The sequence below is a fragment of the Prosopis cineraria genome, unplaced genomic scaffold (assembly GCF_029017545.1).
Source record: "Prosopis cineraria cultivar Desert tree isolate PC_DT_omini unplaced genomic scaffold, ASM2901754v1 PC13, whole genome shotgun sequence".
Classification (NCBI taxonomy): domain Eukaryota; kingdom Viridiplantae; phylum Streptophyta; class Magnoliopsida; order Fabales; family Fabaceae; genus Prosopis; species Prosopis cineraria.
The window spans coordinates 36,294,687-36,366,451 of NW_026555344.1; the positions used below are offsets into that span (position 1 = coordinate 36,294,687).

The window sequence follows — 71,765 nt, forward strand, 5'->3', positions numbered from 1 at the left end:
CAAAATGACAATTATTTTTTTTTTTTGCCCTAGCCATCTGTCTTTTTTCTTTTGAAACTTTGCCCGTCACTCATTTAATAATTTTGATTTATTATCTTGCTTCTTTTTCTTTTCTTTTGCCTTCTATTTATTTTTATATAACTTATTGTAATTTTAATAAATTCGTATGAAAAATAATGAGTTTTATATACTGATAGTCCTATTTAACAATATAAAAACTAATATTGCAAACAAATGTTAACGAACTATGACTAATAAAAAATAAAAGCACATAGGAACTCATGAAAACAAATTAAAAAGCATAGCAGTGAGACAATCGTAAATTTTTAAAATTTTAATACTATTTTTATAAAGTTTGGGTAAAGAAATCATTATCAATGTTAATCTACCAAGTGTCAACATGTGGGCCATTCCAATTCTGATTTTTATTTTATTTTTCCACCACGACAATGCCCAAAACAACAACTAGGGTGACTTAAATGACATTCTGACAATAACATCGGAAGCAACGAGAGACGACTTAATCTGTCGACCTCAAGGACATGTTTGGTACGTAAAAGACTAAAATGAAGAGATAAGATGTGGGAGTTATCAGTTGATCTCTTAATTCGAAGAAGAAATTTTGTGAAGAGGATCGGAAATCTACAAATCTCCAAGTCCACCCAGGTTCATCCCATCCATCACTTCTCTTTTTCTCTTCCACTAGCTTCATCCCATTCATCGATCTTCTGGTTTCCCAAGCATTTTCCCAGAAAATTTCAGGTTTTGTTTTCAGCACTGAAAGAATTATGCAAATTTTTTTGCTAATTTCTTCTTTTTCTTCTAGTGTTGAGTCTCAATCGTCTCTAGCTATCTTACTGGCGTAGATCTAATAGAAATTTGAGATTTTTAATACTTTAACTTCTGATAAACAAAATCATCACAAAGCCTTTAGGTTGTATTTGGATTAAGAGTATTATAATTTCAAATATTCACTTTAACTATGTAGGTATAACAAAATCCATGTAAATCCATCTACCCCAAAGGCATTCTTAAAGATTTCCAGTGCTTGATTAAATGAATATTAACATTTTTTTGGGAGTGTAGAGAAGGAAAAGAAAACATGGAATAATTCATTTTTTATGTACTTTATATACACATAGAATATACATATATTATTTATTCATCTAGAAAGAGTGTATCTATAACACCTAGATGAATATGTGTGTGTCTATAATATAACATTAAGAACTAGAGGAAAAAAGATGATAAAAAAATGGAGAATTGCAGTCAATCCTCTTTCAAGAGAATTAATCACAGATAAAGATTAATACAAAATAGATTGCTATTAATTAAAATGCAGAACATGATTTATTTTTTTTGAATGGGACATATTGTTGGTCTTTATCTGTGATTAATTTCCTTAAGAGGGGGTTGATTGTAATTCTCTCATAAAAAAATGAGGGGATTCCTCTCCCCCTAAATACAGAGGCTTTTGAAGCGCTCTAATAATTAAAAAAAAAGTGCTGATATCTTATAGAGCTTAAGAAAACAATTTCATGCATATTATTTTGCTATGTACTATTCTTAACAAATTGAAGCATGCATCTCTAAGGCATCCTTTGGGTTTGTTTTTTTTTTTTTTTTAGTTTCACCTTTAAGGGATAAATCAATTTTAATTTTTACATATCCTGAAACATCAATTTTTGTTTGCTCTTTCTATATATCGTATTAGTTTCAGGTTATGAAGGTTGAAGCTGTAAATTGCAACCACATGGATGGAACCATTGCTTTAATGCTCACAGAGGCTTTCTTAATCATATTGGCTTTATTAATTTCCAAAGCTACCAGATTCATCTCTCCTTTGCTTTATCGTAACCAACCTGTTGCTGTTGATGACGGTAGGTACGTAGTGTGCTTTTTCTAAAATACACCTCCCATTCTTATATATAAAGTATTTTTTAAAAATTTATTTTATTTTTAATATTTTTAAATAATTAAATAATTTTTTTATTTTTAAAAAAAGAAGAGATATTAATTGTTTACTTCACCTGCCACTATAATATTAGTTATAACATTTATGGGGAGTAAAACTGAAAAATTGTCATAATTCTATGAGTTTTCAACCAAATAACAAATTTTTATTGAAATGTAAAATTTAATTATAAACACCCTATATATAAGAATAAAGAGAGTATAACATCATTCTTTATTTCCTAGTCATATTTATAAGACATGTCATTAAATTTATATTACAAATTTTTTTCTTGTCACCATGTTAAATATTAGTGGGAGAAAGTATATTATTAAAATATATATATTTAAGTGTTAAAATTTATTTTTACCCCTGAACTATATCTTAGGAGCACATAATGTCCAATACTTTGCTTTGATTCAATCCACCCCTTAAACTTTTAAAATTAGATACTCCAATTTTAAAAGTTTAAGGATTTGATTGGACTAAAATAGAATATAAGACATTAGGTGCTTTTAAGGGTATAGTTCAAGAGAAAAAATAGACTTCAAACCTACAATTAACAAGTGTAAAGTTGAAAACTTATTAAATTTTTAGAGAAAATTAATAAGTTTTAAAATTTTTCTTACTTTCAATTAAACAAGTTAGAAGCGATATAAATTAGAGTTGGTAATTCAAATGGGGCGAGCTAACTCACGATGGGCCTATTTGGATTGAGCTTAACATACCTGAACATATAACCAAGTCCTGCCTTAGCATTTCATGCTTTCACGGGTTGGCCAAATACTTAAATTATTAAATATGATTTTATTTTTTTTAGTTAGTTTCAATTTTTATCTTAAAAAATAATATTTTTCAAATTTTATCTATTTTAATTTTATTATTAATAAAAAAGAATTTGAGTAATTAGATTAAGCCCATTCAGGTTCGAGCTTGGCTTAGATTTCTTTGGATTTATTTGGGCAAGTTTTCTGAATTTGCAAGCTTGTCCATAATATTTTTTAGGCTTATTTGGACTAGCTTATCAAGTTTAACTTAAATTATTGACTTTAATATAAATAGGATTGGAGGGAGTATTTTCTTGTTTGGCTTGCTACTATAACCTAGCATTTGTTGATTCACTTACTTTCTATCTGCAGTTCTAAAGATGTTGTCATTTCCACTCCAACAATTTCTTCTCCTTTTGCTCATATTATTGTTCCTACTCCATCTACCAAGTATGATGTGTTCCTTAGCTTCAGAGGGGAAGACTCTCGCCATAATTTTGCAAGTTATCTTTACATAGAACTTAGAAATGCAGGCATTCACACTTTTATGGATCATAAACTTGGCAAAGGAGGACAAATTTCATCAATTCTTTTGAGAACAATTGAGGAATAAAAAATATCTATCATTATCTTCTCAGAGGATTATGGTTCTTCAACATGGTGTATGGATGAACTTGTTCACATACTAGAATGCAAGAAGAAATTTGGAAGGGTTGTGACACCTATTTTTTATAACGTAGATCCATTAAATATACAAAAGACAACCAAAAAAAATTACAAAAGTGGAGAAATGCTTTGATCGAATCTACAAGTCTCTCTGGATGGGATTCCAACAGTATCAGGTAGCTTCATAAATATTCTCTTTAATATGTTGTTGGTTTTGGTTATTTATTTAATTAATCTCTAGGATATTTCTATCAAATTATATTGTACTCCCTTTGGTTCTTAATAAAATGAAAACTCTGAAAACTTTTTTTAATTCCTAATGTAACACAAAATTAGAGTAATTATTTTTTTTCAATTTTATCTCTTGTTTATTTAGCATGGTTTGAATTCCTAGACAATAATTTATTATAGTTATTAATTATAAAAAAGATAAAATTAGAAGTTATGTATTTTTTTAACAATTTTAAGGATATAATTATCATTTCTTAATAAGTGTAGAGTTAATTAAATTTGCATTAGATTAAGGATTGGAGGGAGTAGTTTTTCCCCTACCTATATTTGATATGGCTTTTCTTTTAACTGACACACATTTTTGTTATAGACCTGAATTCAAACTTGTTGAAGAGATTGTGAAAGACATTTTGAGCAAGTTGAACTATAAGTCATCATCATCTCATCTTGAAGGACTTGTTGGCATTGCTCATCAAATTGAAAATGTTGAAAAACTTTTAAAAGAGGCTCGCATTGTAGGAATATGGGGCATGGGTAGTGCAGGTAAAACCACACTTGCCAAAGCTATATTTCGAGAGTTGAAAGCTCAATTTGATGCTTTCTCCTTTATTGAAAATGTCAAAGAGCAATTAGAAAGAATAAGTTTGGATGAGTTACAGAAAAATTGCCTCAAAGAATTATTAAAAGATGATGACATTAACATCAACGACATAAAATCCATTTTTGTGAAAACTAGGCTTCAACGCAAAAAGATTCTTCTTATACTTGATGATGTGGAGAATTCAATAATAGCTGACGATTTAAACAAAGTATGTGATTGGTTTAGAGAAGGAAGTAGAATTATCATCACATCAAGAGACAAGCAAGTTCTTAAGAATGCTTCTGCTTTTTCAAGATATCATGTTCCGAGATTGGATTTTCATGATGCCCTTTTTCTCTTTAGTTTGAAAGCATTTAAGCAAAATGAGCCATGTAAAGGCTATATAGAGCTATCAAAATCAGTAGTGCGTTATTGTGAAGAAAATCCATTGGCCTTGGTTGTGTTGGGTTGTTTTCTATATGGTAGAGAAAAGAAAGAGTGGGAAAGTGCATTGGAAAAACTAAATCAAGCCCCTCCAAAGGACATTGTTGATGTTTTGAAATTCAATTTTGATGGACTTGATGACATACAACATAATGTGTTTCTTGACTTGGTATTTTTTATCATGGAAGGAGGTGAGTTTTTGAACCTCATTATAAGACAATTATATGGCTCTTCTATACATGTTGAGATAAGTGTTCTTACTGAAAGATCCCTCATTTCATTCAATGATAATGGCTGCATTGGGATGCACCATCTTGTATGGCAAATGGGCCTTCAAATTGCCAGACAACAGTCATTCTCTATTCCTAGAGCCTCTGTTAGACTCTGGAGGCACGAAGACATTTATGATTTTTTCATTCGTGAAAAGGTAAATGATTTAATCTAATTATTAAGTATTGTTTCGTCTTTTTTGATCTTTATCATCTTAATTATCATATTCCTGGAATCCTAGTGATATTTGTTTGTCTACATGTTTTTATGTTCATCTTGGAGTTCTTCTGTTTTATTTGCATGTTTTGATAATTATGTTTATTCCTTAAAATAATATATATATATATATATATTTAATTGTTCTGTAGTATTTTTGTCATTTTTAGGTAATGGTACTTATGTTTATCCCTTGATTTGCTACTAATTACTAGGGGATTGAGGACATTCGATGCATGTTATTAGATGCGAGCAAGATAAAAAGAATCACATTGAGGGCCGGTGATTTTGGAAAGATGCATAATTTAATATTCCTTAAAGTTTACAAATCTAATCGGAGAAAGCCTTTGAAGTTGAACATTTGTGGAGATCTAAATTATCTTTCGGAAGAACTAAGGTTTCTAAAATGGGAAGAATACCCACTGCCATATGTGCCATTAAATTTTTGTGCGGAGAATCTTGTTCAACTTTCAATGCCTAATAGTAATATCCAAAAACTCTTGAGTGGAGATCAGGTATGCATCAATTTTTTTAAAACATTTGAATTCAATTTAGTGAGTTGCCTAAATATGCTCACTTAATGAATATCCTAATTACAACTATTAGATTTCATCTAACACTTAAAAATTATTAAGATATGTTTTCCACCAAAAATGCAAAACAACCTGTATGATTAGAACACCTTTTTTTGCCCAAAAAAATAAGAACAACTTTTTCTTTAAATGCAAGGTTACAGTAAAACTGTGTAGAAGAACTAAGATCCATTTATGTCTAAAACTAAGATGTTTCTGCAATCGGGAGATAGGTTTTCAAAAATCATAATGTTAAAATTATCACATGATATCCAATAAGCAAAAAGATTGGTGCCCATATCAGAACACCTTTTATGCATGTTGTTCCTCCAAAATTTGAAATTTGATACTTTAACTTTTGAATGTCATATATGATAAAATCTCTAATAGTGGTTCAATTAAACCAATGGTGTTACCATGCCAAGTCAGATTGGATTTGTACCATTTACTTGATCCAAATTCTTTTTCATATGCCTAAACATGATTTTTTTTTTTATGGGGGTGATTCTAAGCACCCTTTGAACTTTAACTTATTTAGATATCTCACATTTTTAGTTGACATGAGAGAGATTCATGATTAAACAATACGTGTAGTTATCGAATTTGGTCCCTAAATTTTATTTTCATCAATTTGGTTCTTTATGTTTATTTCAAAGGGAAATGACAATAAAATCTCTTTAAAATATACAAATGATAATTTGATCTCTTCAAAATATTATAATTTCTCTGAAGTCCTAGAGACTTTTCTATCATAAATAAATTTATATAAATTAATAAATTATCCTTGTTGAAAATAAATAATTGACAAGTTTTGTTTAAATATTCACAAGTTTTTTTCTCATATTCATAATAATGCAACAATAAATCACAACTTTGCATATTAAATTCTTTATTTATTATTGCATTGTTACGAATATAAAAAAAATCGTAAATATTTAAACAAAACTTGTCAATTATTTATTTTTCAACAAAGATAATTTGATAATTTATTTAAATTCATTAATGATAAAAAAGTTTGTAAGAACTTTAAGAAATTATGACATTTTGAGAGACCAAATTATTATTTATATATTTTGAAGGAATTTTATTATCATTTTCCCTTATTTCAATCATTAATTTCATTTTTATTGTTTGAAGAAATTGACATTGTTAAAATTTGTCGATATAGATAAAAGAATATTGAGTTGGCAACCATATACATTATTAAAAAAGTTTAATTATTTAGGCATGAAAAAAATAGGTTCAAAAATTTTAAAAAACACAACAAACTATACTAATAAAACTTAAACTAATTTGAGGATTAATTTATTCTCATTTAATCACATATACTTATCATCAATATGCTTTACACATTAAGATAATTTGAGGGGGACTAAAGTTATAATTTAATAAAATATATGGAACTAAATTGTTAAAAATTGAAGGGAGAATTTCATTTAAGTTTTACTCAATATAATTAATTACTTTTAGATCCATTGACAATTGATGTTCAGCTATCAATGGACTTGTGAGTAGTTAATTGTGTTGAGTGAAATTTTATAGTAATTCTCCCAAAATTAAATTTGAAGAAAAGTTCACAACTAAAACAAATTTGAGAGACTCAAAATTTATTTATCAATTTTTCTTTTATATTTACCACAGCTTTTTTTTTTTCAGCATTTTCCAAATTTAAGGGAAATCATTCTAGCAGGCTCAAAACCTCACTGCATTCCCAGATCTGCGTCACGCCCCAAAGATTGAATTCATGAGTCTTGGTGGTTGTGTGAACTTGGGTCAAATTCATTCTTCAACTGTCCCAGGCAAGCTTGGCCATTTATGCATAGAACAAAATGGGCCAATGCACATAAAAGTTGGAGGCACTGGTAAAGGTACAAGTTCAGGACTAGTGACTGCGCACAATTATTTGGATCTCCACAAGTTATGATTCAGCAAAGTCACAATCAAGCTCTTCATTTCCGACAAGATCATATCCGGTGTTCGATTCAAACACATGGTAATGCCATTCCCAGAGATTCAAAGCTTAGCTTCTTTTCTTCCATTTGCTAAGACATTTCACTGGTTAGAGAGTCCAATTGAGTTTGAGGACGATTTCAAGCAGCGTTACACATACGATCCTTTTTATGCTTACTATTATCCTTGGGGCCCGGTTTTTCAATTTGATTTGAATGTCATGACAAGACATGACGATGTAGCAGAAAAAAGTGTGGTGTTTGCTGTCCTCTCTGTTGCCCCTGTAATACCCAAAATCTCAGCTCCAGATCCGTTAAGTATAATGAAGAGGTGACAACATTGGACGTCAACCAAGTGGAACAACGTTATTGTTGCTGTTGTGATGGTTCTACATTCACGAGAGTTCCAAGCATGATGACTCGCTGGTCATTGTTGACGCAAGTAATATTACACAAGAGTGATATTGTTGGAAAAGCAAGTTGCAGCAGTGTTATTCATGAAGTTTCAATACTAAAGTCACTTGCAGTCAGTGATTATTACAAAAGGATTCAACCTCACTTGGATGTAACACTCTGTTTCTTGGCCATTCCAGAATCTGCTTTACGTGATTTGTCTTTCTGGGTCCGTTATTCCTTGGACTACAAGTCTGACCCTGGCTCTCACTGGTTTGGTTGTCATGGTAGTGGTACTAAGACTTATTCTAATGCTGAGTTTGTCGTTGAGTATGCAGAGTGGTAGCGATTTTATTGTTTAAATTAGGAACTCATTTAAGTATTTGACTCTAGAAATGGTACTATCTTTCTATGTGCTCATTCACACTCTAGCTTTGTATGGCCTTACTTGGTATTTTCCTATAGTCTTTTTTGACGTCTGTTGGCTGTCATTCCATCGCCTAGATTCGATTCTGTACTATTGGGAACAGGGTGTGAACTTGGTAACATTTTACATATTTTTGGGGTTTTATTGTGACTGTTGTTGATCCTTTAACTTGATATTTTATTTGGATCATAGTGGTCTCTTTTATCCAAGATTTGTAAGAAGGTTGTTCTGATTGTTGCTGGGGATAGATAAGAGATGGGTTCCAGCAAGAGATTGACTTACTGGTTCAGAAGCAATGATGAATTCTAGATATTTCTGGCTTCTATCACTACAAAAGTTTGATATGATATTTGGTCTAATGTTGACTCCTTCCCGTTGGTTTAGGTACTCTCAAATGTGAAGTTCCCCACCCTAGCTGGGATTGTTCAATCATTATGGATTTTATCTTTACTATTGGTCAACCACTAAGCAGTACTCCCTCCGGCCTATTTTATGGGACGCATTTTAAAAGTTAAATTTGGTCTTATTGATTGATGTTTACTCTGCACTTTAAAACAAAATTCTCAAAATACTCTTTTTTTTTTTTCACTTCTGTAACTTTCTTTTTTGGTTCATTTTGGCTTCTCTTCCAAAAATTGATCCTTATTCATTATCAACTTTTTGTCTTTTTTCACTGTACAGTTCCCATCTCTGTAAGCAGGAGAGAAAAATACTGAAAAATAACATTATAATAATTAATTATACTTGTTATATTAGTATGAAAAGATTAATAAAAGTAATTTATAAATAAAATTAGAGAGTGTAGTTGCTTTCAATGGATATCTAAAACTTTTTATTATGTGGTAGCTTGAGTTGCTTAAGCTTCGTTTACAGGGATGTGCTTCTCAAATTGGGTTTCAAGGCCTCCATTCCCTGTAGCTATGCTGGAATTGTTTCCTACATTTTTTCTGTTTTGATTTGCTTGCTTTGACATATACTTAAATGGTTGATGTTTCTGTAATCAATTTTATTTCCTTCGGAAAAAAATAGGACCTCATTTATTTTTACTGCGCATTAACATTATGTTAAATCAAATATTAATTATTTTAAGAGAAAATGACAATAAAATTTTTTAAAATTATATAAATAATAATTTAATCTCTCAAGATGCCATAATTTCAATAAAGTCCCTAAGAACCTCTATATCATTAAATTTTAAAAAAAAATTATTTTATTATTATTGAAAATAATAAACCCTAATCAAAATTTTTATCTAAAGAATCACAATTTTTTTTTTGTTAATTACAAGAGTTAAACAAAAAATCATAACTTGTCAACTATAATTTTTATTAGTAAAAAACAAGCCCTAACAACAATTTTTGTTCCGTGAATTACAAACATTCAACAAGAAATCACAATTTATTAAGTGTAATTTTTATTATTAAAAAATATGTTCTCAAAATAACAAACTGCAGTCACAACTTTTGTTTAAATAATCATAACTTTTATTCAAAGAATCGTAAGAATTGAAAAAAAAATCACAACTTGTTAATAAAGATAAAATGATTATTTTAATTTAAAATTTATTAATAAAAAAGTCCTTAAAAACTTTAGTAAAATTATGGTATTTTAATGAGCTAGATTGTCATTAATATAATTCAAGAGAATTTTATTATCATTTTTTTAATTTTAATATTATGTTGGAGGTAATGAAAATTTAGATTTGGACTAAGGTTAAATCTCCCATTTGGATACATGAAGATACAAACTCAAATAACCAGGAGCAACATACCCCCTACTCTGTCCCAAACCTGCATACCACTGCTAAGATTAAAGCATCCACACAACTATTCCCCTTCTTAAGTGAATGAGTAACCCAGACTTGTCAGTCTACATCACACCATTGCCAAATTTTCTGTAGTGAACGGCTTTATATAATATTATTAAGATTAATCAATTTTTTTTTCGAAAGTATCTGAATCGGTAAAATTTGCTTATACTTAATAATGGCAGGAGTACATATATGTTCTCTCTCTCCTCGTGTGGCATATGGGTCACATTGAGTTGAGTTTTTCCTAATTTCAGCCATGTTACACGACGTTTGAATAATTAAATAGTAATTAAATAAGGATAATTAAATTTTCTAGTATCCTGAAATGTAAGTAATATAATTCAGGGAAATCTAAAAAATAATTGTAATTTGAAACAAATTTAAGAAGTTAAGTCATTTTTAACAAATTATCTTACCAATATTTACATGATAGTTATTCCATCCCTTAAAAATTATAAGGTATATTTAACTAACTTTTATCCCAAAAAAACAATTAACACCATACAAAGTTACCAATTTTGTTCATATCCATCCTTATTTATTGAGGTAACTTAATCATAAATAAATATGAAAATATCACTTGTTTCAAAATGTGTTATATTTTCAAACATATGACAAAAGAATTACCAAAATTCAAAAGGATAAAAGAGCAAATTAGCCCTTAAACTATAATGAGAAAATATCAATTAAGGATCGTTAAAGAAAATTTATATTAGTTAAGAATTACTTATTATTAAAATTTGAATGAATACTTGTCAATTCGAATTAATTTTTTATCAATAAATGTCCATTTAATTTTTAACAACAACTAGTCATTGATTAAAATAAATTTTTTCCAATGGTCCTTCATTAGTATTTTCCCAACTATAATTTTACAAGCCCTAAATTCATGTTTGGTGTAATGTTTTTTTTGACTTTTGAAAATAGTATAATTTTATTATTATCATTGATAAAACTTAATTTTAACTATTAATTAATTAAAAATGACAAAAAAACCTTAAAAATTACAACAAAATGACCACAAAATTACAGTAAAAAATTCAAAAAAATATAAAAAAAGATCAAGAAAATTTTATGAGTCCATTGTTTTAAAATTTCTGAAATTATTTTTTAATCAATTAAGGTTAAAATTGATTTTTGTTATCGATGAAGTTAATTACCCTATTTTTTAAAGTTAAAGAGACATTGCATAGAATCTCATGTGCTCCTAACCTATCCTAAACTATAATTTAGACTTTTACTGTTTTAGGCACTTCAAAGCCTGGATCTCTCTCGTTTAGAAGGGTCAGATTTATATGAACAGTACCATACAGTTGCTTCTATAGTTCAATGCATCAACATTTAGTAGGGGAGGCGTCTACAACAAATTCAACCCTTAAAATAACTCACAGAAACCCAAAGGAAAGGAAAAAAGGGTTAAGTAACTGTTGAGACACGGAGCGGCATTAATGGGAGGACCCTCACCTTCCAACTACCAACCATCTTAATCCTCTCAACTTCATTATTGTGGCCAGTGCCTTGTTATAACTTGTAAGCTCTGGTTTTTGATTCTCAGCTTCCCAATAATCTCTCTCTCAATCAATCAGACACCATGAAAGAGTCAACAACCACACAGAACCACCAAGACCAGTTCATGGTCTCTAGAATCAAGAGAAGACGACGATGTCGTCTCCTTCTAGGTTTACTCACGCTGTTTCTGATACTGGTCTTTATTGTGGCTCTGGTTCTGGCCTTGACTGTGTTCAAGCCCAAGAACCCAACAGTCCAACTTGTGTCAGCTTCTCTGGACGGTGTATCACCAAGCGTCTCTTTCCCTGCAATTCAGGTCCATCTCAATCTCACTCTTGATATCAATCTTCTGGTTCATAATCCAAACCATGCCAGTTTCAAGCATGAACTGGGCAAGAGCCTACTGTTTTACAAGGGTCATCAGATCGGAGAGACTAACATCTACCCCGGCAAGCTTCCGGCGAAGGGGTCCGCCGTGCTTTCTAGCCGGCTGACACTGCAGGTGGACAGGCTTGCATCGGAAGTCACCAGTTTGATCGGAGAATTAATGAGTGGGGAACTATCTATGGAAGCATCTACACGGATTCCAGGCAGAGTCACCGTCCTTGGATTCATTAAAAGACATGGTGTTGCGTTGTCGGAATGTCAGTTCACTATTGACATGTCCAACAGGAAGATTAAATCCCAATCTTGCAAAAATAAGAATAAGTTTTGAATGAAACACAGAGAATTTTTTGGATCTGTCATATACTAGTTGATTCTCTGTGAAGGTTGGGTGTAGTTGTAATTTTTTTTTTTTTTTTGGGACGTGAGATATGGTTGTGATTTGAGCCTTGTGTGCCGTTGTTGTAAGTAAAAAGTTAGCCATATGTAGGATTATGACGATATGTGCTGTTGTGGAGTTCTATACATATAATGATAAACACATACAGACTTTACTGACCGTATCTGTAATTTCTATTCATCGATTATCCATCCATTTGGCCGCTTCATTCAATCATTTTCTAGGTAAACAATCGATATACGCCAACGTACTAAAATGGGACTGTTCCATCAGCAAGTTAAAGCAAAGTTTAAGAGCCAGCACTAAAGTACTAAAAATTGAATTGTTTACTGAACTGACTAAGGCATTGGGTTAAAGGTTAGGAATTTAATTCAGGTCGAATTAAAGATCAAATCAATTATAATAAAATAATATAATTGATAATAAATAATAATGATAAGTTATTTTACTCATTATTACTATTAATTTATTTTTATTTTTTATTTTTTCTCTCATTTTTTCCACTCATGTTTGTCGTTTCCAAGTTTGCAATTAATCATCCACCAATCCCAATTATAGGCTTGGTGGATAATGAGGGATTAACCCTTCAAATGAGCTATGACATTATGTAGCTTTACTTTCAGTATAATTCAAAAAAAAAAAAAGTTTGCAATCACAATTTCTTATATTTTACACCACATCTCTTGAGAAGCAACCACTCTGTCTCCCCTTCTTTTTCTTTTTCTTTGGCGTTCACTCTTCCCTCATTCTTCTTTTTCTATCTTATTTATTTTCACTACCTTGATAAGCCATCTCTTAAAAAGTCACCATCACCCCTTACTCTTTCTTTTATCTTTTTTATCTTTCTTTGTTGCTCTTTGTCTCTTCCCTCCCTTGCTCTTCTTCCTTCATCTCATTCTCTCTTTCTTAGTTTCTTCAAATGCCATTTCATTTCCCTTCTTCCTTCAAACGCTGAGAAGAGAAGATAACCAAATAGCTGAGTTGCAGATGAGAACGCCAAGAAAACCAAATAGCATAGTCACATATGAGAACACCAAAGGTTGATGAAAGATGAAGATGAGAATGCCGCATAGAAAGATGAAGGTTGAAGGAAGGAAAGAACACCAAGAACGAGAGGGGAAGATGTGAAGTTTCAATAAGATCGACACATGATGTCTAATTATTTTTGTATTTTTTTTCTTTTTGAGTAACCTGCTCAACCCGCTAAACTTGTGGGGTTGAGCGGGTTAGTTAGGGTTTTTCCTAAGTCACCTGAATTAACTTCAGGTTGATTGTCCTTTAAAAAAATCACCAAATCAGATTAAATATATGATTAGTTTGTCAGTTTGACAAGTAAATCTAGTTTGAGTTTGCAAACCATGGTTAGTACTTAGTAGCTAAAATTTTCATCAAAATGAGACCAAATTAATTATGAACAAAACTTTTCATTAAATTAGGCAAATTATTGGCTCAACAGTTTAACATTTTAACCAGAAAAGTTGACCTGGTTTTTAACAGTGTGATTATATGCCCATTGAAAATCTTCCTCAAAAAAAGATTGTGTCCGATATTTTTACAGTGTGTGCGTGTGTAACCAATTAATTATGAGTATCGCCTAGTCTGACATAAGCCGCAAGGATGGCAAACTACTCACAACCAAATCGGAAATAGAACCTTACATGAACCGTTGGCGCACGGAGTTTTTCTTCCAGTGCGCTTTTTTTTAGTTTCAAAATATGGAGAAATGAGTGGCTCAACTCGTAGAATATAATTATTTGCTCGTTCTCTAATTCTCTAAATAGGTTTCAAACAAGACAAGACAACGCTCCTCATGAGGGCAATTAAGAAGAAAGGCCAATAGCCAAGACTACACAAAAATGAAATTCTGTCGTCCGAAAAATTCTTCACTGGATCACAACAAATAGGCACATCTCGACTTAGAAATTCTGATAAACTACATGTATATGGAAAATGGACAAACAGGAGGGAAAATACAACCCTTGAAAAGTACCAATCAACATAAATAACATGGGTAACCTGGTTAAAGAGTTTATGCAAAAGAAAAGCAAAGGGAAAAACATATTAGATAGCTCAACAACTCATCTACTAAGAGAAATGTCAGGGAAAAATTTCAATGTTAAAATACTAACGTTGAGGATTAACTATACAACGTTACCGCTACAACTACACTATCACCTTGGTCAGTTTCAGTTTTTCCATGTAAAAATACAATGTCGAATCATAACTCAGATACACGTAACATCAGCTATTTCAAAATCTGCCTGCCGCTCAAAATTTAATCACCACAGTTTGAGCTGCCATTTTCTTTGTTTATATAAATCAATCAGACTCCCTTGAATCAAAATTCAAGCTTCCTGCGTAGCCCAACGGGAATGATCCTCTGTTTATTCCCTGGTTTCACAGGTGCACCAGGGCAAGTATCAGCAATTCCATTGAGCCTGATTGCTGAAGGAGGTGTTTTACAATCTTCTGGATCATATGCTACATCAGGTATTTCAGCAAGAATTGACTCAGCCTGCGTTGATAAAATAGCTTCCAAGAGATTCTCATACACTGATTCAAACATCTCTTGATCTGAAAGAGATTCTTCATCATAGCCAAAACTCTTGTGCTGAACAGCATCAGCAGATGGGTTAAAGTTGAGTCGTCGAGCTACGCAGCTCCTTAAATCGTTAGCATACTTTTTGCACAGCGGTGCACGTGCCATGATTTCAGGCCCAGGAGCAAAGGGATCGAAAACACCATCCTCAGGGGTTTTAGGGCTACCATTATCAACAAGAGTAACCTTACAGCCATTTTCTTTGCAGTTAGAATCAATATCAGATAATTTAAATGGTTTCTTGATCACCGTGAGAGGGGATTGAAGATCAATGCGAAAATCCCCATTTTCTCTGTCTACATCAGGAGTTATAGGCACTAGAGAACCGTTGCAATCAGCAGCCTCTGGCAGCTCAGGAACATCCTTGTTGATTCCCATTACAATAATGTTCTCGTTCAGTTTCTGCGAAGATCTAAGACACGAGTCCTTGGCTTTGTCGCACAGTTTATTGCAACCTCCAGAATCCATGAGCGCGAAAGAAGCGACAGCAAATGCAGTTCCGTCAAGTGTCTTAAAAAAAAAAAACGGCTCAGCTAAATTAGCTCTCCATACGCTTCTCAAAGAAAGTCGAAAGCACAAGGAAAAAAAAAAGGGCACGAAATTGCAACAGAAATGAAAATAGAAAACCGTTCAACAGGGGAAGAATAAATGTAAAAGCCTAAAGAGGGGAAAACAAAACCCTAATTTACCGCCTAAAAAATTCCACACTTCAAAGAACACTGTTTCGAAAGCATCAAAATATTTGAAAAGAAGAATAGAGATCTGAGATATAAATGAAGAAAATTCCCGAAGAAAACCCCTCACGAAGCCTACAATCTACAACATCGAGTATTTATTATATGTTCAAGAAAATGAAGGAATAATTGCAGCATAAAGTAGCGAGTATTTCAGATTTGACTATCAGAACAACGATAAAAAGGGAGAAGAATGAAAAAGAGAGAACCTGAGAAAGAGTCTGCCGCAATGGAGGCGTCGGCGTCGGCGTCGGCGGCGCGATGCGGTAGATCAGAGGAAGGAGGAGGGAAGGGGATGCGTATCGAGTCGATTCGGGAGAGTACCACTGAGCGCCAAACTAGCATAAACACTATATATAGTCCTTAAAATGTTAAAAAAGGTAATCTCCACGTGTCATCACATTACTGCCTCTCATTTTCACTCCTTTCGCAGTTTTCCGTTTTCACTTTTTTTTTTACCGAGTAAAGTTTCCTGAGTGTTTTCTCTTTCCTTCTTTCTTTTGGTAAAATTCTTTGTTCACACTTTTACTTGATAAGTTTTTCCTTGGTTTATTACATGTATTTAATATTTTTTAAATTTAAATTTAGATTGAATCTTTGTCGATTTTTACTTCACAAGTTCACCGTAGAAAATAGTGCTTCTTCCTAAAATCCAGCATAGATCTTTTGGAGTAAGGGCTTAAGCTCAAACTTTTAAAAAGTTTAAATTTTCATTTCCTTCCTTCGTCTCAAATTATAAAATATTTTTAAAAAAATTTTTTCAATTCAAAATATAATATATTTTAAATAAATTAATATTTTATTAAATATATTAATTTTAATATTATCCTTTTTTATAATTAATTTTTATCACTCCTCTTTTCAATATATTAAATAATGAGTATTTTAAAAAATTTATATTTTTATTTTTAAAAAATAAAATTGTTAAATGTATTTATAAAATTTATTGATATGTAAAATTTTATTTAAAATTATTTTATAATTTGAGATAGAAAGAGTAATTTGCTATCAAAGGTTTGCTTATTTCCGCAAAACAAAAGCTAAGAAAAAAAAAAAGCTGTTGTTTTTTTAAACCAGGTTATCAAAGCCTTTACAATTAGTGTCTGGTCCAAAAAAAAAGTTTTCACACTTTTTTTTTATTAAAAAAAGTTTAACAAATAAGTGTATAGCAAAAGCACAGTGAGATATGAGATTGGATAGATTTTGAGATAGTTTAGGTTTTACTTGTCTTCCAAGGCTTGTTGCATTTTTTATTGGAAAAGCAAAAGCAGAGGATTGATTTTTTTTTTTTTAACAACTGGTTTAATAATAATAATAATATCTTATATATATACACACACATGTTGATGACTTGGTTGATAGAAGAGGGAGCATCCTAATCGTATCAAATAGAGTGCCAACGAGTGACATAAAAATATTAACAAAGTACTCTGATGTAGTTGTTGGCTTCTTTGCTGTGACTTTTTCTTGTTTCTCCGTGTACAGTTTCGAAACTTTCGTTTCCTTGAGTTAATGATATTCATATTTTACTGTAAAAAAAAATATTAACAAAGTACAACTGCATTAAATATTTAGTGTAAGAGTTATATTGTCTCTTATGATTCTATCTGACTCAATCCATAGAGTAGAGTAAGCCTAAAATACCACATAATCTAATTCAAAAAAAAAAATACTAGCAGAAGTTTAACCTAAAAAATACTAATGATTAAAAAACTAGATCGAATCAGATGATCGAATTGGTCAAACCATTGACTTGTCTAGATTTTAGCTGCTCAACATGAAAAAACTGTATGAAAAGTTGAGCCGGGTTAAGTTACTATGGACCAGCGATCGGATTAAGAACCAATATCAAGTTGTGAATTTGATTCAATTTTTAAAAATCGGACTGTTAAAAAAAACCCACTCTTCTTCTTTTTTTATCAATTTTTTTTAAAATAACTAATTTTTTAATCATTTGATGTTGTTTTACATTATGTGATTTATTAAGTCATGATAAATTTAAAATATTTAATTTTATTTTTAAGTTAAGTGATAATTTCATATTTATTTCTTATTTTTATATTATTGTGTAGATATGTAATTTTTTGATTTAATTATTATATAAGCAGTTTGACCATTGGTCCAACCAGTTAGATTATAAGAATCGTGAACCACTAACCTTTTTGATTTAATATCCGGTTCGGTTATAAAAACATTGAAAAATACTAAGAATAAATTAATAAACAAACAAAGATAGATTATTTATTACTTTTTGTATGGTTTATTTTCTCAAGATATTTTTAATTTCCTTGTAATTTTTAAATTAATATACAAATTTGTTTGTTATAAAAATGAATTATTTTAAATGAAAAATTATTTTTAAAATTCATGTACTATGAATTACCATTGTTATTAAGCATTAATTGACAAAAAATCATTTGATTCGTGTCCAACTGTGTCATTATATTCTCTCTACCAGTTTCAAGATACAATACTCAAGATCCCACCATGTGATCAACGGAAAAATATCCTCTCCTCAACACTTCTTCTTCAAGCCGATCCAAACCCCTCCACCCCCACCATGTTCATGACCAATTAAAGTGGGTTTTTAATTTCACCAAAAACAAAAACATTTTTATATTTGTAGCAAAATTGAATTTTTTTTAAAAAAAATGACATATCATTCTAAATCTGTAAATAGTGCAATCTTCTATATTCTCGATATTTTATATTGATTTGTCACCCATCTACAAATTACATAAATATTTTGTTTCGCTTGTGTCATTCTATTTCTCTCCAACCTCTGTTCATATCTCCTTCTTTTCCTTTTGGTCTTGTTTGATTAGTATTGCCCCGTCCCAATTAATAATGTATTTCTTTTAGTAAAATTATACATATTAATAAAATTCATTAACTACATTTGATAATATTATTTTTTTATAAATTTTTTAAAATATTCCTCATTGTTAAGGGAGAGGGAAATAAATTTATTTATGAATGAATGAAATAATGTTAGATAATTATTTTATCATCAGTAATTTTTTTTTCAAAACATCTTATATTTTAGAATATCAAATCACTTCAAAAAAATATTAGAGTACACACACTAATAGCTGAAACCAAAAAAACACTACAAAAAACCTACAAATAAAACCTATCACACAAAAAAAAAAAACTCACCAAAAAACCAAACACAATAACCAATTCAAACAAAAAAATAAAAAGGCAAAGAAACAAAGCAATTAACCAATTCCCATTCTAAACAAACCAGCATTATTATTATTAACAAAAAAAATTAAAGTTGCAACTTTATTAAGATTCAACACCTGAGCTAAGATAGATGGAGGTGATAACACCATACCCCATCTTCCTTTGAGCATCACTTGAAAGAAAGCTCACAACTTTATTGTAATCTCTATTAACTAGAGAGAAAAATCAAGTCTTTACAAAAATATATGTTTGAAAATGGAATGGGATGCAGGGAGTAATAAAAAAAGTTAAGGTAATATTTTACCATCACACAACAATCAATAAATGTAATAGGTACATGTATTGTGTCAGGTTAATTGTTATTTAATAATAATAATTTTTTATTATGAGTTTTTTCCACAATGGATGCATACGAGTTTCCACATTTAATTATTCACTTTCTTCATTATATTCTCCTTTTCATTTTTATTCCCACAGACCAAAGAGTCCAAATTCTCCCTTCTGTCCCCTCCTCTATTATTTATTTCCTCTCCTTTAATTTTCAGTAATTTTTACTTTCAGTGATATTCTCATGTTGTTACATTTCGAAGATTCATTCCATCGTTTTGTTCTTGGTACAAAGATTCGTTCTATCATTTTAATATACAAAAGAAAAACTTTCAATGATTAATTCCTTTTCCTTTCCGCATTCCAATTCCCTAAAAAATCTTTCCAATACATCAAAATGAATGGGCCTTGCGTTTAGCCATCCCCTGACTTTTAGAAATTAAAACTTATTGGGCCGCGCTTAACTGTAATATTAGGCCCAGGTCCAAAGCCATGGGCCTAGCCCGTAATTGCATTAATAAATATTATTTAAACTTAAATTACAAATAATACCCCAAAGCTGGGACAAGATTGTCTCTAACAATATAACACTTTTGAAAAATACAAAAATTACAAACAATAAAGAATAAAAAATCATTTTCAAGTCCGGCACAAGAAATATAACTATAAAAAGTCTCTTGAAATCACAAACTTATTCTAGAGTCCCATGTTTTTTTTTTATTGAAATTGTCAATTGTTGTTGGATATAGTTATTAATTAGTGCTAATTAGTTATCAATTGAACAACTCCATTTACAAATGCTCTTCAATTCAATATTATAAGAATTTTTTTCAAAGTATTATGTTGAAAAATATTAGACATCTTTTGTCTTTGAAAATACAATTAATAATTTATTTTCTAAAAAAATCTTTAATTGGGATGTAATTAATCAAATTTTCTAATTAAGACAACCTAACCTGATAAATATATGAAAAGTGTGCAATTCTAAAAACTATTAATTAACTTAGTCTAAGTGAAATTAAATTAAAAATGTTTTAAAATACTGAGCACTTGAATAATTAATGAGATTTTAAAATAATTTTATAATTTTATGAGACTTTTTTTTTTCGTAATCAATTTTTTTGAGTGGGATCTGAGTTATTTTCCTAATCAACAATAACTGATCAAGAGTAAAACAAACAAGCAGACGGACGAAGAAATCCGGGGAATACAGACCAATGATGAATGTGGTGAGTTGCATCAATTAAGCAGTAGGAGACACGTCGCAATTCCACAAGTATCAATCAAATCATCACCAAACAATTATATATAATATTTAAAAATTTAAAACAATCCTTATGATCATAAAAATAAATTATGCGACTGTTCAGTTTGTATCAATCCCAATTAATCTAATATCATTTCAATTATATCATGATGAATCTTGTTCTGTCTCAAAAATAATCGGGATGAAACTTTATGAGACGTGACAGAAAAGGGACTCAGGAAAGGACGAGACGGGACACGAGATTACTATCAGGACGTCTCATCCTATCCTGTCCCGAATATTATATATATTATTTTTTATTTTAAAAATATACATTAAATATATTAATTATATTAATATAATTTATACTTATATTAATTATATTAATTATAATTTTAATACTTGCAATTCTCATATAAAACTAAAATTTTTTGTATCGATAATTTTAATGATATATAGTAAATAGGGCGATATCTTTTTTTATAATATATTAATATAATTTATTTTTATATCTATTTATTTAATAACTTTTATTTATATCTATTTTTTGTTTTATTATTGGAACAGTAATTAGCTTAGCACATCTCAACTAAAGTAAAAAAAATAATAATTTAATGTTGTATTTGAATTGTTTATTATTGTTACTCTTACAATCTAGAGATCACTTGTAATTGATATTATAATGTGTAGTTGTGATTATTATAATTCAATAATTAATTTTAAATTGTTGTAATTTATGTACCTGTATTGTTTTGATTATAAACTTAATAAATTATATAATTTAAAATTTTAATAAATGTTATTATTCAAATTTTTTTCTAATATTGTCCGATTTATCAAGATGGTAGGGCGTTTTAATCCCATCCCGATTCTTAACAAGACGAGACGGGATGGGACAAGGGTGTCCAGATTCAATTTTATTCCATAAACACTCCTACTTTGTACGATAAAATTTAAAATTTATTTATAACATCCTCTTTGAAAATTTTATAAAACTGAAATGTTTGACAGTGATTCAATTGAAACAAACCATTTTCATTATAGTCCATGAGATATTCATTAAGTTAGTATATTTAAACTAGTCATTGAATCTAAATCTTTTAATGTAATCTCCTTTGCATTATTAGATTGGATCCTAATTAGTTCCATTGCAGCTTTCCTGGAAAATTAAGCCATATCTTTTTCTTGTCCCTATATATAATTATTCTCCTATTTACTTCAAAACAAAACCATCACACCTGATTTCAGGGAAACGCATCCATCAGCATCCAATTTAATAGAACATAAAATCATATTCAAATCAACCCCAAAAACACTCATCCAAAATTCTGCAGATCATCACATCCCGTGGCTCAACAGTACGAATATATGCTCACAACTGATCACAACCGTGAGTGCCTGTGTCTGTGTGTCTGTGTCTGTGTGTGAGAGAGAGTTTACATATATATATATATATATATATATAGCAAATTAGCAATTAAGCAAGCTAGGAAGGTATCATGGAGGATGGCAGAGAAGAGGACGTGCGTGACAGTTTGACAGAGAATGATGATTCGTACATCGAAATAGAGCTGGATTCTTGTGCAGTGGTGGTGCCGACATCAACATGTGGGAGTTCCGAGGAAGAAGACGACAAGATCATGAAGGAGTACGATGAACTGCGCATTTCTATTTCTTCCTCGATTCCGCTCCCCTATGTTCATCAGTGTGTTGTCGACGTTGATTCCTCTGAGGAACATGGTGAGACCAGGGTTGATCCATCAGCTTCAGCTTCAGCTTCAGGTCCACCTTCTCTTACTGCTTCTGCAGATTCAGTTACTCAAAGTGATGATGATGATCATCATCATCAACGCAGAGTCAAATTCGGAGTAGCATTTGATCGGCGATCTAATTTCAAGGTTGATTTCTGGGAAAAGCGTTCATCAGACCATGCAAGCATAACTCTACAAACAAGTGCAACCATGCCTTTTGACTCCTCGAATAACATCGACCAGCGCTCCGCCCATACAAGGTAGCTAGTACATAGTTTTCTCCGTTGCTATTTTCAGTTACCGAGTTACATATGCTCCTCTCCTGCTTTCTATTTAGTTTTCTGATTTTATTTATCGATGTTAACATGTTTTATCAAAATAAAAAAAATTACAATTTATTAATTTAATCTAAAATTTAATAATTTTTTAACTTTATTCCTATTAAATAATCATACTCTAATAATATATTTTTTCTTTTCAGCACTCACTAGAGGACAAATGAAAAAATTTATGATGAAAATTTAATAAAATAGATTATAAATAAAATTAAAAAAATTATCTCTATGCTATATAAATAGAATGAGAGGGAGTATAAAATATAAGACATGAAGTATCTATTTTGATCTTATTTATAAAATATTTTTATGATTTTGTGGTTATTTTTATCTTTTAATTTATTGCCATTAAATGATAAGTATTTATTAACTACTAGAGTATTTTTATGCTTAGAGAGTATGCATATTTAAGAGAGGAATAAATGTGAAAACTTATTAAATTTTTAAATAAAATTAATAAAGGTTATAATTTTTTTTAATTTCAAAGAGTTAACTTATAAATCAGATTAGAGGGAGTATATAAATTATTTCAAACCACCGAAATTTGGAGAAATAATTAAATTATTATTATTTTTAAAAAATTCTCAATTCATCTTTATTAAATGCATCATCTTTAAAATATTTTTATCTCAAATGTAAAATTTTACTTTGCTAATAAAAATTATGAAAAGTAATTAATAATAATTTTTTTAAGCAAGTTAACTTGTACAAATTACTCTTATATATCTGTTGTCTATAAGATGACCTGCGTATAAAAAGGAGCAGTAGTAAACTAGCCTCATGTGAGTCTGACGCTGACCGATAATCATAGGGAGAATTTAAATGAAAGACCATTTACCAAATTTATTTATATTTGAAGTCCCTAAATTTTTAAATTTTACTATAATTTAAGGTATTGATTTGATATTAAAATTTTAAGACAAATGATAATATTGCCCCTCCTTTAAATTAATATTAGAACTTTCCTATTTTACTTGTTAATTGCTATACTTAACTTGTTTTTATTTTAGATATTTAAATCATTGGAAGATAACTTGTTGATTCATATACTATATATTGTTCATTTACTTGATTTCATTCTAGAAAAATAAACAAATGAAGTAGGATAATTAACAATATTCAGTAAGCAAAAAAACAAGTGAAGTAGAAAAATTCTTATATTAATTTAAAAAAAGGTAATTTTTTCATTTTTTTCATAAATTTAATATTAAATTAGTACTCCTAGACAACTGTGAAATTTTAAAAATTTAGGTGCTTTGAATATAATTAAGTATAGTCAAGGAATCTTTATAGAAATGCTCCCATAATTATTTTCCAAACTAACCCATGACCTTTTAGGTTTTTTTCCTTGTTAGATAAAAGTGCATTTTTGTCTTAAAAGTATTTTTTGAGAATTACCTAATATCTTAAACTATTGGTTGAAATAAGTTTTTCTTTAAAGTAATTAAAATAGAACATTGTTATCCTTACCATCAAATTTCCAATGTTTATTGTTAGAAAATGCTATTTGGGGATTCCAATGTTAACTGTTAATGGGCAAGGACAATTGTTTTAAGAGCAAAATTACTCTGGCCAATTGTTTTGGATGTTAGGTGTTTCTTAAAAAAATCCTTCAAAAGCCAATAAACATTTACCCTTTGTATTTTTAATCATACAAGTATTTTCTATTTTCCCAATCTTTTTTGTGCCATTCTGGTAAGGATATGATGACGTCTAAAAGAAACTGTCTTGGTGTTCATGTAGAAGCAAGCTCTTGTATTCTTTTCTTGCCATTACCATGGTTTAAAAATATGCATGTAAATGTTTCATGCCATTTTTAAGGTTGTATACTTTTATTGCATATTTAAAAAAAATATATCGAAAACATTATTATAGAACCTAAATTTTATGAAAAGTGTTTAATACATAGAAAAAGATATTTTGATGAAAGGATTAGTCATAAAATCACACATTCAAGAGATTATTTTTATATTAAATATTTCTTACACATATTATATCAATATATTCTTATATAACAAAGTTTTAGGGATGAGAGTAAATTGGACATAAACTGTATTAATCTTGAAAATTTTTTTAATTCTAAAACAAAAAAAAAAAACACTACCTAATTTATTTGTGTTAGGTCAGATTTGTTTTTTTTTTTTAGAAGAAAAGTGGTAATGGCTTCAATATAAGCTCCATGACTTAGCCCTAATTTCCCCTTATATAATTATATAGAGCTTCAAGTTGGTTTTTTGAGCGAGAGAAGAGAAGAAAGGGGGGGGGGGGGAAGTTGAGATGTAGGTTATGGGAAGAGCATGAGTTTAAAGGAAAAGTTCATTTGAAAAAAATCCCTTGAATTTATAAACTCACTTTTCTTAAGAGGCTTCTCCATGTGAGATTCATGAATCATAACAATGATCTTATATTTAAAGATTGAATGAGAAATTAAGAGTATAGTCCTATTGAATTTGCATGTCACCGTACCAGGAAAGAAGGAAGCATGACAAGACGAAGAAACTGTGGGATTATAATGAAGATTCTGATAAAGTTTCGAGGCATAAGACTGCCAACACTGATATCATCCCTTGTGAAGCCACCAAGACCACCATGCCAAGACACCATCATCAGTAAAGGAAACAGCAGAAAATATTACAGAAACAATATTCTACCGTGCTATCATCATCACCATCATCATCAGAAGAAGAGCAAGAACATGGTGATTAATAATAATCCCTCATCATCACAAGAAGAAGAAGCCACAGGGAGGAATGCGGGATCTTTCAGAAGCAATACCAGCAGAAGATCATCATGGAATAGGTCAGTGGTGGAGATTGATTTGAGTGCACTTAAAGGCATGTTCAGTTCTATTGGTACCAATAAGAGGAAAAGTTGCTCCACTGTGTCTTCTTGTCACAATTCACCAATTCATGAAGGCTTTTCTTTCACTTGTAGTAGCTCTGATAATTCCATTCAGGCTGCTATTGCTTACTGTAAAACTTCATTTGGACAAACTTCTGATTTTTCCTTCTGAGAATTTCATTTCATTTCCCTCCTTCATTACTGCTATGTCTGATATATATTGGGTGTTAAATATATCTTAATCGCATACAAACAAGTGTGTGGTTTTTGGTTCTATTCATTGTGTCATATAAATTACATTAGTTTACCATTTTTTTCAGTAGATATAATCAAAGGATCACTTTGGAGCATCAATAGCAAAAAATGGAACATTTCGACAATCAACAAAGGGCCGCACCAAACTTGAATGACTGGTTTAGCTGCAAACAGGACCTTAAAGTGAAAACTTCAAGCATCCTAAACTGGAGTTTTCTATAGTGAAAACTTTAGAGAACTATTACTTTATTTTCAGCTTTATATATATATATATATAAAATTAGTTAGTGAGCCCAACATAGACATGAAGAGCCATTCCACACAACCTACGTGGAAATATGATCTAAGAGGCTTTGCAAATTTTGAGCCACCAGCTTAAGGATACGTCAAGAACTTTTTCGTGAGACGGGTTTGATATTCTAAACTTTTTTTGAAAGTAATGTCGCTCTGAAACTTTAATAGAGGGTACAATATCACCCACAGTTAAATTTAGAAAACATTGACCGCTAAAAATAAAATTTGACGAACTGAGAGGACAGGTGTCAAGTGGGTAGGAGGGCCATGGCTGTTGCGACTGAGACACAGATCACAGCAGACATGGAATATGCAGGGGGAGGGGGATTGACTGTTTCGAGCAATCTGAGGATATTGCAGAGGCAAGCATGCAGGAGGAAGAAGAAGCTTGATTCTAATTCCATCGAGGGATTCCAGTTGGGTCTCCCTGTGAATCAATTCCTCTCCATCAGGTAGGCGCCCTTCTCACTTGTTATAAATATGGTTTTCTTTTCTTTGGCCTGAATAATAAATGTGGTTAAAACTGAGTATTATAAACCGGAAAGAACAGCCAATCCTTGTCTATCGCCTCCACCTCCCTCGAAAATAAAAGACAGACTAAGAAAAGAAGGAAGACCAGAAGCGAGGCAGTAAATTACTAAATGGTGAAGGAATCAAATTCAAATCTGCTTCAGGAACTGTTGGAGGATATACTCTCAAGGCTTCCTAAAACAAATCATTGTCGCGATAAGTGAATCCACAAGTTCTGGTACGCTGTCTTCACCGACCCCATTTTCCAAGCTCTTCTTCATCTGTCTTAATTGAACCATACCCACTTGACACCTTTCCTTCAGTTGATTAAATTCTATCTTTAACAATATTTTTTCAATTTAATGTGAAATTGCACCACGACATTGTTTCAAAAAAAAAAAAAAAGATACCAGTCACTACTTTAAAAAAAAAATTAGGACATTTTTACCCTTTTAACTCATAAATGCTTCATAGTAAAAGAAAGATTATAAATCTCAAACAATGTATTTGCTTCAAAAAAAGAAAAATCTCAAACAATGTCAAGGGAAAACACTCACCTTTATTCAATTCAAATTTCTAAAACCGAGGTCTATTACAATGATAGTTGGATGGCGTAAATCAACTTTAACATTTTTCAACCATTTTTCCTCACTTGTATTTGAATCTTACTCTATGGTTGCCGCTGCCCCCGTCAGATACAATTTTCTTTTATCACCTCCCATAGCCCCACGAGATCGTTATCATGCAAACGGAAAGAAACAAGTGAACATTTTATTTTCCAAAGTCATTCTCAGTTATTATATAATAAACCAAGTCAAGACGTTATTGCATCAAACAAACATATCCATTCGTCGTGAATTTTTAACTGTATAATCACGTGGCTAAAGAGTTATTCTAATTTTTTTTAATATTTTAAATGAAGAGGATACAACAACCACGCGCGCGCGCGCACAAATGGGTATGGACCTTCATGCATGAAATGAAAGTGCCGGCAATTGCCCTCACTGTATAAGAAAAAAAAAAAATTATGCCCGGAAAAAAGTCAATTAAACTCCCTAGCTAAAAATTTCCAACTGCCCCCATCCTAAAAAAAATCATTTGGCCTCTTAAAATTTTCACTCTTCCCCCTAAAAATTATTTGATATAGAAATTTATCTTCATATAATAACTTTAAATAAAGATAGTTTTAGAATGGAGGCAACAATAATTTTAAAAAATAACTTTCTCTAATTGTTCAAATAAAAAATTTTATCACAAAGAATTTCTATACTATACAAAGGAAAGTAGATAAATTTTATTTAATAAATAAAAAATTTGAAGAAAGTATTATTTTCTAATATTATAAAAATTTTGATTGTATGAAAACAATATTATTTTTATATTATTATAATTGTATATTTATGACGTTAATAAATTCTATCTATAGTCTAATTTAATAAATATTAATATTTATTTTAAGTGCAATTCATTGATTAAATTTTTCTGAATCCGTCACTATATTTATATAAGGTCAGCCCTATTTTCTTCTTCTTTTTTTCATTTTTAAAATTCAGAAAAGGTTACAAAACTCAGTTTTAACTTTTATCTACCCGCAAAGCATATTCCTTACACAACCAGCCAAGAACCCGAGTACTGACAGCCAGGACGAGTGACAATTTTTATCTTATAACGTGGGTCTCTTGTTATATATAATATAAATAACAATATTATAATATATAATCACAATCATAACGTACAGCCACCACCTATTGAAATAAAAAAATTACATAATCTTTTTTAAATAATTGTCAAACAATCTATTATATAAGAGGCCAAACAAAATATACGCAGTTGATTCAAGTAATCTATAAAAAAATTTCAATCTAGGCCCGTTGACCATACATAATGAAAAAGAAAGTCCCTTGAAATATGAAGTTTTACTATAAATCAAGAGTAGTTAAATAAAATTAAAATGCAAATTAAAATTATCTCATTGTCCTTAGTGGCTTAACCCAGATAAGAGACACTTGCAAATTTTTTACATTGAAGTTGTTTATTTTTCATACTAAATAGTTAATTTTTGTATCAAAATTGTCTGTGTGCATAATTTCACTTAATTTTATTCTTAATGCTATTATCATGATAAAAAAAGTAACAAATTTTTCATATGTAATTGTTCATTGCCCACACGAAAGTAGCTATTTTTTTTAGAAGTTGTTTGTATGTATAACTTCACTTATTTTTATTCTTAATGCTATTATCATGATAAAAATAGTTACAAATTTCTTATATTGAAATTGTTCATTTCCTATATTGAAATGGTTAATTTTTTTACAGGAGTTGCTGGTAACATAGCATTATTTGTTTTTATTCAAACTATTGTTATCATTGTAAATAAAGTTGTAAATGTCTCATATTAAATCTTTTCATTTTCCATTGTCAAGTGGTCAACTTTTCTACTAAAATTGTTTATACGCACAGCTAATTTTCCACTAGGGATAAGAAGATAATTTTAATTTGCATTTTAATTTTGTTTCCCTATTCTTGGTCTGTAACGAAATTTCTGATTTTAAAGGAATATCTTTTTTATTATGTTTGGTCAAGGAGTAAATTTCCCAATAATCGAAGTCGCCTGAAAGAAAATAACCTAAATCAAATATTAACACTTTCTGCTCATTGTTATAACGAGTTTGAAATTTTGGTCAACGGATGAAATCAAATGCGAATTTTCTCAGCTCATGCAAACGACTCTGAAACTCTTTACCCAGAAAAAGACACTGAACCATGAGTTGTCCTTCCAGCATACAAGGTAGCCAATAACTAAAAGCGAGGTGTTACTAAACTGAGCTGTTAGATGAGAGGGGCAGAGAGAGAGATGGAAGGCGGTGAAGAGGCATGGCAATGGCAGATGAAGGAGATGGTTTGGTCGGTGGCAGCCATAGCGATAAGTTGCACAGTTCTGATAATATGGCAGAAGCTGTGGTTGAAGCCCCAAAGGATACGATCAGTTCTTCATAAGCAAGGCATAACAGGGCCAACAGGGTCCTTCCTTTTGGGTAATCTCTCTGAGATTCAAAAAATCCAATCACAGATCTCCAATCTCTCCTCTTCCTCAATTCCAGACCAATGGGTTCACTCTCTCTTCCCTTTTCTGCATCAATGGAGGAAACAATATGGTATGTGTCTCGCTATCTTAATCTCAATATGTATATGTATGAGGTATATGAATATGAAGATGGTGATCAGGTCCAATATTCCTGTATTCTACTGGAAATAAGCAGCATCTGTATGTGGGAGATCCAGGATTGCTCAAAGAGTTGAATCTGACAAGAAGCTTGGATCTTGGTAGGCCTTCCTATTTGTCCAAGGCTTTGAAACCTATGCTGGGATATGGCATCATCAGAGCTAATGGGCACAACTGGTCTTTCCAAAGAAACCTTATTGCTCCTCAATTTTTCATCTCCAAGATTCAGGTCAATTTCTAGTTTCAATTTCACTCTATTTTTACTATTCTCAAATTTGGCAAAAATTTGACAAACTTTTTGTGTGCAGTAGTGGACTGAATAGTGAATACTGAATAGTTGCTGTGGAATTTACAGAACATGGTGGGTTTTATGCAAGAATCTACGAAGGAAATCATGAGGAAATGGGAGAGGTGTATAACAGAAAGTGGAGGGAAAGCTGCTGAGATTGTGATTGATGATGATTTGAAGGCTCTTACAGCTGATGTCATTTGCAAAGCTTGTTTCGGAAGCTCTTATGCGCAGGGCAATCAAATTTTTGCTAAGCTCGCTGCCTTGCAAGCCGCTCTTGCAAAACCAAACCTACTGTTTGGATTTGCAAACCTCAGGTTTCACTTCTAGCTTCCTTACTATTTAGTTATAATCTAGTGTAATCCACAAATCCTCTATCAAAACTGCAAAATCAAGAGACCTATAAGCAAAAAAAGAGTAACAGAGCGCACACACAGTGACACAGGATTTTCATCAAACAGGTTATAGTTGCAAGTGGATGGCTGAAAAGTTATTCACCCTTTATCCATTTAGAACCATGATTTAAATTCGTATCAGATTCATCAACACAATATAATTAATGAGTACATCTGTGTGTGTGTGTGTTTAGATTTCTTCCGACCCAGGAAAACAGAGAGATACGGAGGTTAGAGAAAGAGTTCGAGAAGCTAATACTGAACGTGATTGAAGATCGTAAGCTGGAAAACCAAAGGCTTGTAAATGAGAATCGAAAGGACCTCTTACAGTTAATGATTGACAGTGCTGTTGACGCCGATCTCAGTGGATGGGGAATCCTAAAGAAGCTGAGACGCAAACGCAAAACCACAAAACTGATTGTGGATATGTGCTCCAACATCTACTTTGCAGGATCAGAGACCACTGCTCTCTCGGTTACATGGACGTTGATTCTTCTAGCCATGCATCCTCACTGGCAAGAACGTCTTCGATCGGAGATTCTTGATACCTTCTCGAACATGTCGCCTCATAGCTTCCAAGACACCGAAAAATTTCGAAACCTGAAACAAGTTAGTACCCTTCTCCTAAATGGAATAATCAATTTCCAGCTGATTCATGAATAAATGTATAAATTCAAGCATTTCTGATAGTGGTGAACAAATAATGTTGTGGTAGTTAACAATGGTGATTCAAGAGAGCCTGCGCCTGTACTCACCGGGAATAATAACATCGAGAGAAGCATTGGAAGACATAAAGATAGGTGAAGTGGTGGTCCCAAAAGGAACAAACATATGGATCTTCATGCTTGCACTGCACAGAGATGCAGAGATCTGGGGAGAAGATGCTGACGAGTTCAGGCCAGAGAGATTCGAAGGAGGGGTTGCAGAAGCTTGCAAGTACCCACAAGCATACTTACCATTTGGATTTGGAAGTCGGATCTGTGTAGGCCAGAATTTTGCTTTGATAGAGGTCAAGATAATGCTGTCGCTGCTTCTGTCTAACTTCTCCTTCTCCATTAGCCCTAATTATCGCCATTGTCCCTGCTTCAAAATGCTCTTGATGCCCAAATATGGTGCACCCCTCATAGTTACCAAGCTCTAGTTTATATTGTGGATCAACTGTATAATAAATAATCGCGCGCGCTCTCTCTCTGTTGTGCGCGCGCGCAAGCTTTGTAACCCTACGAAACTCGATAGAAATTAGGGAAATTACGATTCTGCTCAAGTAATTTGAAGTTTTAAACACAATAAGGTGTTATATTTCACATGTTTTTTTATGGGAAATTAATAATAAAAATTTTTCTCAAATATATAATTAATAATTTAATCTTTTAAAATGTCATAATTTTTTTAAAATTTTTAAAATTTTTTTATTATTAATAAATTTATGTAAATTATTAAATTACTCTTATTGAAAATAAATGATTCACAAATTTTGTTTAAATATTCACAACTTTTTTTTATATTCACAACAATGCAACAGTAAATAAGAAATTAATATATGAAATTGAGATTTGTTATTACATGATTATAAATATTTAAACAAAGCTTATAAATTATTTATTTTTAATAAGGATAATTTAATAATTTATATAAATTCATTAATGAAAGACAAGTCCTTAAAAACTTCAAAGAAATTATTGCATTTAAAAGGACCAAATTATTATTTATACATTTCAGGGAGATTTTATTCTCATTTTTCCTTTTTTTTTATAGGGTTAATGACAGAAAATCTATTTAAATTATATCAATGATAGATTGGTTCCACAAAATATAATAATTCCTCTAGAGTCTTAAGGGATATTTTTGTCGTTAGGGAGTTATAGGAAATGACACTTTTGCCTTTTATTCAAATTAAAAAAATTCATAACTTTTCATTCACAATTTTTGTTTATATATTAACAACTTTTGTTTTTAAATTTACAACAATTTAATAGTTATTCATAAGTTTTGATCTGCAGGTCTTGATATGTATCGGATGTTGAAAATTCACAACTTTTATTCATGTAATAATAACTTTTGTTTCTAAATTCGTAACAATTTAATAGTTATTTACAAGTCCTAATCTATAAGTCCTAATGTGCATCAAGTGTTGAAAATTCGCAATTTTTCATCACAATTTTTATTCTTATATTAACAATTTTTATTTCTAAATTTATAGTAATTCAATAGTCATTCACAACTCCTCATTTGCAGGTCTTAATATGCATCGAGTGTTAAAAATTCACAACTTTTTTCCTATATTAACAATTTTTATTTTTAAATTCACAACAATTCTATAGTTATTCTTAACTCTACATATATAAGTCTTAATATACATCAGGTGTTAAAAATTTATAACTTTTTATTCATAATTTTTATTTTTATATTAACAACTTTTGTCCCTAAATTCGCAACAATACAATGATAAATTATAATTTATCAATACCATCTATAAATTCACTAAATTAGCAAGAATAAATTACCAATCTATTTCAAGAAATAACAACTTTTTTATTTTAAATAATATAAAAACCTTAAAAAGTGACAACTATTTAAGATTTTGTTGTCAATTGCATGATTTACAACTTACATCAAAATATCCAACAATCCTTTTGACAAAAATATATGAAAGGTTGAATCAATAGCCATTCATCAACATGTCTATTTTTCAAATATCATAATCACATATTTATTATATTTTCTATAATAACAACTTTTTTTTATATTCACAATTTTATATTGGCCATTCACAACTTTGATTTATGCATTTACAACACAACTAAAAGTGATATATCATTTATCATTTATCTATGAATAAGCATTCACACCCACATACAATAGAGAAAATAAAGACCTCAATCATGAAGAGAAAATGAAGACATCAATTATTTACACACATTGACCTACATCAATTTTAACTATCACACATGAAAAGAGAAATTTTCAAGGAGGAGAGAAAATTTACCCACATACAGCACAACTAACAGAGGAAGAATAATTGCTTACATATATCAATATGCAGCAGCTCAATAAAATAAATCACCCTTGTATAAAAACTCAAAAAGAAATAAGACAAATGAGAAGGAGAAAGAGAAGACAAAGATAAACCAGAAGAACGGCACGAGGAAGAGAAGAAAATGAAAACAAAAGGATGAAGCAGAGTCAAGAATGAGCGAAAATGACTCTGCATTGAAACTTTGAATTTTTATTTTTTTTGATAGCAATTTGGTCATTTCTTTAAATTTCCTAATGATAGAAACATCCTATGGAACTTCAAAAGAATTATGCCATTTCGTGGGACCAATCTATCATTTACATATTTAAATGAAATTTTTTGTTATTTTTTTCTTTTTTATATGAGTGTATGATTATTGCATCAAATTCAAACATCGCTAGACCTCATTGGGAGTAGCTCTTTCAAAAACATTTTTTATATTTAGATATAGTCAAATATGATATTTTATACTTAAATAGTCATAGCCCATTTCACTAAGACCAACTTTAATTGGTTATATTTATATTTTACATATTCTTAATTGAAATTGTTAATTATTACTAGATAATTGTTAGTTATTATTATGTCAACTAAATAATTTTGTGATATTATTATCTTGTGGAACTTAAGAATAATTAGTCCCATACTATTACTAAGTACATGGTGATCATTTATCCTTATGACTCGAGAAAGATTCAAGAGAAGCGTGTTGCACTTATACGCAACAACAATGGCAAACCTCTTATTTTATTAAATGAGTTCGATAACTTGAATTACATTACATATATACAATATATATATATATATATATATACTTCTTTCGATCCTATTTTATAAGTCATATTTACCAACCTCACCAATATCAATGCAACAACAGTGTAAAAAATAATTATAAATGAAATTCCAAAACTAACCTTCAAATAAAAAATCAAAAAGTAATCCAAACAATATAATATTATTTTTTAAATAATTCTTTTTCATAATACTGTACAGAAAAAGTGGATGGTAAGAGAAAAAGCTGAAGACAGAGTGAGAGAGAGAGCATACCAGCTGAATGAAGATAGAGTAAAGTGAATGGACATTTTTAGAATTTCATTTTGAAATGGAAAGTCCTCAACTGTCAGTCACTTATAATATGAATCAAGTATATCTTCTAAAAACGGTCTTATAATGTGGACTGGATGGAGTATATGACATCTTTTAATATATGTAACACATTCTATATGTATATATATAACATCTTTTAATGTATGTGGCAAATTCTAATTGCTCGCCTTATATTCGTAGCAATTAAGTACAAATCAAAATGTTTTCTAGAAGCCAAAGGATTTTATTCATAATTTTATATTCTAAAATAATTATTTAGTGTACACAGAATGGCTCTTACAAAGTTTAAGGTGGTGAAAGGTGTGCTTGAATTAAAAGTTATGAAAAGGGAGAATGATGCTTAAGTTTCAATTGAATTATTTTATTTCAGTAAAGTCTCAACGAAATTTAAAATGCAAAAAGAAATCTCTTAATCCTTCATTGATCTTTTAACTAAATTTTAAACTTCCAGATTTGTAACATATTTTTTGAAATTTGCAACTCAGTTTTTCAATTTAATTTAAGAACACAATTTTTTTAATAAAAAACACAAAATTTTAACATTAAATTTTATAAGATTGTTTATTCACTTTTCAAGAATTTGTAATTTATTCTCTCAAATTTGCAACTTTATCTACCATAATTTGTAACTTTGTATCCCAATTTTATTTATAAGTATAATCTCAATATTTATTTTTATCATGAGAAATTATTTATTCAGTTCCAATAATTTACAATTTACTTTACCTAATGTGCAATTTCATTTACCTTGGTATACAGCTTGGTTCCAAATATCATTTAGAAATTCATGAATAAATTTTTTTAAATAAAATTAATATTGAAAGTTTGTGTTTATAAATAAAATTGAGATATCAAGTTGCAAATATGAAAAAATAAGTTACAAATACCTATAGCTCAAAAAATAACATTATAAATTCAAGGTTGAATCTTGAATTTTTAAATATAATTTGGAACTTGAATTGCAAACTAACATAAATGGAAAACTATAGAGTGAAAGTTGCAAAGTCTTAAAATTGAATACGTAATTTCTCATGAGAAAAATAAATATTGAGATTGTGTTCATAAAAAAAAAATTGAGATATGTAGTTGCCAATCATAGTGCATGAAGTTGCAAATCTAAGAGAGTAAGTTGTGAATTCTTAGAAATCGAACAAATAATTTTACAAAATTTAATATTAATTTTTTTATAAAAAATTGTGTTCTTAAACTCAATAGAAAATTGAGTTGTAAATCAAAGTAGAAGGAGTTGCAAAATCAAAAAAATAAGTTGTAAACTTATAAGTTTAAAATTTTGTCTAAAGATCAATTAAGGACCAAGAGAATTCCTCCATATTTTGAAATTCATTGAGATTTTATTGGAATAAAATAATTTTTTTAGGACTTAAGTGTCATTCTCTAGTATAAAAATAGAGTTAAGATAAACTAAAGTTCAAGGAGATGGAGGATTAATTGCAAGCTAGTGGATTAGCATTAGAATATTTTGAAATATTAAAAATTGTTAAATTACAAATTAGCCCCTAAATTATTAATCTAGAAACATGAGGTCTTGAACTTGTTTTTAATATAATGTTTTCCTTCAACTTTTTAAAATGGTGCAATATGACCCTTATTGTTAACAAATATTAATTTTAATCATTAGTTGATCAAGAAAATTATAGAGAAGGACTTCAAAATTACATAAAAATTCTTCTTTTGTTGTATTTTTGGGTCCTTATTCATAATTTTATTGGTCATTGTTTAATTTTTTTTTTGTAATTTTTTTATGAACTAACGATCAAAATTAATTTTTATTAACAGTTAGGGTCATGTTACACCATTTTGAAAAATTTAAAGAGAATAGTGACAAAAAAATAAGTTTAGAACTCCAATTATTCCTGAACCTATAATTTAGAATTAATTTACCATTTAACCCTATTAAAAAATATAACATCCTGTATTGTTAAATAGAGTGGCTCAAATTAAATCAAAATTTTCATAAAACTTGAGAGACTAAAATTACATTTAAAATAAATTAAACTTCAATTCCTACCTAAAACCTTTTGGATTTGTTCCAGTTTTACGTCCTCTAAAATTATCCGTTGAACATATAATTTGGAAAAGTTAGGACAAGTGTGACCAAATAGATGTAGCAGGCTACTAGCTAGATTCATGTACACTCTCATTCCAAGCAAGGAAAATACGGACATATTTTAGCAATAATCGCTTAGGAAAAAAAAAAAAACACGTTGACCACATTGTCTTTAAGATGTTATTCGCCCTCACTAGTTGCCACAGAAGTAATAACGCTAGGTTTTTGGAGGAAGAGGAAGACGAATTTTTTTTTTTTTACCAGTTGAGGAAGACGAATTTGACTTGTGATTTTCTTGATCTGTTGGCCTAATCTACTGCTACCAAAATCATGGGCATTTAATTAGCCATTAATCAAATTCAAATTTAAATTATGGTGAATTTGAAATTTGGATCCCTTGCGTGTAGCAACTACAGGCATTGGACGCATATACCCACATAGCAAAATCAATTCTGTCCTTTAAATTAAGGGCTTAGAGAATCTTGTCACAATCAAAATTAGGAAACATTGAATTTAAATTCATTTAAATATCTTAAATAATTTCACGTATAGTGAATGTATATCCCATTTCCCACCTAAAATATAAATTTTTCTTGAACAATTCAAAATTTCCACAGTTCTTTTACAATGTCAAATTTCTTGCCTATTGTTGGTAAAAAATCTTCCTTCATTTCTTATGATATTGAGCAACCTATGAAGGAAAAAAACAATAGTATAATTCCACTCCTAAATAATATATAATATAAACTTATCTATCATAATACAAAAAGCATAATAGAAAAGATAGATGCAAAATAACATAATATCTTATAAAAAAATAATATAGGCACGCACTGTTTAAAAAGTTTTGAATTTTAGGCAAGAAATAAGGTACATATTCACTACGTGATGTTATTTAGAAGATTCGGATAAATTAGGATTTAGTATTTCCTCATGTTACTTGCAACAAGATTCTCCAAACTATTAATTAAATATAAAAGAAAAATAATCAATTCACAATTTAAAAAAAATTAGTTAATCCTATCAATTATGTCTAAAATTGAAAAGTTTGAACTAAAACGCCCCTTATAATTAATCTTACTTTTTTCTTTAATTTAATGATATTATCCGGTTACGAGAGGCAACTGGAGAAAAATGAAAAAAAAAATGCTTCTAGAAATTTGTATTTTTACTTATAAAAGAAAATAATGGTGTGCACGGTGGTTTCTCTTAGTGATAAAAAAACAAAGGGAGTAAGTTACTGGTTGGACAAGAAGAGGATTGGATATTGATACATGAATCTTTTTAAATGCATTAATATACTTACATAGTCAACCATATATATGAACATAATTCTAAATACATGTATTTATGACATTCATTAAATGAATGTATTTTGCTCTACGGTGTCAAGTATAAAAGCAGGGGAGGCGTCACTAAGCTCAGCTGTTACATGTGTAAGAGTGATATATATATATATAGAGAGAGAGAGAGAGAGATGGAAATTGGTGAAGATGCATGGCAATGGCAAACAAAGGAGATGGTTTGGTCAGCGGTTGCCATAGCGATGAGCTGCTTAGTATTGACAATATGGGAGGTTCTGTGGTGGAAACCTCAAAGAATCCGATCAGCTTTTAAGAAGCAAGGGATCGATGGACCAATCCCTTCCTTCCTTTCGGGAAATCTCTCTGAGGTTCAACGCATGCAATCACAATACTCCAAGCTCACCTCTCCAACCTCAACATCATTCTCAGATCAATGGTTTTGCTCTCTCTTCCCATATCTCCAACAATGGAGGAAACAATATGGTATATCTCTGCGTACTCTTCATCTGAATGTGTATTTATGAAAGTTACATGAATATGAGTGTGTGTGCGTGTGTGCGTGAAAATGATCAGGTCCAACATACCTGTACTCTATTGGAAATAGGCTGCATCTGTATGTGGGAGATCCAGAAACGATCAAAGAGTTGAATCTGACAAGGAGCTTGGACTTGGGTAAGCCTTCCTATTTGACCAAGCCTTTGAAACCGATGCTGGGAGATGGCATCATCAGAGCTAATGGACAACATTGGTCCTTCCAAAGAAACCTTATCGCTCCTCAGTTTTTCCTCTCCAAGATTCAGGTTAATTTCTACATTTACTTTCACTCTATTTTTGTTTTCAAATGAAAGAGACTCAACAATCAAAACTAAATGCTATTTGAAGATATAGTAATGGGAAAAATATGGAGCTCACTCTTGGCGTTTTTTTTTTAATGAAAAAGTGATTTTATATGGTTGTTATGGAATTTACAGAAAATGGTGGATTATATGGAAGAATCTACAAAGGAAATCATAAGGAAATGGGAAAGGATTATAATAGAAAATGGAGGCAAAGTTGCAGAGATTGTGATTGACGATGATTTGAAGGCCCTCACAGCTGATGTTATTAGCAAAGCGTCTTTCAGTAGCTCTTATGCTCAGGGCAATCAGATTTTCTCTAAACTCGCTGCTTTGCAAGCCGTTCTTGCTAAACCCAACCTTTTGTTTGGGTTTTTAAACCTCAGGTTTCATTTTTCTAGCTTCCTTCTTGTCAATCTATGTTTTTGCAGTATATTTCATTCATAGTTCACAAATCCTCTCCCTAAAATACAAATAAAACAAACTCACAAGTTGAAAGACTTTTGTCAAACAAGTGATAGGCACTTGTAAGTGACTAAAAAATTAAGCACCCTTCATTCACTCATGAAACCAGTAGTTGCTAAAATAACAAGAATATTAATAACTTTTGATCGAGTATAGAGTATTTATCAATTCAGTATAATCAATGAGTATATACGTGTGCAGATTTTTTCCCACCAAGGAAAACAGAGAGATTTGGAGGCTGGAGCAAGAGGTAGAGAAGCTAATACTGAAAGTGGTTTCTGATCGTAAGCTGGAAAACCAAAGGTATGGAAATGAGAATCAAAAGGACCTATTACAGTTAATTATTGACAGTTCCGCAAACGCCAAAAATCAAAGTGGATCTGGAATCATGAAGAAGCTAAGGCACAAACACGAAACTAAGAAATTGATTGTGGATATGTGTAAGAACATATACTTCGCAGGATCGGAGAGCACTGCAGTTTTAGTTACCTGGACGTTGGTTCTTCTGGCATTTCATCCTGAGTGGCAAGACCGTCTTCGATCGGAGATTTCTAATACCTTCTCCGACATGTCACCTCACTGCTTTCGCGACGCTGATAATTTTCGAAAACTGAAACAAGTTAGTATCCTTGATCTCCTCCCTTAAAATTAATCGAACAAGGATTATAAGTTCCGATCATGTACTTGAAACTTGCCGAATAACAATAATATTATGGCAGTTGACGATGGTGATTCAAGAGAGCCTGCGTCTGTACTCACCAGGAATAACAACATCGAGGGAGGCATTGGAGGAGATGAAGCTAGGCGAATTGGTAGTGCCAAAAGGAACAAACATATGGATCTTGACACCTGCAATGCACAGAGACAAAGAGATCTGGGGAGAAGATGCGAGTGAGTTTAAGCCTGAGAGATTTGAAGGAGGAGTTTCAGAAGCATGCAAGTATCCACAAGCATACCTACCGTTTGGACTCGGAAGTCGAATCTGTGCAGGCCAACACTTTGCATTGACAGAAGCGAAGATTGTGCTGAGTCTTCTTCTGTCCAGCTTCTCCTTCTCCATTTCGCCTAATTATCGCCATTGTCCTTCCTACAGAATGGTGTTGGTGCCCAAATATGGAGCACCCGTCCTTGTTACCAAGCTGGAAGATGAAATCCTGCAAATAAAACAATAGGCTAAATGTGGCTTTCCTTTATTTTATAATAAAGTGTCTCTTAATTTAGTACTGTTAGATTCATCATAAAATATTTCTTAAATTTTTAAATATTGATATATTAAATTTAAATTTTTTAATAATAATAATTAGCATAAAAATAAACATTTAAAAGTAGAATTAGAGGATTGAAAATATATCTTACAAATTAAAAGATTAAATTAAAACTTCATCTAAAATTAGACAACAAAAGTACACTTTAGATTAAAACAATATATGTATCAAATAATATATATATATATATATATACCTTTTTAAATTTTAAATTTGACATTTATTTCATTTTGCATATAGAGTATACACACTTCCTTTGTTCAAAAGTACATGTCATTTAAAAATATAAATTTAGATGTCTAAAAATATAATGTATTTTTTATTTTTTACATGTAACTAATGATTTTTTTAAAAAATATCTTTAATAAATAAATCAATCAATCAATTAACCTTTCATTTTTAAAAAATATATCTTATTAAATGAAAGTAAATATAGAGATATTAATTTAGAGACAATTATGCTAGTATAAAAATTAGAGGCAATTAATTAATACTATTTTATTGACAATTTATAATTATAACTTTAACTTTTTATAATTGTAACTTCATATGTTTTATAGTTAAACTAATTATACGTTACAAGTTTTACTACATAAATAATTTACAACTATCACTTCAATATTTTACAGTCCTAATTTCACAAATCTAATAATTAATTTGGTTATACATTGCTACCAAGTTTAATATGAAGAGTTTACAACTATCGCATTAATAATTTATAACTATCACTATAACTCTTTATAACTATAACTTCATATATGCAATAGTTTAGTTTATCATGTGTTTTTAGTAATTATAAGATCAATCAAACCAATTTTGTTCTTTGCAACTCTTCCCTCCTAACTGAACTCGGTCACTCTTTGAAAAAAAAAAAATCTAGCAAAGCAAATATTCAAACATTTTTGTAAACAGTCAAATCTCCTTTCCACTACCCAATTCCTAGTGACTTTGACCATAAAGCAGTCTAAAAATTGAATAATAAAAACTTAAACTAGATAATAAAATTATACCAGTTGATTCAGATAAGGCCTTTAATGTGCATAGTAAGTCTAATAACAGGGACAAGCAGCGTTGATCAAAGTTGATTGTGATGCCGAATGAGTTGCTTGTGCAAACAAGGCAAATAGAGCGTCGATAACAAACAATTCTGTAAGCTCCAATGGGTGAGTAAGAACAAGGCAGAGAGAGCGTCGATCATTGTGCCATGTGAAGAATGCGACAAAGTGATCGTGAACAGAGGGATCGCTAACAAACAGAGCATGCATAAGATTTAATTGAGGGAAAGGGACATCTTTAATATTGTAACCGAATAAATAAAAGCAGTATTTTCTTTACATTTTAATTTTAAATTATATTCAGATCCTAATGAATTTACCGTGGTTTTTAAATTTTACAAAATTTATTTATAAATAAATATATTTCATGAGACTTATATATAATTTTTCCTGTTTACGTGCATGCAATCAGACGAATGGACAAATCAAAAGTGAGGGTTATATGTGTAAGCTTAAAGATGTCTCATTCTAAACAAACTTACGCAAATCATAAAAACATTTTTGCCATATATAATCACTAAAAACATCTTGTAAATTAATTAATTCTAAAGTGCAAGGAATCGAATATATAAAAGGGAAAGCTAGCTTGAGAGAAATAAAAGGAAGTTCTTTGATATGTTACAGGGCACTGAAAGATCAATAACTACATTCAAAGTTAAGAGGATGAAAGAAACATTAAATTCATTAATTAAAAATGTTTTAAATTATCAAGAAGTCTTAAAGGCAAATAAAGTTCTAAAAAATTAAAAAAAGACTCTTTGCATATTGGGCTTAATCCAAAACACTCAAGCCCAAAGCGGGTCCAATTAGTTCAGTTATTGTTTTTTCCTTAAATTTAGAAAGTTAGTTTATCTTATTTTAATTTTAAAATTTAAGTTTAGGAAAATTAATTTATTTTGTTTTAATTTAAATAAGGATACAATATATCCATTTAGAATATGATCTATCCATTTAAAATCCTAGATTAACTAGGATTGTATCATTTAGGATTTTAGAAATCTATTTAAATGATTCAATCTTTTGTATTTTTCATCTATTTGATTTGAATTTATGAATTAATTTTTTTTAATTGTGATGCTTTTTCAATTAGTGTTGTTCTCTATGAGACACATAGTAAAATTTTAGATTATTGTGAGTTATCGTTTGTTTGTCTCATATCAATGTTGTTGACATGTAAGACATTTTTTAAACTTGATGACATGTTGACATATAACCATAAATTTTTCTGTTTAATTATAAACTTTCATTATATATATATATATATATGCACACGAAATATCTTTATTAAATATATACTTCATAAATGAATTGCATTAAATGCATGAATTGTAGTACTTAAATAGTTAAATACATGAACATCATTCTAAATACATGTATTCACTTTCCTTTGAGGGTGTATGTACATAAATGTTACCAATTAATCAGATATACTATTATTAATAATTAATAAATATTTCTAATTAAAAACTTTTGGTGTCATTATGTGGGACTTGACTTTTGTCCTTTAAGAGAAGCCTTCTTTGCCTCTCCTTTAAGACAGAGGTTTAATTTGGACCATTTAAATTTAATATTTTTATTTATGGTTTTAAAATAAAAAATATAAAAGATGAATTTTTTTTAATAAATATACTTATCAATTTGATATTCTAGATTTAATATAAAAGATCTAAATTTAATATTAAATTTTTTTAATAAATTTATTATTCTGTTCAAAATATATTTACATTGTCCAGAATATATCTAAAAAGTTAATTTAAATTTTTTATATTAAATTTGAATCATTTATATTAAATCTGAATTATCAAATTGATAAATATATTTATTAAATTTTTTTATAATTTTTATACATTTTTTATTGTAAAAATATAAATAAAAAATAAAAAATAAAAATATTAAATTTGAACGGATCAAATTTTTCCCTGCCCAAAAGGCGAGATAAAGAGGCTTCTTTCAAAGTAAAAGAAGCTGACTGCCATTATGCGAGCTTATTATTATTTTTATTCCAAATTTTGGCGCAAGTTTCCATAAACATGGAATGATGTACTGTTTTTTCTCCCGGTACGATGAGTTGACATGTGAATAGAACATGCCATACCAAACTTTTGTAATCATACTATATAGTACTGTTCCTGCATGCTGAGTGCCAAACTTTAAAAGCTCACTTGTTGCAGAAAAAACGGAGGGACAGAGAGAGGGAGAGAGAGAGATGGAAGGTGGTGAAGAGGCATGGTATTGGCAGATGAAGAAGGAGATTGTTTGGTCGGTCTCAGCCATTGTTGTGAGCTTCATGATACTGATTATCTGGGAGAAGCTATGGCTGAAGCCTCAAAGAATCAGATCAGTTCTGCAGAAGCAAGGCATCACAGGTCCATCACCTTCCTTCCCTTTCGGCAATCTCTCTCAGATTAAACGCATCCAATCACACTTCTTCAATAATAACAGTCTCTCCTCTTCATCTCAACCTGAACAATGGTTTCCCTCTCTCTTCCCATTTCTTCAACAATGGAGAAAACAATACGGTAACTGTACTCCCTCTCTCTCTAGTTGGTACATGTTAGTAATGGAGAGTGACGATATGGAGTGAGAGAATAATTGAGCAAATTAATAAAAGGACACCGCATCTCAACTCTACACTTTAGAACTCGAGTTTATGAAAAAAAAAAACTTATAAACTCTAATTTTAAAATTTTGAGTTAAGATGGTGATATCTTCCGTTGTTCTTGCCCAACCCATTTATTCTCTCTCCCACTCCTCGTTCTTAACAGGGGTCTCTCTTAATAATGTCTTAATCACATATGATGATCAGGATCAACATTCGTGTTCTCCACTGGACACATTCAGCATCTATATATAGGAGATCCTAAACTGATCAAAGAGCTGAATCGGGCAAAGCCCATGGATCTTGGTAGGCCTACCTACATTTTCAAGCCTTTGAAACCATTGCTGGGTTCTGGTATCTTGACAGTCAATGGACCTCCCTGGTCTTTCCAAAGGAACCTTATAGCTCCTGAGTTTTCCCTCCTCAAGATTCAGGTTAATTAATTAATTTCTAGCTGCTGCCATTCATGCATGTACTATCTGCTATATATATAGTTGTTGTTGGTGTGATTTTTGCAGAACATGGTGGATTTTATGGAAGAATCTACAAAGGAAATCATGAGGAAATGGGAGAGGATTATAGAAGAAAGTGGGGTGAAGAAAATGGCAGAGATTGTAATTGACGATTATATGAAGGATCTCACTGCTGATATCATTTCAAAGGCTTGTTTTAGTGGGTCTTATGCTCAAGGAAATCAGATTTTTGCCAAACTTACTGCCTTACAAGCTGCTGTTGCTAAACCTAACATGCTTTTTGGGTTTTTATACCTCAGGTTCAATTCATGGCTTCTATCCTTCATTTTTAGGATAATATGACTTTTAATTCTTAAAATTTTTCTCAATTACTAATTTAGTCTTTTAACTTTAACTTAATACAACTCAATCTTTTTATCAAGTTAACTAAATAATTATAAGAATTGAGTTGTTTTGAGGTAAAGTTTTAGGACAAAATCGATAATTGGAAATAAGTTTAAGAACCAAATGTTATTGTTTCTTCCTCATTTTATTTTTATTTTTCATCGGCTCAATAGATAAACTAACAAGCGTTTTTAGCCCAGAATTCTTCCCACCAAGGAAAACAAAAAGATATGGAAGTTGGAGAAAGAGATGGAACAGCTAATACTTAAAGTTGTTCATCATCGTAAGTTACAAAACCAAAGTCATAAAGATCAAAATCAGAAGGATCTGCTTCAAATGATTCTTGAGAATACAGCTTATGAGGCTGATAATAGCAGTGGTGCATGGGGAATGTGGAAGAAGCTCAAGCACAAACGTGAAACCCAAAAATTGATTGTGGATATCTGCAAGAACATATACTTTGCAGGCTCAGAAACCACTGCTGTTTTACTCACTTGGACATTGGTTCTTCTCTGTTTGCATCCACAATGGCAGGATCGTCTTCGAGCTGAGATTCTTGAAGCCTATCCCAACATATCTCCTCACTGTTTCCATGACATGGATAAATTTCGAAATATGAAACAAGTTAGTCCCTACAGCTTAAACACTTATCTGATCATATCTCAATCTAATCACCAGCATTAAAGTCATGACCTTTGTCAACTTCGTTAATGCCATGATTTAGTAACTTAAAGCTAAGTGCATGTAAAGTTTAGGTGGTCAACTGTACATTAAAACATGACATGACATTGCATTTAGTAAATGTGACTCTAAGGCTAAGAATACTGGCCAACTCAAATTATATAAGTTGGTTCATATGAGTTGGAGAGAATATGAGTTAGGTTGGGTTTAATCCATTTATATATGGGTTGAAAAAAATTCCAACCTAACCAAACTCTCATAGGTTAGTGGGCTACATGAGTTAGCTCACCAATCCATTTAATTTTTTTTCATGAATTTAAAAAAAATAAAAATTATACTTAAATGATAAGTTCTAATATGATATTTTATACCGTTGAAAAAAAAAAAATCACATCATAAATATGATATTGATCCATTTCATCATGATTCATTCCAAATCTACTTATTTTGTGAAATTGTACATGCGATTCCAAAGCACCCTCAATTTTTATTTTTCAATATATGTTTTTATTTTTTATAAATAATATTGGTTAAATGAGCTAACTTTTACCTATCAGGGTTAGCTTATTTAGTTAACAAGTTATCTAGTCCAAGTTAGAGAAGATCTATGTTTATTTTAATCAATGTTTTAATCTAACTCGACCCAACCCATAAAACCATACTTACATTTCCAACTCTAATTGTTACTGATTCAATAATGATACTGTTGGGATATGCATGTAGTTGTCAATGGTGATTCAAGAGAGTCTGCGTCTATATGGACCAGCAATAACAACTGCAAGGGAGGCAATAAAAAAAGTGAAGGTGGGGGAAATGGTGGTGCCAAAAGGAACCAACATTTTGGTGTTCATCACTGCGATGCACAGAGATCCAGAGATCTGGGGAGAAGATGCAAATGAGTTCAAGCCTGAAAGGTTTGAGGGAGGGGTTTCAAATGCTTGCAAGTATCCACAAGCTTACCTGCCATTTGGAATTGGAAGTCAAATTTGTTTAGGCCAATACTTTGCCATTATAGAAGCCAAGATAGCTCTCATTCTTCTTCTGTCCAATTTCTCCTTCTCCATTTCACCTAGTTATCGTCACTGTCCTTTCTATAAACTGGCCTTGAATCCCAAATATGGAGCACCCCTCCTTGTTACCAAGCTTTGATCAATAAGTGTTGTGAGTGTTGGTGATCATCATCTCCATGATCATAATGTTATGTCTCCATCCACACCATAGCTCTCTCTTGTATGTCTACATGCATCTTGCTTTAATTTCATGTTTCTATGGATGGTTGTACTTGTAATTATAATTTAGTTCACAATCAAGTATATGAAACTTGTGAGTGTTTTAATCGTGCTTGAAGAATTTTCATGTGTGAAACAAGATAACATGTCTTGTCAAATTTAATTTTCTTTGCTGATGAAATCATGTGAAATAAAAAAGAAAGCACTTAAAATGGGGGCAAATCTATGGGGATCAGATTAGTCCCCGTCTTTCCATTCATTGCAAGCATGAGAGATTTTTATGCGACCTCTAATAATGACATTTTTAATAATCTATCTTCGGTTTTTAGTTATCTCTTCAAAATAAAATAAAAAACATCCTGCTATTTTTTAAGAGTGAAACATAAATTTTGTATTTTTTTAATTTTCAAAAGAAAAATACCACAAGATTATGCATTTTTAATTTTTTTTAATTTGTCAAAAATACAAAATTAATACCAAGATATCTCTTATTTTATCAAAAACCAAGTAATTAAAAAAATTGCCACATAAGGTCTAGAGTCCAAATTTTGTCTTGTAAATAAAAAAAAATACTTTGAGTCTAGAGTCCAAATTTTGTCTTGTAAATAAAAAAAAATACTTTGTTCAGCGTTATAAGAGACTTTTAATCAAATTATATTTTCAATGAGTTAGTTAATTTTATTGTCTTTAAAATTACAGTTTTTTTTCTATTTTTCATATTTAATTTTATTTAATATGGTATTTTAATTAAAAAATATTATTAATCACAATCATAATTAAGAATATTTTTAGAAAAATTTATTACTTATACCTTGAGAAAACTAATATTTTTAAACAAGACACTTTAAAAAGAAAAAGAAAAATGTATATTCTTAACTTTATATATTTAATATACTTTTCATTAATTAAATCAAAATATGTGAATTTTTTAAAATTATTTTTTTAATAAACTCTTATTATCAATATTATTAATACATTAAAATTTACTTATTTTGATTTAATATAATAAAAATACGTCAAGAATGTAAAACTAAGTAGTTAAAAAAAATATAATTTTGATAATTTTTTATTTTAATAAATATAATATAAATTTAAATTTTAAAACTTACACTATTTAAATTTAATTTAGACAGTACATCGACTGCTTAAACTCGTTGTCAACTACTGTGGATTGGAGGTGTTTCTCCTCTTTTAATAACATCCTCTTTATGAAAAATTTGTTAAGAAACTGCTTGTTATTGCGGGTTTCTTAAATTTTTTTTTTTTCAATTGCTCAGGATATTCACCATCAGTAGTAGTGACTAATCCCTTCGCCGTGAGGTCTCTCATAAGAGTGCTCTCCATTTGCATGAGTAAGGAATCGAACTCCCCATCACATGCTTAAGGGGCGAAACGAAATAGTCACTACACCACACTCACATGATTTTAAAAAAACAAACTTAGTGGCAGATTGAATTGCCAAATTTTCATTAAAAGAATTGTGTCCTCCGGGACCGGCTTGCTAGGCCCCAATTCCTCTGTTGATCATTCTTCTTGTAGAGTCTCTGAATAGTTGTTTTATCTTGTCCTTTTTATGTTTTGCTTGATTCTTTATTTGTTGAACTCTGACTTTGTACAATGGAATCTCCCTCTTGTTGGCAAAAAAAAAAAAAAAAAATGCACACACACACGCATATCTGGGTGATGAGATGTTAGACATTGCAACGTTGAAGTCGAAGCGTGGATCTCTGTGACATTTGTTCGTGGGAATGTGCGTTTCAGATACTCAGTTTCTGGTTTACATTTTCGGTGGTTCTTTTTTTTAAAAAAAATAATAAAATAAAATCAAATTACACGCCGGATAACAAAGAAAAATGAAATTAGATTCAGTCCAAAAAATCAAATTACACAATATGAGACAAAGAGCACTGCATAACAGAGAAAGAGAAAGCAGATAAATACATGTTCCACAAACTTTCTATTGACAGGAAGGATTTAACATCATTCCTGAACTTTTATCACAAATACAAAAATTTCATTTCCACTAAATTGTAAATTAAATTCCTTCCTTTCGTAAAAATAAAGCATATTTATATTAATTAATTCTAAAGTATAATCATGTAAAAAAAAACTCTGAAGTATAGGGAAAGGGAAATTAAAACTTATATCAGGCCAAAAAAAATTAAGAGTAAAAGAATAAATGGACCTCTAATTTATAGATCTAGAAGCATTTGGGGCCTATTGGCAAAAAAAAAAAAAAACAAAGGAACATTTGGGATCCTAAAATTTTTTTTTGTGTAATATTTTTCTTCAACTTTTAAAAACGATACAACCTAGCACTATTATTAATAAAAGTTAACTTTGACTATTAGTTAACTAAAAAGTGATAGAAAAGAACATAAAAATAAAAAAAAAAGTTTCTTAATCCTACCAACGGGATTAGATTTAGCAGTATGGGTTAGTTCCTCATAATATAACAAACCAAGGTTTGAATCCTTGTTGGGAGATATGTCCACATTTTTTGCCCAACACTGTCCAAAACAAAATTGTCTTCAATATGAGAATACTTGTAGATAACCCAAAAAAAATTTCTTTGTCCTTTGATGTAATTTTTTGGTCCTTATCTATAATATTTGAGTCCCTAAATATATTTTTTGTTATTTTTTATATTATTTTTTATCAACTGATGGTTTAAAATAACTTTTATTAATAATAGAGGTTAAGTATTATTTTTAAAAGTTGAAGGAGAACATTACATTAAAAATAAATTTAGAGTTTTAAACGCTCATAAATCTATAATTTAAAAGCTAATTTACTTTTTTATCAAAAAAATAAAAGGAAAATTTGTGAAAATAAAACGGAGAATATAAAACTTTAATGCTACATAAATTGTAAATCAAACATTTAATACATGAATAGTTCATAGTGCATGAATGTTAAATGATCGATTAAGTGCATTTATGACATCTAAATACATCCATGACATTCCTTCGAGTTTGATGAGGGTAGTTATAAGTACATGAACATTTCCATAGTCATATTATTTTTTTCTAAACTTTTATCCCGACCTACCCCTTGTCCTTGTCCATTGTCATATTATTTATAAAAATATATATTTTCCAAAAATCTGGCACAAATTCCTGTAAACACTGACTTCTTTAAAGCAAGATACACAAGACATGAAGATACATAGAACTTGCCAAACTTGCTGTCATTATTGTTCCTGCACGCATGTTCAGAGCCAAACTTGTATAAGAGCAATGTTTTACAGTGCATGCTGATCAGGCTCAGTTTTTACACACACAGAGAGAGAGAGAGAGAGAGAGAGAGAGAGAGAGATGGAAGGTGGTGAATGCGCATGGCAATGGCAGAATGGGAAGGAGATGGTTTGGCCTGTGGCAGCCATTGTTGTGAGCTTGATGGTGCTGATGATATGGGAGAAGCTATGGTTGAAGCCTCAAAGAATCAGATCAGTTCTGCAGAAGCAAGGCATCAGAGGACCAACACCTTCGTTCCCTTTGGGAAACCTCTCAGAGATAAAACGTATCCAATCACAGTTCTCCACTAATAATCTCTCCTCTTCATCACAACCTGAACAATGGTTTCACTCTCTCTTCCCATTTCTCCAACATTGGAGAAAACAATATGGTAAGTGTCTGTCTGTCTGTCTAGGCTCTCTAAATCTAATCTTTGAAAATCTTTGGAGAGCGAGCTTGAAATTTGAACGAAAAATGGGGGTGGGGGGGAGAGGAAGAAGTGGCAGAAACACAATGTGACGTAGAGGTGAGACTGAGAGTCTGATTTGGCAATTTCAGATAATTAATGAGATTGGGATTAGAGATGGTGTTAGGGCAGAAATGGATCATGGATAGATGAGGAGATTGGAGATTTGGGTGAAATGATTTATTTTTTTAATCGTAATGAATTATATATAATGATGATGATCAGGTGCGACATTCATGTACTCCACTGGACATAGGCAGCATTTATATGTGGGAGATCCAAAATTGCTGAAAGAACTGAACCGGATCAAGACTTGGGATCTTGGTAGGCCTACCTATATTTCCAAGCCTTTAAAGCCGTTGTTGGGTTCCGGCATTTTCAGAGTTAATGGACCACACTGGTCTTTCCAAAGGAACCTTGTTGCTCCTCAGTTTTACCTCTCCAAGATTCAGGTTAATTAATTTCTTCTTCCCCTTCTCTGCTGTCGGTTGTTATACACACACACTCCCTCCAATCTTAATTGTAGGACAACTTCTGGAAAAATTTCTGGATCAAAATGCAGGACACCTTTTTCCAATTTAACCCTCTTATTGATTAGCATGGGATGAATTATATCTTATCTATGAGAAGATATTTAAAGCATGGGCATGAGTTGCATCATTATTTAACATCAATGGTAAAAATGGAATCATAACTCATTTTTAAATGATATTAAAAAAAAAAAAAACTAAACTTTCTTAAGATTGTTTGTAACGGTTGAAAGTATTCTTCAATAAAGATCGGAGGGAGTATATATATGAAGTATTGCTATGTGTTTACAATTGTTGCTTTTATGGAATTTGCAGAACATGGTGGATTTTATGGAGGATTCTACCAAGGAAATCATGAGGAAATGGGAACGGATTATAGAAAAAAGTGGGGGGAAAATGGCAGAGATTGTGATTGACAATGATATGAAGGAACTCACTGCTGATATCATTTCCAAGGCTTGTTTTGGTGGGTCTTATGCTTTGGGCAATCAGATTTTTGCTAAACTGACTACATTGCAAAACGCTCTTGGCAAACTCAGTGTTCTTTTCGGATTTTTATACCTCAGGTTTCACTCTTTACTTTTCCTCCATCTTTCTTTCTATTTTATCAACTCAATGTGTGTGTGTGTGTGTGTGTGTGTGTGTGTGTGTGACATTCCTTCATTTTGTGCCTGTAGAATTTTTCCCACCAAGGAGAACAAAGAGGTATGGAGGTTGGAGAAGGAGATAGAACAATTGATTTTGAAAGTTGTTGATCATCATAAGTTACAAAACCAAAGCCGTATTGATCAGAATAATCAGAAGGACCTACTTCAAGTAATTCTTGAGAATACAGCTAATGGGGCTGATGAAAATGATAGCAGTGGTGCATGGGGAATGTGGAAGAAGCTCAAGCATAAGCATGAGACCCAGAAACTGATTGTGGATATATGCAAGAACATCTACTTTGCAGGCTCTGACACCACTGCTCTTTTACTCACTTGGATACTTGTTCAGCTCTCCTTGCACCCTCATTGGCAAGATTGTCTTCGAGCTGAAATTTTTGAAACCTTCCCCAACATGTCGTCTCACGACTTCCATGATGTGGACAAATTTCGAAAGATGAAACAGGTTAGGACCTTAGGCCTAGCCAAAACATTTATATCAATCACAGCTACGAGATATTATTTATTAGCCCAATTAATATGTTTAGCCTTTTAGAAGCTCTCTTCATCTTCATAGGGATGAGATGACTATTGCGAACCCTATTTTCTTATGGAATTTTTTTACTCATCGCTGGTGGATTTTTTGTTCATTATATTGGGGGAATTTTTTAGGTAGAATTATACACAAATTCTACACAACACAATTGCATACTATAATTCAGGCACATTGACAATTGAGCAGAGCAAAATGAAATACTTGTCATTTTGTTCCAGTAAGTTGTCAATGAATTTCGTGATATTTAATTATGTTGTGGGGGCCTTTTCCATTACAATTTCCTTTTACTTCTATGTAATTTCCAATTGTTTTATCCTTTTTAATTTTGCTTGTCTTTTGTGTGAATACATGACTGATTGAGTAAAATGATGTTGTTTTGGGATAGCTGTCAATGGTGATTCAGGAGAGTCTGCGTCTTTATGGGCCAGGAATAACAACTTCAAGGGAGGCACTGGAAGAGTTGAAGGTGGGGGACATGGTGGTGCCAAAAGGAACCAACATTTTGGTGTTCATAACTGCGATGCACAGAGACACAGAGATATGGGGAGAAGATGCTAATGAGTTCAAGCCAGAGAGGTTTGAGAGAGGCGTCTCAGAGGCTTGTAAGTATCCACAAGCTTACTTACCATTTGGACTTGGAAGTCGAATCTGTGCAGGCCAGAACTTTGCCCTTATAGAAGCCAAGATTGCTCTCATTCTTCTTCTCTCAAAATTCTCCTTCTCAGTCTCACCTAATTATCGCCACTGTCCTTTCTACAAGCTGGTCTTGTTTCCTAAATATGGAGCACCTCTCATGGTTACCAAGCTCTAATAAGTATTGGCTATCTGTATGAAGTGGTGATCACAATATATTAACTCTTTTGTGTCATGTTGCTTTCATTTTTTTTTCCCTTGAGAATGATAAAACTTTTAATCCCTCAAAGTTTGCTTCAAGTATTAATTTCGTTTTCAAAATTTAATTTTTATTAATTTGATCTATTAAGTTTGTCTCAATTATTAATTTGATCCCTATTTTTTTTAAAAAAAAAAAAACATAACACTATCGTTAAAATTTGCTAATATGGATGACAAAATATGGATGACAAAATATTGATAATAACTATATAAATCAATGAAACAAAGTAAACTTATTTAAATAAGGAAAAAAAATAGACTTGAATTAAAAAAATGAATCATAAAGGACTAGATTGTTGAAATTTGACAAGTAAATTATTGCACCTACTAAATTCACCCTTGTTATTTATAGATGTCTTACTTGTCAATAACTTTTGTCATGTGGTAAATGACCATTGCCAAATTGTATACAAGTTATCTTATGATATGAGTGTTATGATCATTGTTGTTTTAATCTAATTCACTCCTAAGTCTCTAATGACTTGACAATTATTTAAAAATTTTATGAGCCCTTTGAGTATTTTGAATGGTTGTGGGAGGTTTCATGATGATTTTCCCAAATAATATTCTGATAAACTTTCTTTCTTTCTTTCTTTCTTTCTTTCTATCTTTTTTTTTTTTTGACAATATTGTGGTGAATTTTCAGTTACGTTTTATCCCGGGGGGGAATCAGTTATAAAATTTGGGCCAAAATTTTATGTGAAAAGGCTTTTAAATTTTTTTGGGCCATTTTACACATGGACCTTGGGATTCAAAATCCAATTAAGAAAATGCTTCTGGGCTAACAGAGAATAACCGATGATACACATGCCTCTACTGGTTTTGCTTTTGTTTTGATCAATTAATGATTGACAAAGTTAAGAAACTTCCATAACTTAATTAGTTATAATTACTTAACATAAATAATTAATAACTTAATGCAATGCCATCTGATTTAAAATGATTGGCATGCTGACCTCATCAAGGAAGAGAGTAACATGATTTAAAGAAAACAATAAATTTATATATTTAACCTTATATGTTTAATATACTTTTATTAAACCAAATTAAAATAATTTGCTTTTAATATGTTAATAAAAAAAACTTGTGAAATGAATAAAAATAAAAAATATATATATCTTAATTTAATTGAAAATAATATTTGAAATATAAAATGTTAGGTATATGAGGCTTTTTTAGGTGGAAAAAAAAGTTATAACAAACAAAAGCGAAAGGCTTTGGTCAGCTTTACAGAGGAATAGTTCAGCCACTGCCCACTGACAACGTGATAGCGACCTGCGAAAGTGCCACGAAGTTTCCATCTTCTTGACGCCGTTCTTTTGCATGCCATTGACGCCAATGGCGAGTTCGCCTTAGATGGAAAACACCGGAGACCTCCTTGTGTAGAAGTGTGTGCATTTTATACACGCAACTTCTTCTATTAAATATAATTTAATTTAAAATATTATTAAATATTAAATATAAATATTTCTTTTTAAAAAAATTAAACATTAATGTACTACGTTAAGAAGGATTAATTCTTTTCACTAAATATAACTCCTGTTGGATGTAGAAGAGAACATATTCTGTGCTCAATGGTCATTATGCCGATCACCTATGATAAAATTTGAATAGTCTAAATTTAAAAATTTTTAATTTTTAATTTTTAATTTTATATTTATTAAAATTAAAAATTTGTTATGTTCAAATATGTTCTCCATTATTAATCTCGATTGTTTAATACTAAATTTTTTTATAATTTTTATAAATTAATTATTCTAATTTATTTTGAACAGGTTTAACATTAAATTTCTTTATAATTTTTATTTATTTTAGTGAATATAATATTAAAAATAAAAATATTCTAACTAAATCTTCCGATTTTTTTTTTAAATTACAAGTTAAAAGTTTTGATTTTGAATTGTCAAAAATAAATATATATAGTCGATTTATAAAAATTACAAAAAAATTAATATTAAATTAAAACTGACTTGATTAAATATGATTAGATTGATAATTAATAGATTTACTAAATATTTTATAATTTTTATTTAAAAATAAAAATAAAATTATTCAAATTTAAATTTGAATGTTCTAAATTATTTCAAGGGTGTTCGTCACTCTCGAACAGCAGTGAATGTGCTCATGTTGTCAAAGTATATCTTTACTTGCAACCATGGATGCTATTAAATACGTGGATGGATTAGCTCATTGAGGGTCCCATGAGTCATGACTTATTTAGAATTGTTGATAACTTATTTAGAATATTCAAATAATTTCAATTTGTGAATTATGAGAAATTTTTAGATAAACTTAATGTATCACATCATTCAAGATCCATTCAATAAAATTGCATCATTCAATCAAATAAAATCTTATATATTATCATTTTTAATGAATTTATTTTTATAATAAAATATTTATTTAATTTCTTGTCTTTTTTCTCTCCATTAGCATTAATATTAAAATTAATTTATATTTAATATTATTCAAATGTTTTTTTTGCATGGACTATGAATAATGGGATGTATTGAGTTTATTTAAGTAATTTTTATTTTGTTTATTTGGTTAAATTAAAAGTTTTCTTTCCAATCATGACGACGAAGTTGCTGGATTCTCACAACACTGGGCAGAATATGTCTCATCAAGGAAGATGCTGGGGGAGATATATTCATCACCACAATTATTATCTTCTTATTATCTCTAAACCAAAATAAAGCGTAAATTTTGATTAGGAAAATGTATATTTAAAGGTCATACGTGGACGACAAGTATGATAGCACAGTTATATTGCAAACAAATGATTTCACATAGTTGTAAAACAACAAAACCGAAGCAACAAATGAACAAAAAACTGAGAGGCTCTAGAGACATAGAAAAATATTTATAAAAAAAAATTAGATATCATAGTGATAAAAAAATAGCGTTGAATTAATTCGTCAGACAGTAGTAGGAATTAGGAAGTGAGTCAAATATAATTGAGATTCTGTTAGAATACTCTTCTGGTAGGACGAGAAAAAGTACTCCTTTCATTAAAAATATAAAATATTTTTTAAAAAATTAAATATTAAAAAATATAAGATAATTTTAATCTATAATTATTGTCTTTTTTTTAAAAGCGTCTTTATTGATAATAACTTTATATTTATTGCAGAGTATTTAATAGGAATGAATAAAAAAAAATGAGGTTAATTTAAAAATAAATAACTACTTAAAAGTTGAGATTTAATTAAAAATATTTTATATTTTTTAATAAACGGATTATTTATTTTACACATTTTTACATTTATTTTTATTATTTTATTTTTATTAAATGCTGTGAAGAATATTAAATATTAAAATATTTTATTTTTAAATTATATATTTATTAGAAGTAAAATTAAAAAATTATTAAATATTTTAATATAGTTAATTAGATTTAATTTTTTTTAATTTCTATAAAAACAAATGTTGAAATGACTTAAAAACAAAGAAATATTTGGATACCATGAACCACGCGCTCCAACATGGAAGTATAGGAATGATGAGACTGACAGGAACGGAAATTGTTGGCGCATTGATAAGGCATCACGCAGACTGTCCTTTACGTGCACTATTCACAATTATTATGTATGAGACCAAAAGAACCATTCTCTGTCTTATATATATATATATATATATATATATATGCTGTAATTGCTTGCAAGTAGGAATGAACTTCTTGGTTATGGTTCACTTGTCCCTGAAGTTATAACTTTTTTTTTTATCCTCTGTGAAAATAGCAAATTATATTATTAAATTATTTAAGTGTGAGTAAATTTTAAGATAATATGAAAAGTCTTATATTGAATTAAGTTAAATTTAATAATTAATATATAATAAATAAAAAATTTGTAAATTTAATGATGAAATTTTGAGTTAAAATGTGATGTTTTCGTATTGTTCTTGCCTATTTATTGTATCCTCATTTTTTGGGTAGTTACTCTCCCTTTCCAAGTTAAGTTGGGCTTGTATTGTGCATACACTTCAAGTCCAAAATAGAATAAACTCTAGCTATAACAAGACTTGTTTGTGCATTTTGAAGATCAAAACTTGAATTAGTAATATAACTCTCAACATGCGTTCTTTAGGTTAGAGGCCTGTCTTAGTTTTGATAAGTCTCAACTCATTTAAATTTTTTGAATAAAAAAATTATATTATAAAATTTGAATGGCGAGTGTGTGTATACATATGCAATATTTTTATTTTATGATAAGTCTGATTTAGTTGGTTTAATATAAAACTTACCCAAACCTTCACAAAAATATTAATAAGAATGAAAAAAAAATTAATGTGTTACCAACTCAAGTGAATGCAAATAACATGAGCTCTCGTCCTTTTAACTAACGGTTTGAGTTTTGATAATTACCAACTAGCGATATATCACCGGATCGGTGTTCTTGATTTTTATACAAATTAATATTACATAAATATTAAATTAAAGTATATATTTAGTTCTTTAATTTTATATAAATTTTATTTTAAATTTTTTATTTTATAAAATATCCTTTTAATCCTTTAACATTAACACTGTTAGTCTCATTTTAAAAAATTGACAAAAAATAATCATTTAAAATTAACATTGTTGAGGTTAGAGGACCAGTAAGATACTTTATAAAATTAAGACACTAAATTAAAACTTTATATAAAATTAGAGAATTAAAAATACACTTTAGCTTAAATATTAATATAAAGCATTGGTAACTAATTTATAGTTCTAACAAAATATTAGTTGAGACTTTAATTTCTTAAAAAAAAATTACATCACTTCAATTTTACCTTCATTAAATATCCTATATAAGTCTTTGATAACGATAATTAAAATTCAAATGCATCATTTTAAAAAAAAAGAGTAATAAATGAAGTAAGAATATAGTTAAAAAATAACTATAAAAGTTACGCAATACCCCATCTGATCCTATTTATAGGGTAGAGAGAAAAAAAAAATTTGGTCCTATTTATAAGTCATTTCATTAAATTTTATCATAAATTTTTTTTACCTTCCATGAATGTTGGAGAAAAAAAATATGTTATTGAAGTATGCATATTTAATAGGAGCAAAGTTGAGAATTTATTAAATTTTAAGACAGAGTTAATAAATTTTAAAGTTTTCTTTGATATTGATAAAACATGTTGGAAGTGACTTATAAATAGAATCAAAGAAGTATCCTATATTTTGGACCAAGCAAGGCTTGTAGAAAATATCCTATATTATGATCAAAAGGTAGTACATTACATTTTTTTTCTCATAATTAATTAGTTTAAATAGGAGTAATATTGCTTCATATATACTCCATCTAGACCAAAATATAGGACAATAATAAGTAATTTATGATTTATGAAAAATGTTAATTGAAATTTTTTAAAAAAATTACATCTTTCCTATTTTAGCCTCATTAAGTACCATATATAAGTATAGTTGAAAAAATTATAAAAATTACTCAATATTTTATATTTTGAATTAATGTGTATTTTTTAAAAGATGTCTTATATTATAATATGATGGAACTAGTAATATGATTGTATGAACTTCTCAAATGCATATGATTATATAAGAATTGTCTTTTTATGAAAAAAAAATGCTTATATAGAATTTCACTGCTTCGAGCACACTTGTGTTTTGACATATATTTATTTTTGGGCATATACAGATGTAAATAAATAAATTCAATATTTATTTAAAAAATTGTCAGATTCGTGTGCATTAAAAAAAAGAATTAAATGCCATTTTTACTTCTTTAACTTTATTTAAAATATCATTAGGGATCCTAAATTTAATTATTAATCAATTATATTTCTCAACTTTAAAAATTTCTTCCCTCATCACCTTAATGTTTTTTCACAATGAGTAGACCCTACATTAAAATTTTTAATTATAAAAATGTTTGAGTTGAAGGTGCCCATTAATTCTTTGAACAAAAGTCAATGGACAAACATAACCCTTAATTTGATAAAAATATAAAAAACTAGTGGGACTCATTAATGATTAATGAACGTTCAGTATTTTTAACGTTAGGGTGATGAAGGAAGGAATTGTTAATGTTGAGGAATAAAATTGATCTATAATTAAATTTAGGGTCCCAATGACCCTAAATTTATTCATAAACAACAAATAATAACAAGTCCTATTAAAGAAAAATAAGTCAATATTTTTATTTTAATAATAATTCATTTCATGTTGATTTTGGTGTGCAAATAAATCCCTTACCAAGTCAAGTGTGTGATGTGAAATAGAAAAGGGGAGAGGGGAGGAAAGAGAAGAGGGCAAGAAAGAGGAAGAGAACTTTTAGTCAAATATCAAACCTGACTATAATTGAAGAACCCTAAGATTATTTATAGAGCTCTAGAAATAACAAAATAATAATAAATCTAAATCTAAATCAAATCATAATCTAAAATATGAAGATAAGGTATCAAGCTAGTCTAAATATCTTATTTTATTTAGGATAATATTCAAAGATAAAATAAATCTAAGATATTAAAGAAATAATAATAATTCCTAGATGCTAAATCAAATCTTAATAAACATTAAATCAAATCAAATATAATTCCTATCATTTTTTCCTAGTTGAAAAAACTCTCCACGAAAAGATAAATCGTTGGTAGTTGTTAAACAAAGCAAAAGTCAATGGTGTGGAACTCCTCTACAATGATCCACATGGCATCTAAATCTAAGTGACCCTTTCAACAGACAAGGTATCGTTGGACAGGACTTGCTTGAGTGACAATTGTCTCTTCATCCATGACAACATCAATGGTGTTGATAGATGGCATAACAATAGGCAATGATGGAATTGAGGCATGGTGAGGCTGTCTAGGTGCAGAGTCATCAAAGAGTAAAAGGGGTGGCTCAAAAATACCTCAATAAATAAAAGATTCTTGACATTAAATATTAGACTGGTAGACATATTTGGAGGTAAATCTAACAAATAAACATTAGCCCTAATTTTTTTGTAATGCAAAAAGGGGCAGAAGACCGAGCATGTAACTTCTTGAATGAATTTCTCAAGAAGTGCTTGGGCGTACGCAAATCATAACATAGTCTCCGACATCAAATTCTTGGGAACAGCGATGTGCGTTAGCAAGCTAATTTATATGCATAATTACTCATTGCTAACTATCACCTAATCTTAGCATGGAGGTTGTGAAGGCGATAGGCAAAAGTTTTAGCTAATTCAAATGTTTGGATCATAAGAGGGATTGGTAAGAAGTTAATAGGTTGTTTGGGGTTATACTATTGAACAATTTGAAATAAACTCTTACCAATGGACCGATTGACCAAATTATTATAGGCAAACTCTACCGTCGACAATACCAAATCCTAATTTCCCAATAATACTTAAAGATAAAAAAATATGATATTAAAAAAATAATAAAAAAATTTATATACTAAATCAAATCTTACTAAATCATAAATCAAATTAAATATAATTTCCACCAATCTGATTCCCAAAAAGAAACACAGGAGCCATGTGTTCTTGCATGTGATGTGAGGCGGAAAGCCATGTAATGTATTTGAGTATGGCATTAGGTAACCCACTAACTGATTAGTGTGCGTGTACATGCGTGTGTGTGTGTGAAATATTTTTTGTCCACTGTGTTAACAAAAATAAAAGGAATCTTTTTGTGGTGGTTGACACAACCATATAATATCTAATATTTATTTAATTTGATTCCTTTAACCATGAGATTTGGAATCTGAAAATTTAGTACTCACCCCATAAAAAAAAATTTAAGTATTTTTCAATTAACTATATTCAAAATAATTTTATTTTTTATATTTATTCTTATTTAATATAGCCTTTCACTTAAAAATAACTTTAAAATGATTTATTTATTAAGGGAGTTTTTGAAAAAAATATTAATTACACTTTAAAATATTAATAATATCTTACATTTTTTTACATTAAATTTTTTAAAAAATACTTTATATATCTGAACGGAAAGAATATATCAAACTAGATTATATTATATATTAATTATAGCATATTGCTTCTTTTTCACACTTATCTTTTTAAATATACACATGCAAGTGGATATCTTTGGTTTGGTAAATAAAATGAATATGTTATTTGAAAAAAATTCTTCCGACTTATGTGCATAAAAAACAAAACAAAGCGTCATATGAACAATGAAAACCAAAAAAAGAAAAGAAAAGAAAATTGAGGTAGTCATGTGTCATTGCATGTGATGAGTTGTGAAAACATGTAAATTTTAGTTATTAAAGCCAGTAACTGTTGATAATGTTCTTTTTTTTTTTTGGGTAAGGACTGTTAATTATATTCTGTTAAGCTAATCTTGTAAAAACAAGTATAATAGTTTTTTCCAAATAAATAATATTTGAGAGTTAAAAAAAATATGACTTAGTTATATAAAATCAAGTTGATTTAGTTAAAATAATAAAATTATCTTAATAATAAATAACGTTTCAACTTTTTCCCTAAATTTAAAAAAATGATTTGATATATTGAAAAAAATTGGGAATTAAAATATTCACAAAGCCATATTTTCATGCTGTGACGTAAAAAATTTTAATTCTCAATTTTTTTCCATATATCAAATCATTCTTTTTTAAATTTAGGGAAAAAGTTGAAATGTTATCTATTATTAAGACAATTTTATTAGTTTAACTCACTCAACTTGATCTTGGTGAGTCAATTAAAAGTGGCTTATAAAAAGGTGTGGAAGGAATATCTTTTTGAAACCTATATATTAATGTTTGAAATTATTAAAACTATAATAATTGGATTGAACTCAGTTAAATTTTAATGACTAAAATTTCAATCAAGTCAAAATCATAAAGACTATTTCTTCCATTTAAAAATATAAGGTATTTTTAATCAAATTACACTCTCAATAAAGTAGTTACTTACTTTTTAACTAATTCTATTTTTTCATATTTATCCCTATTAAATACCTTATGATAAATATAAAGTAATTATCAATAAGAGCACTTTTAAAAAAACAATGATTACACCTCAAAATACTAAAATGCTTTATATTTTTTAACATCTAACTCCTTAAAAAATACCTTACATTTTTAACGGAGGAAGTAAATGATTAATTTTTTTATTTATGAAATATCTAAATTAAATTACCCAATATTATAAATATGATAGCATTCATAATTATTGTTGAGGACTAAAATTATTATTTAAATATTCTTAAATTAATTTTAAATAATTTTTAATACAATCTATTGAATTATTGAATTTAGTAATAATTTTGAGGAATTGGATAACTTATTTAGAATTTCCAAATAATTTCAATTTGTGAATTACGCATTGCAATTTTTATTTTGTTTTGTTAAATTAAAATTTTTCTTTCCAACCATAAAGATGAAGTTGCTAGTAGAGGTGTTCATGAGATGAGATTAGGACACCCTTGTCTCATGTCTGGTCCTGAATAAAAGATTAGGATTAAATTTTTGTCCTGTATCTTGTCCTGTCTCGAAATTCGTCTCGTTCCATTAAGAATCGGGACGGGATCGGGATGTGATAGGTAGGTCTTGTTGTCCTAATAAATCAGACAATGTTAAAGAAAGATCTGGATAATAACATTCATTAAAATTTTAAATTATATAATTTATTAAGTTTAAAATCAAAACAACACAAGTACATAAATCATATCAATTTTAAGTCAATTATTGAATTACATTAATTACAACTATACATTATGATAGTAATTACAAGTGATTTCTAGGCTGTAAGAGCAACAATAACAAGCAAGTTAAACACAATATCAAATCATTATTCTTCTACTTTAATTGAAATGTACTAAACTAATTACTCTTTTGAAAATAAAATAAAAAATACGATATAAATAAAAGTTATTAAATAGATAGATATAAGAATAAATTGTCTTAATATAATTAATATACTATAAAGAAAGGGATTACCCCGTTTACTCTATATTTTTAAAATTATCTAAAAAATTATCAATATAAAAAATTTTAATTTTATATAAAAATTGCAAGTATTGAGATTATAATTGATATAATTAATATAAGTATAAATTATATTAATATAATTAATATATTTAATATATATTTTTAAAATAAAAATAAATATATAATATTCGGAACGGGACGGGACGTCCCGATGATAATCCCGTATCCCATCCCATCCCAAACCCTTTTTCTATCATGTCCTGAGCTTCTTTGGATCGAGACGAGACTTGTTTCAATATGATCAGAATAATATCAGATTAATTTAAATTGATACAAACTGAATATTCTTAGTTGTTGGATTCTCACTCCTCTTGGCGGGAGTATATCTCGTCGAGGAAGAAGCTGGATAGAGAGATTTGTATCCTTCCCATCATCGCAATTATTATCTTCTTATTATTTCTAAACTATAAACTAGATAATCATACTGTTGTGTATATATATATATATATATATATTATTTCAACTATAATGATATCAAATAATTTTTCGGTGTATAAATGTTACATGCTCTATGATCTTAAGATCAAGTGCTGAAGTTAAACAAAAATGTCAAATACAATTTCAAAATATTGGTAGATGATGTAATTTAATTTGCACCCACGACTTCTATTCTCTACCATAGAATTATTTGTATGTCTCTTTTAAAAAGTTGATTCTTGATTAAAGTTTAATCAAACTTGCAACTTCAGATATTGGTAAACCAAAATAAAGCGTAATTTTTGATATGTGGATGACAAATATTGAAATATGATAGCATAATAATATTGCAAACAAATGATTTCACGTAGTTGTAAAAAAAAAACAAAACAGGAGCAACAAATGAACAAAAAACTAGGAGGCTAGAGAGATGTAGGAAATATTAATTATGCGATTAAAAATTGTTGAATTAATTCCACAGTTGAAAGTGAGTCACATATAAGCAATTGAGAAACTATTAAAGCACTTTTCTGGTCCTTTTTATAAAATAAGAAAAATTATTATTTTAGTTCTATTTATAAAATATCTATATAATTTTTGCATTCATCCTTATCATTTTATGAAAGGGCTGCTTTAGTCGGTTTAATATAAAACTTACTCAAACCTTCACAAAAATGAATTAATAAGAATGAAAAAATAATGTATTACCAGCTCAAGTTCATGCAAATAACATGAACTCTCCTCCTTTTAATTAACGGTTTGAGTTTTGACACACAGCTAGCGACATACTGTAACACCCTCAAATTTACAAACCGATTTTTCACAAATTATTAAAACCATTATCATGGTAGAAAAATTTCTACCATGATACATCCAAGACAATATACCACAGGTCTTAAAATATTTTAAAAAGTAATTAGAACCATGAGGGACAGACATGATCCTCATAACATGTTATTCAAATCAGGTCATAAATTAAAAGGGACAGACATAATCCTCTTGAACATATAAATGCATTTAATAAAAAGGATTAGAGTTTACATGCTTCACAAAGAAGATATGTCCTAAGTTGGCACAAGATACATTGTATAATCCAAAATAAGAGGCAACGTAAAAGATGGTGTCTCATACACCATAGTTACACCTCTGGTGCTTTCTCGGCCGGACTCGCTCCTGTAAAAATGTTAACCACGGGGAATGAGACTTAAAAGTCTCAGTAACCAAAAATTAATATGTAATGATGCATGCGGATGTAACTAATCATGCGATTGCTAAGTGGGCACACAAAATATTTAACCGAACAATACTTTCAAATAAACCGAACAAGTATTTAATTTGCATGACTGCACCTTATATCCTCCTTTCACCATGCTCGGACGCCAAATCACCCGACCAAAGGTGAGTTGGACCAAGCGACACGCCACTCATTGGGTCCAATGAGGGCTTACCACGTGGTAATAATTAACCGAACAGAAATTCCCATTATCACCATACATTAAAATACCCTGACAAGTCATGCATCATTCAAATATCCAAACAGGAATATATCCGAACAATAATATCTCATCATGATAAACAAAAAATAAATTTTTAACCCACTTGGCAATAATTTCAAACAAGTATATACAGTATTTATTTTCAATAATTCATAATTTTTCCAAACAACAAAACAACACATAACCATTCACAAACACACCCATCACAACACATTAATAATGGTTACCTTGTGTCTTGAATAACAAGTTCCCCTTCACAACTCCTTTTTCACCACTATCTTTGTCAATATAATCTACATAATTATTTCACAATACTATATATTAATTTTACATTAAAATAAATAACTCTAATTTAAAGAGTTAGAAAGTCTTAGATCTATAGTCCATATTAACACTAATTTAAGATTTATGCCTCATTTAACTTCCCAAATTCTTTTCTAAAATTCTCGTACCCTAATGAACTATTTTTTTTATCCTCAATTCACTTTTAGTATCACAATTTCATCCTTCTATATTCTAAAAATTCATCTACAAATAAATTAAAAATTTTAAAATTATCCTGAAGCCTCAAATCACCTTTCTATAACCTCAAAAATACCTATTCGTACTTAAATAAATATTTAATAATCATAGGTTTATCCCTACGTCTCAGATTTCACATAAATTCAACCATATAGATCTAAATTTTAACTCAAAAATTCTTAAACATGAGTTTCAACCTTAAGAAAATATTCTATAATATTTTTTTATATCCCTAAGAATTTTAACCTATATTTTTAATCCATCCTATTATCAGATTAACTATCCTATAGAAAAATCCTAATCAAAATATTTACTCTATCCTACAAAATAATCATATCACTAGAAAGCTAATATTATTTAGAAAATAACTACAAAATTAATTTTTTAATTAAATAAATTTTTAAATGCTAATCTAAACAGGAAAGTTAGAACATACCTGAAGAAAAAGAAAATAATCCTCCCTTGCGAGAAAACGCCGAGCAACGTGAGAGGAAGAGAGAAAAATAATATAAAAATGGGATTGTGAGTCCCAAAATTATATTAAAAAAAATTATAGGTTTGAATTTAATTATTCAAACCTTTGGGCCAAAAGTTGCAATTTTCTCTAAATTGCATCTTAGCCTCTCATGCTTCCTAATGCACACACCCCCTCCTTTTTATACATGAAGGCACCTCTTCTCTTCCCTCATCTAACCAATGTGGGACTTAGAAACAACAACCTTCCACCCCCTTTTTTGTTCCTTCTACCTTCTCTTTTTTTTTTAAACACACACATAAAAAAAATTATTTATGTATTATATCTTAACTAAATATTGCTTATGTGGTTTTAAATTTAAATTTTTAAATTCATAATTAAATACCTAATCATAATATTATTTCTAAATAACCTCAAATAATATAAATTCCTATTATTATCATTTTTTTTTCCTCAAAACCTAAATTCCACAATTTCTTTATTATATAAAAATCAGGATGTTACACATACCACCGGATCGATGTTCTTGATTTTTATGCAAATTAATATTAAATAAATATTAATATATTGTACAATATTTTAATGAAAAAATTATTGAGAAGTTTCACACAAAAATTTTAATTACCTTAAAATCATATGAAATGTATAAATTGCTGGCGAGTTCCAAGTCCTGTTTAATCATAACTTAGCAAAGAAAAATGATAACTTAATATTAAATTCATATTCAAGTTGTTATTTTCCTTGTCAAGTTATAACTGTATATGATTTGAGACTTGTGAGTGTTTTATACATTTAATGAGATTTCTTAATAATTAAAATTGTTATACAAGAGACCTTGGAGTGATTTTTCTTATTTTAAAATATGCATAATCATTAAATAGTAAAATTTGTGCAAATTTATTACATAGAGTAAATCTAATTCAGTATTCTCTATCATTGTTAGCAAATTTTAATGGTAAGTTACTTCTTTAAACAATAAACTTAAAGGACTAAATCATTATTGATGCAAATTTAAAGCACTAAAGTTTTATCATCCTTTTTAAATATGCATTAAGTAACAAATTATAAAGTAGAATAAGTTGTTCGCTGTATTGAATGATGATATTTTAACATATTTCTTGTTTAAGTACGTTATAATTTAATTTTTAATTTTTGAATTTTTAATAACAAAGTGTAAGAGTTGTGATTTTGTTTATAAAATATTTTATTTATATTTTTAATATACACAAAATGATAAGTTATAAAATAAAATAAGTTGTTGAAAGAGGTGAAAATTTCCATGATAAAATTTGTGTGATTGCAAAAATTATTTTTGGAAGAGCTACTTTAAACTGTGTTGAATAACACTCAAATTTGATTTAGTTAAATAACCATAGCAAAATATTGTTATTTACATTTTGCATATGCATGAGGACAAGGAACCCTTGAAGAAGTGGTTATTTATATTTATAAATAATAACTTTTTAATTAGAACATGTTGTTTAAATTTTAATTTATGTGGGGATCACAGCATCTGATATCATAGTTTAAAATAATTTGTGTAAGAATAAAATAAATTGTTATACATTTTTTCATTGCTCATAAAGTATCCTCTCAAAACAATTCTATTTGAGGTATAATTGAGTATTAAATATGAGTGCCACTCCCAATGATGATTAACTTTTATTCTCCTATTGTTATCTATATGCTTATTATACATAGGTAGCCAATATTAAAATAAAATATGATGTTCATATAATTTAACACAAAAAAATCTAAAATGACATATATGTTTTTGAATTTTAATTTACATAGATATAACAATTCATAGGTTAAAATTTTTATCTTTATTTGATTATATCACAAATATGCCAAGGGGGAATACAAGTATATAGTTATTTTTCATTATTATAATTATTTATCTGTAACCACATATACAAGTTTATTTCACACTTTCCATAAACTATTACTTTTATAAAATCATCAAATTAATATTTACTCATAATTTAACTTCTATTAATTTTTATGATTTGTTTGAATCGAAGAAAATGGGTGGAAGGTGAGATTTTAAATTGTAGTGACTAGAGAATTGTGGCTAGAAAGTTTTTTATTGAATTCTTTTATTTTTTTATTTCATATGTCCATTTCTTTTTTTATTTGAACTTATTAAAATGTTCTCTTCTCTTTTTTATTCATTTTAAACAAAAAAGGGATAATGAGCAAATAAAATTATGAATTATTGCTCAAAAATCGTTCTAGACCCTGAACTTTTAAAATGTACAAAATAAACTCTAAATTTTTAAATTTATAGTAAAATAAACTCTAACCGTTAACTTTTTAATATCATTATTGTTTACATAAGTACTGTGCAAGGTTTATTTTATATATTTTAAGAGCTTAAAGTCCAGAACGATCTTTGAATAAAAATTTAGGATCCTATTTACTTATTAACCTAATAAAAAATGAAGGTTAATGTTCCCATGCATCATATGGGAATATAAAATCTCATTAATAAATAAATAAGTAAATAAATAAAATGGAGAGTGAGAAATATAATTTGACGGGGGTAAACGGTTGAGTTGGTTAGGCAGAGATATAAGGCATAAGGTCAGCATCAACCTCCCTGAGAGGAAAAGCTCAAGAGAATGAAAGGTGGGACCACGTTGCAATCCAATCCAACCCAATCCCAAAATCCAACTCTTCCCAATGTGTGTGTTCTTTTGTGCCCCACTTTGGAAAATTAGGGGCCTACCTATATATATATATATATATTTTTTTTTTTGACCACACGCATTAATATCAACATTATATATATATTTTGACCACACGCATTAATATCAACATTGAATAAAACAATCCACCAAAAGAAATTGTCTAAATTGCTCCTCTCCTCATTATTATTATAAACAAAACTACAAAATTCAAAAAGAATTTATCATATTTTTTCTAAATTTTCTTTCATAAAATCAGAGTTTATTTTGGCCGACCAAAATCGATTCCTTCACATGCTAAATATTAATTAAAAGAGTATTTTTGTTTAGTTTTTTAATTTTAAATATAATTATTATATTTAACTAACTTTTTTAAATTGTGCTAATTAAAATTTGATTCATTTAACTATGACGAAGCACTTTATAAAGCTTGTAAAAAAATTATTCATCCTAATTTATAAGATACTTTTAGATATTCACATATATTGATAAGGTTCATTGAATACTTTTTATAAGCTCATTTTTTAAAACAAAAATATAAATTTTTAAAAATATCTTTTATTTAATACTTCATGTGCAAAAGACTACTAAGAAGGGTAATATTAGAAAAGCATCACTAATAAAATTTTATTTCTGTCAAAGTGTCTTATATTTTGAGATATTAAATCTCTTTAAAAAATATTTTATAAATTAGGATAGAGGTATTATTTCATAAGTTTCATGCTATCTCAAGTGTAAACGGTAAACCTAACAACATTTTTTTACCCTATCCTTCTTTCGCTCAATATTTATTAGGTATTTTATGGGAAAAAAGCATCGATATTTTTCTTGAATATCATTTTTATACTTTTTTAATTAACTTTTACATTTTGTTTAATTAACTAAACTATCTCCTAATTAATAATTTTCATTAAGAGTAATGTTAAACATTACAATTTTAAAAATAGTACTAATTTAAACTAATGGACACTTATAATAAGGATAAAAAATATTTTATTTTCTTACCAGCAACCTATGATACTTTAGGTTATATTTCTCCTTGATTATTATAAATAGTAATGGTAATCATGGCTATTTATGGCAAAAAAGGAAAAACTAAAAGAGAAAATCGGCCTCTAAACTATAAGTTCATAAGTGTATAAGATTCTAAATTCATTTTTAGTGCAACGTTGCCCTTTGACTTTCAAAAATGATGCAATTTAACCCTTACATTTAATAAGAGTTAACTTTAACTATTAATTAACTAGAAAATAACCAAAAAAATAAAATCAAAATTACAATAAAAAGGACCAACAAAATTTTTTAGTCATTTTCTATTATTTTTTGAGTTCTCACCTGCAATTTTTGAGTCCTTTACTTAATTTTTTGTCTTTTCCGTAATTTTTATTATCATTTTTTGTCAATTATTAGTTAAAATTAATTTTTATTAACGGTAGACATCTAATTATATTATTTTTAAAAGTTGAAAAAGAGCTTTGCATTGAAAATGAATTTAAAATATCAAATACTTTAAATATAAGGGTCAATTTGAGTTTTTATCAAAGAAAAAAAAAGATAATGCCTATTTAAATTCAGCATCAATCATTCCTCATCTCCACGTAATTTATAGGGAGAATGACATTTAAGGTCATCTAAAAGAAATTTATCACAACAAAAGCTCATTTTGTATGGGATGTTGTCTTACACATACATACATACATACATACATATATATGTATGCATTGTTCTTAAAAGCTAAACTTTAACTTATTAAATATCTAAGAACATCTTAATAAAAAAATATAAATTAAGGTACAGCTTTTAACAATAACACATGTGTGTGTCGTTTTAGGCTTAAACAATATGTTTTCACATGACAACATTCAACATAAAATTGATGGGTCTTCTTATGATAAATTCCCTTAAAAGACCTTGAGCATCATTTTCCCATATTTATATTTGATCTATAGAGTATAGGTCTAGCCCTCACTTTGATGAAGTGTCTCACAGGCTTTTCTTTTCTTTTCTTTTTCTTTCTTTTTTTCTTGCCCTCTTTTGATGACATGGTTAAATTATTCTAGGATGTTAAAGTAATATAATCGTTATGAAAATAAAGAGAAAGATAGAAAGACAAGAGAATAGCAAAGCAAGAATTACAAGATAAAATGAGGGAGTATATTTCATTCACTTGGGTGTCCAATGTTTTGTACATGGTGTCTATTTATAGGTTTTCAACTATTAAAGTCTAACCTTAATATTACAAATGAATAAAGGATATAATAGCATAGTATGTAACCTTCAGAGGTTATAAGATAATGACTTTAAGAAACTCTTTCTAAGTCATTCATTAGGAGGTTATGGGAAATGAAAAATCCTAAGCATTAGGAGTTATAGGCATTGTAAAACTCCTCATTTAAACATAGTTAATCTCCAAAATCCAAGTTAATCAATAGACTGAACCAAAAGGGATTACCAAGTTTGTAATTTATAGAAAGGGGATCTTAAGTTTTCATAATTTAAAAATCATTCAAGAATCCTTAACAAACTTTTAATAAGAGTAAAATATAGTTATAGAAGCCTGGAATACCTCGTGGGAGTAAAAATACTCAAAAATAGTTGAAAAATAACAAGACATATGAAAAACAGGGCAGTGCATTGCGGCTTGTGCACATACGCCATGACTGCCCCTTTTTTGTACGCACATCAAACAACAATTTTATTGTCATTTGACAGTGACCTAGAGCAACTTCCATCATGCCTTATTTCCCCATCTGAAGTTCAAATAAAGTGATTTAGGTGTTTATGAAAAGCTCTTTTCATAAATTAGCTAATGGTATGAGTTTTACTATTAAATTATATCACACAAGGAAGA

General features: G+C 29.4%; 8 protein-coding genes across 18 annotated transcripts; 7 read left to right on the top strand and 1 right to left on the bottom strand.

Moving 5' to 3' along the window:
- The first annotated feature begins 522 nt into the window (after positions 1–522).
- Positions 523–8,597, top strand: LOC129291819 (disease resistance protein RUN1-like). 9 transcript variants are annotated; one of them, XR_008588772.1, is made up of 6 exons: positions 525–762; positions 1,715–1,884; positions 3,094–4,161; positions 4,355–5,069; positions 5,344–5,643; positions 7,357–8,597. XR_008588772.1 is itself a non-coding variant. In XM_054929354.1 (6 exons), exons 4-6 carry the CDS (start codon positions 4,149–4,151, stop codon positions 7,438–7,440), a joined length of 1,305 nt encoding a protein of 434 aa, XP_054785329.1. In that variant the 5' UTR covers positions 530–762; positions 1,715–1,884; positions 3,094–3,563; positions 3,989–4,148; the 3' UTR covers positions 7,441–8,597. The 9 variants fall into 9 exon arrangements, 8 of the variants coding, with proteins under 8 accessions (XP_054785326.1, XP_054785327.1, XP_054785323.1 ...); XM_054929354.1 differs by having other exon boundaries at positions 530–762; positions 3,094–3,563; positions 3,989–5,069; XM_054929351.1 differs by having other exon boundaries at positions 523–666; positions 1,721–1,884; positions 3,094–5,069.
- Positions 8,598–11,714: 3,117 nt separating this feature from the next.
- On the top strand, positions 11,715–12,753 carry LOC129291735 (uncharacterized). Its single transcript, XM_054929242.1, has one exon. It carries the CDS (start codon positions 11,871–11,873, stop codon positions 12,501–12,503), a length of 633 nt encoding a protein of 210 aa, XP_054785217.1. The 5' UTR covers positions 11,715–11,870; the 3' UTR covers positions 12,504–12,753.
- Positions 12,754–14,434: 1,681 nt separating this feature from the next.
- On the bottom strand, positions 14,435–16,230 carry LOC129291381 (unknown protein 1). The gene is made up of 2 exons (XM_054928685.1): positions 16,115–16,230; positions 14,435–15,681 (listed from the first exon to the last, which is right to left on the bottom strand). Exon 2 carries the CDS (start codon positions 15,637–15,639, stop codon positions 14,911–14,913), a length of 729 nt encoding a protein of 242 aa, XP_054784660.1. The 5' UTR covers positions 15,640–15,681; positions 16,115–16,230; the 3' UTR covers positions 14,435–14,910.
- A 5,619-nt stretch (positions 16,231–21,849) lies between these two features.
- LOC129290341 (uncharacterized) lies at positions 21,850–26,229 on the top strand. 3 transcript variants are annotated; one of them, XM_054927089.1, is made up of 3 exons: positions 21,850–22,678; positions 25,223–25,552; positions 25,915–26,229. In XM_054927089.1, exons 1-3 carry the CDS (start codon positions 22,167–22,169, stop codon positions 25,949–25,951), a joined length of 879 nt encoding a protein of 292 aa, XP_054783064.1. In that variant the 5' UTR covers positions 21,850–22,166; the 3' UTR covers positions 25,952–26,229. The 3 variants fall into 3 exon arrangements, with proteins under 3 accessions (XP_054783064.1, XP_054783065.1, XP_054783063.1); XM_054927090.1 differs by having other exon boundaries at positions 25,918–26,229; XM_054927088.1 differs by lacking the exon at positions 25,915–26,229 and having other exon boundaries at positions 21,857–22,678; positions 25,223–25,870.
- Positions 26,230–29,328: 3,099 nt separating this feature from the next.
- LOC129290340 (cytochrome P450 714A1-like) lies at positions 29,329–31,864 on the top strand. Its single transcript, XM_054927087.1, has 5 exons — positions 29,329–29,808; positions 29,879–30,105; positions 30,232–30,482; positions 30,755–31,169; positions 31,276–31,864. The coding sequence occupies exons 1-5, from the start codon at positions 29,487–29,489 to the stop codon at positions 31,699–31,701; spliced, it is 1,641 nt and encodes a 546-aa protein (XP_054783062.1). The 5' UTR covers positions 29,329–29,486; the 3' UTR covers positions 31,702–31,864.
- Positions 31,865–38,228: 6,364 nt separating this feature from the next.
- On the top strand, positions 38,229–40,576 carry LOC129290074 (cytochrome P450 714A1-like). The gene is made up of 5 exons (XM_054926784.1): positions 38,229–38,538; positions 38,629–38,855; positions 39,027–39,277; positions 39,558–39,975; positions 40,076–40,576. The coding sequence occupies exons 1-5, from the start codon at positions 38,229–38,231 to the stop codon at positions 40,526–40,528; spliced, it is 1,659 nt and encodes a 552-aa protein (XP_054782759.1). The 3' UTR covers positions 40,529–40,576.
- A 3,306-nt stretch (positions 40,577–43,882) lies between these two features.
- Positions 43,883–47,028, top strand: LOC129290075 (cytochrome P450 714A1-like). The gene is made up of 5 exons (XM_054926785.1): positions 43,883–44,195; positions 44,483–44,709; positions 44,794–45,047; positions 45,333–45,756; positions 46,537–47,028. Exons 1-5 carry the CDS (start codon positions 43,883–43,885, stop codon positions 46,960–46,962), a joined length of 1,644 nt encoding a protein of 547 aa, XP_054782760.1. The 3' UTR covers positions 46,963–47,028.
- Positions 47,029–50,249: 3,221 nt separating this feature from the next.
- LOC129289817 (cytochrome P450 714A1-like) lies at positions 50,250–53,375 on the top strand. Its single transcript, XM_054926581.1, has 5 exons — positions 50,250–50,669; positions 50,970–51,196; positions 51,590–51,840; positions 51,952–52,384; positions 52,860–53,375. Exons 1-5 carry the CDS (start codon positions 50,360–50,362, stop codon positions 53,283–53,285), a joined length of 1,647 nt encoding a protein of 548 aa, XP_054782556.1. The 5' UTR covers positions 50,250–50,359; the 3' UTR covers positions 53,286–53,375.
- Positions 53,376–71,765: the final 18,390 nt, after the last annotated feature.

Excerpts from the sequence above, each read along its gene's own strand:
- LOC129290074 (XM_054926784.1), top strand. The coding sequence starts at position 38,229 with ATGGAAATTGGTGAAGATGCATGGCAATGGCAAACAAAGGAGATGGTT. Across the intron at positions 38,856-39,026 it reads TTTTCCTCTCCAAGATTCAG|AAAATGGTGGATTATATGGA; the intron begins GTTAATTTCTAC and ends TGGAATTTACAG. Across the intron at positions 39,976-40,075 it reads ATTTTCGAAAACTGAAACAA|TTGACGATGGTGATTCAAGA; the intron begins GTTAGTATCCTT and ends ATATTATGGCAG.
- LOC129290341 (XM_054927088.1), top strand. The coding sequence starts at position 22,167 with ATGGAGGATGGCAGAGAAGAGGACGTGCGTGACAGTTTGACAGAGAAT. Across the intron at positions 22,679-25,222 it reads CAGCGCTCCGCCCATACAAG|GAAAGAAGGAAGCATGACAA; the intron begins GTAGCTAGTACA and ends TCACCGTACCAG.
- LOC129291819 (XM_054929351.1), top strand. The coding sequence starts at position 3,951 with ATGGCTTTTCTTTTAACTGACACACATTTTTGTTATAGACCTGAATTC. Across the intron at positions 5,070-5,343 it reads ATTTTTTCATTCGTGAAAAG|GGGATTGAGGACATTCGATG; the intron begins GTAAATGATTTA and ends ACTAATTACTAG. Across the intron at positions 5,644-7,356 it reads AACTCTTGAGTGGAGATCAG|CATTTTCCAAATTTAAGGGA; the intron begins GTATGCATCAAT and ends TTTTTTTTTCAG.
- LOC129291735 (XM_054929242.1), top strand. The coding sequence starts at position 11,871 with ATGAAAGAGTCAACAACCACACAGAACCACCAAGACCAGTTCATGGTC.
- LOC129290340 (XM_054927087.1), top strand. The coding sequence starts at position 29,487 with ATGAGAGGGGCAGAGAGAGAGATGGAAGGCGGTGAAGAGGCATGGCAA. Across the intron at positions 29,809-29,878 it reads TCAATGGAGGAAACAATATG|GTCCAATATTCCTGTATTCT; the intron begins GTATGTGTCTCG and ends GATGGTGATCAG. Across the intron at positions 30,106-30,231 it reads TTTTCATCTCCAAGATTCAG|AACATGGTGGGTTTTATGCA; the intron begins GTCAATTTCTAG and ends TGGAATTTACAG.
- LOC129291381 (XM_054928685.1), bottom strand. The coding sequence starts at position 15,639 with ATGGATTCTGGAGGTTGCAATAAACTGTGCGACAAAGCCAAGGACTCG.
- LOC129290075 (XM_054926785.1), top strand. The coding sequence starts at position 43,883 with ATGGAAGGTGGTGAAGAGGCATGGTATTGGCAGATGAAGAAGGAGATT. Across the intron at positions 44,710-44,793 it reads TTTCCCTCCTCAAGATTCAG|AACATGGTGGATTTTATGGA; the intron begins GTTAATTAATTA and ends TGATTTTTGCAG. Across the intron at positions 45,048-45,332 it reads TTTGGGTTTTTATACCTCAG|AATTCTTCCCACCAAGGAAA; the intron begins GTTCAATTCATG and ends TTTTTAGCCCAG.
- LOC129289817 (XM_054926581.1), top strand. The coding sequence starts at position 50,360 with ATGGAAGGTGGTGAATGCGCATGGCAATGGCAGAATGGGAAGGAGATG. Across the intron at positions 50,670-50,969 it reads ACATTGGAGAAAACAATATG|GTGCGACATTCATGTACTCC; the intron begins GTAAGTGTCTGT and ends GATGATGATCAG. Across the intron at positions 51,197-51,589 it reads TTTACCTCTCCAAGATTCAG|AACATGGTGGATTTTATGGA; the intron begins GTTAATTAATTT and ends TGGAATTTGCAG.